The sequence below is a fragment of the Cryptomeria japonica genome, chromosome 6 (assembly GCF_030272615.1).
Source record: "Cryptomeria japonica chromosome 6, Sugi_1.0, whole genome shotgun sequence".
NCBI classification, from domain to species: domain Eukaryota; kingdom Viridiplantae; phylum Streptophyta; class Pinopsida; order Cupressales; family Cupressaceae; genus Cryptomeria; species Cryptomeria japonica.
This window is the reverse complement of record NC_081410.1, coordinates 507,063,418-507,135,506: the sequence shown is the minus strand read 5'-3', so window position 1 is coordinate 507,135,506 and position 72,089 is coordinate 507,063,418. Positions and strand designations below refer to the sequence as shown.

At 34.9% G+C, this 72,089-nt stretch overlaps 1 protein-coding gene across 1 annotated transcript in view; it reads left to right on the top strand.

Annotated features, from left to right (window-relative positions):
- Nucleotides 1-778, top strand: part of LOC131052755 (cytochrome P450 750A1) — a 1,747-nt gene extending 969 nt beyond the window's left edge. Inside the window, exon 2 of the mRNA XM_057987353.2 lies at nucleotides 94-778. Coding sequence (XP_057843336.1) covers nucleotides 94-705 — 612 coding nt within the window. The 3' untranslated portion in view covers nucleotides 706-778. The remainder of the gene's footprint in view (nucleotides 1-93) is intronic.
- The last annotated feature ends 71,311 nt before the right edge of the window (nucleotides 779-72,089 follow it).

Sequence of the window (72,089 nt, the reverse complement as noted above, 5' to 3'; positions counted from 1 at the left end):
AGCAAATCAGTTTTGTAATACGCTATTCTGTTTGTCCAATGTAACCATTTGAAATATGTATTCACTCAAAGAAAATAATAAAAAATTGTGCAGAATATGCTAACTGCGGGAATAGAAACATCGTCAACAACAGTAGAATGGGCAATGAGTGAACTGCTGAGGAATCCTTCAACGCTAGCACAAGCACAGCGAGAGATGGAATCAAGAGTGGGCAAAGACAGCAGAGTAAAGGAGAGTGACGTCAGAAACTTCGACTACTTGCGATTCGTGGTGAAGGAAACATTTCGACTTCATCCGCCGTTTCCTCTGCTCATTCCGCACGAGTCGATGGAAGGCTGCAGCGTTGGAGGATATTTTTTTCCGCCAGAGACGAGGCTGTTTGTAAATGTGTGGGCAATGGGAAGGGATGAAAACGTTTGGAAAGACGCTCAGCTGTTCAAGCCCGAGCGGTTCATGGGCAGTAATAAGGATGTGAGAGGTCAGGACTTTGATTTGCTGCCGTTTGGAACAGGAAGAAGGGGATGCCCTGCAATTTCGATGGGTGTTTCTGTTGTTGAGTTGGCACTTGCTCAGCTGCTCCATTGCTTTGACTGGACTGTGGAGGGCGAGGTGGATGTGGAGGAAGAGTTTGGATTAACCGTTCCCAGAAAAAATCCACTGTCTGTCCGCCCTTCATGGAGGCTGACAACTGAATATCCTAATTAATAGATTGTCATCTGATAGGTGTTTTGGCATGGCTATTATATATGTAGTTATTATCAGATTCATGTTGCACTCCTGTAATGCATTTGGTATTATTATCTGTTATAATTTAAAATTAAAATTTAAGGACTTCTAATGCTACCAAAGCTGTCATAGGTGATTTAGAGATTTCAAAATGAAAATACAATGAGAATTTATATTATTGTCTGTATTGTCTCTACATTTTCAATGAAATCCACAAAGAGATAAAACATGAAAATCACTCAATATAAATGATTGTTTCTCCATGTTCAATGAAACCCACAAAATGAACCATGTGAATCACTCAAAACAAAAGAAAACAGATGTGCTCAACAAAACGTACAAACCAATCACCGTGAATACCAGAAAGAGTCAAGTCACAAACACCCCAAGCCAAAATCGTATTGGAAATCCAAATACTTGGATTCACTTATCACAGAAGGCCCAAAACCTTACAAAAATACATAAAACAAAACATGAAAAACTAATGTGAATTGAAAAAAAACAGATTTTATTTGTCCTTTCTCCAAGGAACCAAGTTATCACCATGCTATAAGGGCTTTGAATGCTGCAACTCTAGATATCTTACTTTTTGTTGTTCCAAAATCACCTTCTAATCTAAAACTCATCCCTCAAAACCCTCTCAGATATTCCAGACCCCCAGAATGAAGTTGCCTTGCTCCTATAAAAGCGAACGGGATACCTTGCTTTATAATGTCAGTGAGCTCAGATTCACAATTTTATTATTCTGACTGATGCATTTGGCCTTTTTCCCTACTTTCAAATCACTACACAATGCAAACAAGGAATCTCATACCTAGATCATAGTTTGTTCTGCCATATTGCAATGTGCATAAATCAAATCCTACCATTATTAGCAAAATTTAAAAATTGGTAGGATTCCACTTGATTTGTCATACACCCAAACTTCTCATGAGGCTAAGTTCATTGTTAAGGAAAAATAAAAGGTTCCCGTGTGAAGAGCCATCGAGTCAACTGAGCTCATAAATTGTTGTTTTCATAAATTGTTGTTTTCCTGAAACCAAAAAATCGCTTACTGCTCTTTAAGGTCATAGTGTTTCCTTGGAACAAATGGGTTATAGAGAAAGGATCAAGTAGCCACCATCTTAATCTTGCACACACTAAGTAAGATCTATATAATTTCTTTTTAGATTTTTTCGAATTTGATTTAAAAGCTTATTATTTTGGTTTTTGGAGTGGTACAATGAATGCAAAAAGATTCGCTATGTGCACAAAAGTCAATATGTAGTCATTTACAAGTGGCACACGATATCTATTCATTCATGCCTTAATAAGTATGCCCTAGTTTTTCTAACAATTGATCTAATACATATTCCTCAAATAAATTCTTTTACAAATACCTATGCATAAATACATTGGAATACGTGCACTATGGCTACCAATAAAGTTTCACATCTCCAAATAAATATTCAAATTTTAACTGCTTGGTGTACAAGTCGATGGCTATTATTTTTATAGATAGCAACTGAAGGGTTAGGTGGACAAGAACATAGTAGTTATTGGTACATGAGTGACTTCTAGATCCTTTACCCTAAGAATGGATGTTCAAACTAAGAATGCACATGCATCAAGTCTCTTTCAATGGGTTTCTACGAATGTGAAGAGAGAATGCCACATGATTCACACTGTGTGGTCAAACTATTTGTTGGTAGTTTAGCCATGGTAAAAGCTTGTGGCATTAAAAAGTATTTACAAATGATAGGTTAAAGTCTTAGAAACAATAATGTGATGCTACAATTGATCTATGTCTTTAATTTTATCTTAAAATAAAATTATTCATATTTATTTAGCTAAGATTGAGATGATAAGAAGTCAAATATATGCAAGATAATATGCTGCGTTTACTAATAGAAATTATAAAAATGTTGACATGACATAATATAATTAGTTGAGCCTTAATGACATATTCAAGAACTACTTACTTCTCATAAGAACTTCATGTTCTAACATGTTCCTAAATATTTTAATCTTTAATCAATTTTTGTTCTCATATAAATGTAATAACCTTTCAATATTCGATTGTCTATTCGACTTCTAATGAGGACATAAATGTAGTGGTTGTTCAGTTTCTTTGAAAGCTTATAACTAAGCTCAATTCGAATGTAATAGACAGAGTTACAAGCATACAACTCTTAGGACGAGTTTGTCAAGCTGTGACATACATCTCATCTGTTGAGTTTGCCAATTCATCTCTCATGGAGTCCACAGTAATACAACTCCTTCATGAGTTCGCCTAACTTGCATGTACTCGGGCATACAACTTCACCACGAGTTTTCCCAAATTGGATAGATTCAAGGGCATACAGCTCTTTCATGAGTTTGCCCCAAATTGTATGGATTTTACATATATATTGCATGAAATGAAGCTTTCAGATGATTTATTATGTGTTTACAATACCACCAATTCTTCTTTAGATATTGTCCCCTGAATTACCAAAATAATTCAGATCAGTGATATCAGAGCCTAGGTCAATCTTTTCAATTGCATCTACAAGTAGATTTTCTCACCTAAATGAAGTTTGTGCTTTAAAGTGTTCTAGTTCCTCGAAAATAAACATCAATCTCATCAATGTAGAATCCAAAACCACCTCCATAATAACGATGAGAAGCCATTCTTGGTTCTCCATGAGCCTGCACAAGTGAATGCAATGATGATGGATCTACTAGTTCTTCTCGGACGTTTCATTCAATGAAACTTCATCTTCTGTATGGAGACAATCGATGGAAGTGGCCGCAAGATGCGGTGGAAGCAGTAGCGGCAGGGCGGTAGTTTCCTGTTGGAAGCCAAAGTGCAAGCACCACAACAAAGTGGAGAAGCAACTCTTCATAGCAGATAGAAGATAAGGCATCCAAAACGCCCAAATATTTCTTCCTCAGTTTCTTATCACCGTTGCCTCATCTTTTGAGTGTTTGTGAGTATGCATGTAATTATTGGAGCAAGTAATTTGTGGTTTGTCTTTGTGGAAGGTGAAGGCATGGATCATCTCCTCACCATCGAGGAGGTGGTAACTGGCTGACAGAGGGAACCACAGATTTGGTCCATTGTAGATGCAAACACCGCCCTTCAAGCACATCGGTGAAATATCATCCACCTGAGTGAAGTTTCTTACGAAAACACCCTTCAAACCAATGTCTGGCCCGAGCAACATGTGGATAAAATTGCTAACACCCACGATCAAAGATTATTGAGACAGAGCTCTTAAATAAAATCAAATCCTTTTGTATGAAATAAAGCTCAGCAAAACTTGTTAATATGAAGATAGGAGATATGAGGAGCTCTGATTTATTTTCTTCAAGCTTAGCAGAATTTGTTTCGTCACAATTGCAAGGTATCACCATATAGGTTCTCATCTCGACATACTTGCACTTTCAAGTTGCACAACAGAATTTTATGCGGAAGATGATGGGCCAATGGGGTCCATTGTCTCTCAAGAGGGGAGGAATGATAAAAAATAAGACAGAGTATTCAATTAAATGAAATATTTTAATCTTTAATCAATTTTTATTTTCATATAAATGTAATCACCTTTCAATATTGGATTGTCTCTTCGATTTCTGATGAGGACATAAATGTAGTGGAAGTTCAACTTCTTTGAAAGCTTATAAATAAGCTCAATTTGAATCTAATAGATAGAGTTACAGGCATATAACTCTTAGGACGATTTTGTCAAGCTGTGACATACATCTCGTCTATCGAGTTTGCCAATTCATCTTTCATGGAGTCCATAGGCATATAGCTCCTTCACGAGTTCGCCTAACTTGTATGGATTCGGGCATACAACTTCACCACGAGTTTGTCCAAATTGGATAGATTCAAGGGCATACAGCTCTTTCACGAGTTGTCCCAACATTGTATGAATTTAACATATATTGAATGAAATGAATTTTTTAGATGGTTTATCATGTGTTTACAATACCACCAATTCTTCTTTAGGTATTGTCCCCTGAATTACCAGAATAATTTATATCAAAAAGAAAATGGGATACCTTGCTTTCTAATGTCAGTAAGCTCAAATTCACAATTTTAATCTTCTGACTAATAAATTTGGCCTTTTTCTCTACTTTCAAATCACTACACAATGCAAACAAGGAATCTCATATCTTGATTATAGTTTGTTCTGTCATATTGCAATGTGCATAAATCAAATCATACCATTATTTGCAAAATTTAAAAATTTGTAGGATTCAACTTGATTTGTCATACACCCAAATTTCACATGAGGCTAAGTTCATTGTTAAGGAAAAATAAAGGGCTCACGTGTGAAGAGTCATTGAGTCAACTGAGGACATAAATTGTTGTTTTCCTGAAACCAAAAAATCACTTATTGCTCTTTAAGGTCATAGTGTTTCCTTGGAACACATGGGTTATAGGGAAAGGATCAAGTAGCTAGGCCTCTTAATCTTGCACACACTAAGTTTTTAATAGGTATATCAGATTCATATAACTTTAAAAAAATAAAAATTCGAATGTGATTTAAAATCTTATTGTTTTTATTTTTGGAGTCGTACAATGAATGTAAAAAGATTCCCTATGTGCACAAAAGTGAATATGTAGTCATTTACAAGTTGCACACAATATCTATTCATTGATGCCTTAATAAGTATGCCCTAATTTTTTCTAACAATTGATCTAATACATATTCCTCAAATAAATTATTTTATCAATACCTATGCACAAATACACTGGAATACATGCACTATGGTTACCAATAAAGTCTCACATCTCCTCCAAATAAATATTCAAATTTTAACTGCTTGGTGTACAAGTGGATAGCTATTATTTTTATAGATAGCAACTGAAGGGTTAGGTGGGCAAGAACATAGTAGTTATTGGTACATGAGTGACTTCTAGATCCTTTACCCAATGAATAGATGTTCAAACTAAGCATGTGACATGCATCGAGTCTCTTTCAATGGGTTGCTACGAATGTGAAGAGAGAATGCCACATGATTCTCATTGTGTGGTCAAAGTATTTGCTGGTAGTTTAACTATGGTAAAATATTGTGGCATTAAAGAGTATTTAAAAATGATAAGTTAAAGTCTTATAAACAATAATGTGATGCTAGAATTGATCCATGTATTTAATTTTATCTTAAAATAAAATTATTCATATTTATTTAGCTAAGATTGAGATTATAAGAATTCAAATATATGCAAGTTAATAAGGTGTGTTTACTAGTAGAAATTATAAAAAAAGTTGATATGACATTATATAATTAGTTGAACCTTAATGACATATTCAAGAACTACTTACTTCTCATAAGAACTTCATGTTCTAACATGTTCCTAAATAATTGAAAAAAATATTGTTTCATTTGAAGTAGTTTTATTAAGATAAAAGATCTCTTTATTCATATTGAAATAAGCATAGGTTATCAAATGCCATTGAATTTCATATGAATAGTTTGATATTCCAAACACTCATTTTTTAAAATAACTCTGAAATAAAGGTATAATGATTACAACCATGGCATGATATTTGAATTTCAATAATGAAGTAAGGCTTGGTTGTTTTCTACAAAACTCATATTTTTTGTGATGTGAAATAAATAATTATATGACATCTTAGTTCATTCTGAAGAGCTCACTATTTTAGGCAAAGCTAGCATCATATGACATACAATATATTTTTTATCAATATTCCATTATGAAGTTCAAATTTTAATATTGTCATTCTTGAATAAGTGAAATTTCCAATTTGCTTTGTCATATTTGTATGAACTTTTGTTTTAGAAAAAGTGATCATCAAAACCCTAATTCAAGTCTCAATGGTTAACAAAGGAACTAATCACCCAAAAACTTCTAAAAAACATTTTTTTCGGTCCACTCTTAGCTACTTCCTAGATATCAACATGCATTCCTTGTCTAATTACCCCATTTTTCCTAAGATAGATGTAAAAGCTTTATTAGGGTTGGCTAGATGAAAATTATATATGGGAGCATCAAAACCCCAAGCATATTAAAGAAGCGAAATGCTTAAATGAAGAAACCAATATTTGATCATGTCACCATTAATTTTAACTACAAGCATCCTAGTTATTTTTCTTATTACCTTTTTTAATATGGCAAATGTTGAATTCTTTGTCAATTTATGATTTGTTTTTTTATAATGTAAACCTTGAAATATCTTGTGGAGATGAGTCCTAATGCTCAAATACGCACTCAGATGCATACACATGTGTATATATAATGCATTTGAATTTGAACATGAGTAATTTTTGAGGTTATGTTTTTTCACGTGTTGACCAGTAATAGTGTTAAATTACATATTTTGAAAATATTGGAATATGACAACAAAGTAATGAAAAAATATCATCTCATCTTATCTTAAATAACTACTTTTTCCTTAAGAGATATTCTATAATTTCCTTAACAAAAAAATCTAGTTTCTTTTACTGTTTGATGGTGGTTTTTTTTTTTTTTGAAATATATTATACATATCTTTGTATCTCTAAAATCAAATTAGTTTTGTAATAGTATTAGCATTGCAAAGATTTTAATTATTCTTTACAATAAGAACATTGATATTTTTTCTCCATGAACATTTCCTTGGCATATTTTCAAGCTTTTACCACATAAATCTATACCTCATTGGATGTTATTCTATTTTTCTATTTTATCATCTCTTTTCTATTTTAGATTATCCTGGCTATAAATTTATTTGATTTTGTATGGCTAGACAAGTGATATTAAAGCATTTATTTTTGTAGAAACTTTGTTAGGATTTGTTGTTTGTTTTTGCAACATGAAATGGTGAACGTTTGGAATGCAAAAGTTCAAGGTGGAGAAGTTCAATGAGAAGAATAATTTTGAGTTTTGGAAGCTCAAGATACATGATTTTTTAGTGCAAAAATGAATATTTAAGGCATTGGTATGCAAGTCAAAGGAACCTACAAATATGACTAATGAGAACTAGGAAGATCTAGATATAAGAGCTCTTAGTATAACTTGGCTTTGTTTGATTGATGATTTTATTTTAATATTATTAGAGAGGAAACAACTGTAAGCTTGGGCAGTATAATGAAGAGTCTTTACATCACAAAATTTGTAAGGCCACCTCATCAATTCCCTTTGATGAATTTAAAAATCTTCTAGCATATAGTAACCAAGTACCTAGTGGACATACAATTCTTTCTTTTTTTCGTACAAAAACAAATGGTTATGTGTAGCTCACATCCTGGTTGTGGCTAGTAATGTTGTCAAATAATAATTTATAATCTAAATTATTTGAATTGTAAATATGATTTATTCTATATAATAATGATGGTTATATAAAATATCCATTATTGGAATATTTATGGGATACTTGGTCTTATTAAAGAGCTAACACTAGTGCATGTATTTGTTATGTGTTTAGATCTAATGACCATGCCAGGTACCTTGTCAACAAACCCATAGAAATGCACTCAAATAATCGAGCTATAAAGGTATGCTAAGAAAATGTATAATATCCGCAATTGACATGATACATAAATGCTATATTCCTATTATTTATAATCTAGTTAAATATCAAACAACATTCTTCAAAATTATTTTCTAATAAGATAGAACCCATGTGAAAAATAAATAGAATCACTAAGATACATATCTAGATCATAATAGATTTAAATAGACATTGAATTTGAGTTTTAGTAAATTATCTCTAGCATTCAACCTCTTGTATATCTTTGTTGAGTATTTATTCCTCTTGTGGGGTACCACAATGGCTTTAATGTAATAGTTTGATTGAGCTTATGTATCTCCACTAAAAGTTGCATTCGCTAGTGTAATTTCACAAAACTCTTTGTGACATAATATAATATCATATATATAGTATTATAGTACTATTTGAAATGACATCCTTGCTCAATAATTTTACTAATAGCCATACATCTCTAGGTAAGCATGACATTAGAGATGGAGTGGTTATCAATTTCCATCTCCATTGTGAGGTCCATGTATCACATCTTGTATATTTCATTTTTTTTCTCCCTATTGTTGTTAAAACTAATATTTGTATTCTCACCATATTGATGGGCCCCATCATAGTCTAATAACCCCTTCCGGCTGATGGGTTCAACCATAATTTGTTTTTTGAGACCACATAACATATTTGTAGAAACTCAACACATGTATATTATAGCAAGTACTATTTCCATACAATGTTGATAAACAATATTGCATGGCTTCTACTGGGGACAACTACTCATACCTTCTTCCTTCACAAGTTTCTCTCACCAATCCATCATCATGCAGTTCCTTTACTTCTAAGACCTGCATCCACAAATTTGTCTACTTGTCTAGATACACAATAGAAGATTAGCATATATTAGAATATGTTATTTCCACACCCAATCATACTAATACTTTAACCAATTCAATCATACAATAGATGATTATTGATTTTATAAAGACGATTAAGATATACATATTAATGGAAAGGTACAGTAAGATCAATGGAAACACAAAAGGAGCATGACCTAAGGGCTAGACCTAATGTCTCGGGGGCTCATCACAAATGGCCTTGCCTATGTGAATGCGCCGAGACATCGTAGTTCATGAAAACAACTAAAAACCCATCTAATATGATGGAATAAGAGTGGGTACACAACCCTTTCTAGGCTCCAGTCCCCTAGATAGATCTCTCGTCGGTTGCCACACACTAAGGTGAAACAGAGATGGATAACTTGATATAGACAAGGGTTTGGCTTGGGTTACAAGTACTCAAGCTTTATACTCACCATACAATAATTACTATTCATGATAAGGGTAACTGCTAATAGTACAATAATAATAGCTTGGAATTGAATCATCCTATACAAGAGACTATTTGGTGTGGGTTTTCCACAAGTTCAATAGGATTTAGTGATCAAGGAAATAACCAAGAGTACGCACATGTCGAGTATGCACTACTAATTAAACATAATGGTGTTGACCATAATGAGACCCTATCATAGAGTTCATGATTTCCTATAGTCTAGTGCACTTTTAATTGATGACCAAAGTTAAATAATCCAAGGACTATGCACTAATATAATATCAATCAATATGCTAAAAACAAACCACCAATTGATTGTTTAAGAGTACTAAGAAAATATTTGCCAATGTATTTTTTTAATTGGTTAGTACACCATCAAAATATCTATGACATAACAAATTCTTATAACCAAGATTCAAGCATCCCTATTACATCATAAGTAAATCTTTACTATCCCTTACCATTACTTCAAAGGAATTGTAACTTCAATTAAAAATCCCTACTTTTTGCTTAACCACCCGAACATAATATCCTAATTGTTACTCAATGGGGTCCATAAAATTCTCTAATGACCAAAATCCTCATGAAAACTAATGTCCTCCTATTTGTTTTGAAATAAAATTTATAAGGACATAAATAAAATGACTATATGATTCCTCTACCAAGTTTTGGTTATTAACTCATATAAGACGATGCCATAACATTTACCTCCCCAAACCATTGTATGGTGGAAGCATAAACTGAGTAAGATCAATGTGTTAATACAATTTACAATTTGCAAATGAGAGTAATAAATAAGGTGTTCTAAAATTAATATTTAAAATAATCACAAGAATACTAATCCAATATATGCTTACCATTCCATTTGGCTCTAATGCATCATAAAATAACCCATTTGCACATCAAGAAATCGTGAAAAAATACTAACATGGACCCAACCGATATCTAGTCAACTTTGGTGGATACTAGAAGGAACTACTATGCGATTCTTAATGAATATTAATAAATGTATAATATATACATAAAAGAAAATTATATCAAATACTCCTCAAAATTTTGCACAAGTGTCCACTTAAGCCAATCTAAAATACACAACACAAATGAGAATCAATAAATTCCTTCCAAGAACCTTGTAATTGTCTCAACTCAAGCATTCTATATATTCTATGATTTTATCCAAGGAAAAATATTTATTCCAACTAAACAAATAATATAATTCACAATAAGAAGATTGCATTAAGCTCATCTATATTTCAATATTAGTCAACTTTTAATTTCAACACACAAGTCACCCATCAATAGTCCCCTTGGTTCCATATCATACAAGTTAATCTTAACATACAAAGAACACATCATGTTAATAAAGAGAATGCAGACACATTCAACTTCATAACCATTCACTTTACGTCCCTTAGTCTATAGTTAATATTAACTCTATTACTCCAACATGAAAGCTTCACATAACTTCCTAGGGATGATATAACATGTGCATTAATACACTAATCCCATACATTAACACTTTGACAATTCATTCCTCCTTTCATTGGCACTTTTACTTTACCTTAAAGCATTAATACAACTAATACATCAACCTTTTCTTATTAACATTAACTCTCAAGATTTCTTAAAATAACCATCAATTGTAAAAGATTCCCTTAATCCAGTTATTCCATAAGTTCCTTAATTTTGCCCACCTAATATTATCTGACAAATAATTGATGGAGTGAAAGACTTGAACATACCGGATTCTATTAAATAAAGTACACATAAATAAACAATTTGAATCAAACAATTAAACTCATAATTACCATCCTACAACAATCGAAGGACAAGAACCAAGGAGTTCATAAAATTTTAAATATCATATACAAATGCATAAACATATATGAAGATTGGAAAGGTGAAAAGTTAAATTCTTTAACAAAAATAAGATCCTATATATTCTATAAGCTTCTCTAATATACTAACAACTTAATCATACCTACCGTCATAAGTTAAATTACAAGAACAATATCATATGACATGTCTTTCAAAATATTCAAGGGTTCATAAACTATTTATGAGATTCCAGACCATCTTAATAATGGATGCGTAAAAAATTATATACGTAAGTATTTAAGTTCATATAATTGAGTGAGTTCATAATTATATAGGGTTTTGCATAGTCCATCCTAATAGGAAAAGAAAGCTGACTATAATCCAATCGGTGACTAGGAAAAAGGGACCCCCACACTTTGCAAAATAAATCTACAGGATAAGAGGAGACGAGACTGTACAATGCATAGCACAATGATTAAGCCACAAACAACAAAGGAAGTACCAATACCATGCTAGGAACGGGCTAATTAATTTAGGGTATCTCACCCAATTATTCAGCCCTACAATTCTATGGGAGCGACAAATAGTAGGTGGCCTGCTAAACTGGATCTTGCTTGTGTGCTTGCACCTTGATCTGTCTATAGAAAGCATCTATACGTAATATGACTAAATTAATCAGAGAAAACATAGAGAAGGGCCAAATGTACTCTTGAGACTACAGGAGGTTGATGTGGGGTGGTTGGGCGGCGGATCAGTGACGGATGATTGCAGATGATCTCATTTGGCCAACATAGAAGGAGGCTAAACAAAGGGTAAACTAGCTAGAGAGAGAATACTAATTCCATAATGTACTAGAGATGATGACCAGAAGGCACTGATTCATAACAACCAAGGGACTCCAATACAAGCATCGACAAAGAATAAGTAGATTACTATAATGTAAATAAGAAGAAACCACAAACATTCAAGGAACATTAGAGGTGCAACGAAGATCCTCGAGTCAAGTTCAGACAGGGGAAGATTATCTAAATATTTATAGCCTTGACAAGGACAAAGCACGTGGGAACAAAAACCCACAACATCACATCCAAATAAGAATTCATACAAGTACTATGGAATAGAGTAGAAACACAAATTAAGGCTTTGGCATCATCGTTAGTCACTGAGGAAGGAAAGCATAAGGTGGACCTTAATCATCAGAGAATAAATAGGAAGGTCGAATAATGACAACTCACATGAAAACCAAACACTAAATGCAGGCTCTAAAATACCAAAATTGGGACATGGTGATAGCAATAGAAGAACATACAAATTCCTTAGTTTAGAAATCACATTGCAAGCACTGGTCTACCAGTCCGATAGCATAATCTTCAAGTAAGAAGACATACCAATAGAAGAAAAACCGATTCTATCAACAATAACATAATACTAATGGGTATAACTAGAATCAAATGATTACTGCAGGAAGGAACAAACATTATGCAAGGAGCACAAAATAAGCATGCTTACCTATGTCCCACTACGGGTCAACTTGAAAGATGAGAAATTTATTCCAGAAAAGCCCAGAAAAGCACCCCCCTCTCTTCGAACAATCAAAGAGATGCTAATATCCCCCCGATAAACTACTTCCCATCCGTGTTCTTTCATCGGGTCCTCCCCCATTTCCATGCCCTCCATCATTTTTGTAACTTCCAATGTTAAGTATTGTAACTATCTAATAGCATTAGTGTGGAAATTTTCTAAAAATATCCGAACATCTCTAAAATGCTATTATTATCAGTTTTACAATTGGCTATAATTAAAGCAAGTAACATGGATGACAATTTCCATGTATAATCATAATTCCAATTCCTTGTGTAACTTTTATTATTACGTACTACTCTACCCAACCCCCACACACACAAGTAAACCTTTTGAAAATTTATTTACTACAACCTTGGCATTCAATGAAAGGTGAATAACTTTGTAGTTGGGTTCATGAATTCCTAAATTACGATAGAACACAATAACGCTTGAAATACCTATATTTTTAAGATGTACATACAAATTGGTTCTTAGAATTATATTCTAGTGAATTGATCTTAGTCACTTTTTAAAGCTTGTAAAGAATTGCATTGAAACATACATGGGAGATTTCATCAATGTTAAAGTGTGCATATTGTATTACCCAGTTATCATAAAGTGCATTTCCTACCACTTGACTCTTCCAGGTCTAAGATCATACCATACTTAATCATAATCACTAGTGCAACATAACACCATAGAAAATCAAAATAGACTCATAATCATCATGTAACAAAAATACTATTCCATCTACTTCATTTATCATATATAAATCACTATACTCTATCCATTCAAAATTATTTGTTCATTCCAGATTAATATTGTATAGAAATTAGCCCATGTTGCATTTTTCACTTCCACCTTAGGTTATATAAGACTCTAGAAGAATAATTAAATAATTTATCATGCAATGTAATCAAAATAATGATAAACAAAAGGAAAAAAAAAAATACTTTTAGAATTTTACATCCTCATTCATGGAATCCATTTGAACATTGGAAGTAGCGTCAAGTATTTGATTTAAAAAAAATTTCACCTAGATTTCTTACCTTTACTCACATTAAGAGAATTTTTTTATACCATATGATGCAAATATAGAAACAACTATAATTACAATAGACAAAGTGAAATAAATGTTAACTATGTCCATATCATGTAATTGAAGTACTTACCTCTTGGTTATGAGTTTAATTTTGTGTCGCTTGCTTCTTTCAAATCTAAGATCAAATCACACTCAATCAAAACCATTAGTATAACATATTAGCTTTGTAATTGAGGTATCATGGACTTATAATCATCATAAGATGCAAGGTAATTACATTTGCTTCATTCCCCATTTATAAAAGCAACATACTTCATCCTTGCACAAGCCATTGTTCATTATACCCGCTGATACTAAATATCAACTAAACTACATTGTATTTTCTATTTTTTTCTATCTCAAATATAAAATATTCTCAACATGAGATGAATTCACATAAGCAACATAATCATAATTAAAATTTAGCCATAAAACAAATGTCCATATTATTCAAATCAAACCTAAAATATCCCATTTTAATACTAAACTTGTAATGTTTGTATCAATTGGTAGGCAAAACTTGACATGGAGGGTCGTTACACATAGTAACCTCTAACCAATGATCTCCTTATTCTATTTCCATAAAGATTATTCAATTTAATGCCATATGACCTACTTCTTGGTATACTAAATTAGCCCTTTCTCCCTTGATTCATATCTAGTTAGTCTAATTGTACCCACAAATATAGTGGGTGCCTTCTATCATGATGGGATGTTACTTTCTATGAATAGTCTATTGGTCTAATTAAAATTTCTTGACCTTTCTTTGGTGAAAATTACTCTCCTACTTATTCAGATGACCATTTTTCTTACAACAAATAACCCAAAGTATGAAGTCTAGTAAAAGCATAGATGTAGTATTAGCGGGAAAAGAAAAGAAAAGAAAAACATGAAAATGTTAATTTAAGTTCCTATTATTTCTACAAAAGTGGATTTTTTCATTAGAATTATCACACCCCTCATTTTGAATAGTGATATAATTTCTATATGTTTGAAAGATGGTGTATGGTGATGGAGGCAGTAGTTAAAATATTATTAATAGTTATTTTCTTCCATGGTTTCATGTAATATATTTCCACACACTTCAAAATAAAATAAATCTTGCAGTTATAGAAACCAATGATGGGTGATCCCATAATAATGGGTTACACTTTTTAGCCAACTTTGACACTGAAATAAATATTTTGATAAAAAATTCACATTTAGACACCTATTACTGCTCAACTGTAAGGAATTTGTAGATGATGTGAACTAGTGATTTATGACATTTTGTTTGAAGATACTAAATATATATATTTTTTTTAATTTTGGAATCAATTTGTTTCCATTTTTCTATCTCCCTCGAAAACTAGTTTTTAACAATAAACAACATTTTTAAAGAGTGATACTTATTTGGTAAGGCGCAACCTTTTTTCTAAAATAGATATGAATGCGATTATTTCGAATTTAGTTTTGTAACATCAATATCTAATGTTTACAATTGATTTCATAACATTATAGTATTTCATATTTATTAAGTTTTGAAGTTGAGTTAACTATAATTTTGGCATATGTTCATTTGGTAGTTTGTAACTTGTTGTGTATGTATCAAAATTTAATTTAATTTTTTTTGTTGGAAAGAGGACTTCAATACCTATTGCGTCGATATTTTAGAATTCACTAGTTTACTCTTTTTTCATAAGCATTGAACATATTAGTTGATGTTTGGTAAGAAACCTATGTTCAGTTAATCTAAAAGAAAATCATAATAGACTCAATATATATTAAAATTATAATCATTGGAAAACTTCCTTCGTTTACTACTATCATGCATTTGGGTTTTTCAAGATTATTCCATTTCAGCCCTCAAATAGAGCTTTGAAGGCCAGAAATCTATAGAAACTATGAGAGCTTGGGGGGAGACTTCTAATTAGGGGTTTTTTATATAACATATGTTCTATCGAAAGGGGTTTGATAGAACCCTATAGGGTTTAATTGAACCCATGTTCTATCGAACATGATCAGCATAAAGTTTATTAATGGCCATGTTCATTTTTAAAAAATCCCTTAAAAAAAGGGGTTTGATCGAACCTGGGTTCGATAGAACCGCCTTTTTAAATAATTTTATATTTTATTTGAATGTATTTAAAATAATATGTTCGATTAAACTATTTTTTTGGTCTAATCAAACATGAAAATTTGATTGAAACTGGTAAAAATTATGTTTTGGACAAACGAGTGCAATTTCTTTGTCCAAAAAAGTGTAAGCCACTATTGTGGGTTCACCCTAATAGTAAATTTAGATCTATAATGAAAATGTCCCATATCTTCTACATAACTATATTTTGTCCATGTCAATAAATTAAAAATAGGACTCCAACTACAATGGGTGTTCAAAACCTATAAGGACTCCAACTGTCCACTCTTAGAAAACCTTCGGGGCACCATAACCTTTGTGTTTTGTCACTGGAAGGAAAATGTGAGTGCAACTAGAGTATGATAAAAAATAAAAATATTTAGCTCACAGAAGAAAAAAACAAGTTATGATGACCTTTCAAATAAATTCATACACTCTCTATCTAGGACTTATGCTCATGTCAAGGATTAAAACACAACACATAAACATTTTGTAAAGATAGAGTGCAAAGAACCATACCGGAAAGTACCAAATAATCACAATTTGGTTACAAGTCACAAGGGGAGAAAGGGGGACGCTATTTCTATTAACTAAATATTCTTTTTGGCTAGTAAGTTTCTCATCCTCCATATTTGAACACAGGCGTAGGATCGAGCTAGCACAAGGAGATTGTTGTAGGATCTATGTAAATGAGGAAAATCAAACCACTACAAATGGGTGGTCAATTAATATGAGGAATCAAAATCCAATTGTCTACTTTGAGAGAAGCCTCTAAGTACTATGACCTTTGATTTTTCTCACTAGAAGTGAAATTTATGTGCAAATGGAGTATGACAATAAATTAAAATATTTAGTTCACAAAAGAAAAAGACACAAGTTATGAGGACCTTTCAGATTGTACACTCTCTCCCTGGGATGCATGCACTAGTTCTAGATGATAACATGAGAAACAAACATCCTATATAGATCAAGTGCCAAGAACCATACCAAAAAGTACCGAATAACCAATATTGCATTCCATGTTGGTATTATGGATGTGTTGCATTGGTTTTGTCATTGATGTCAACACTTATCCTTTTGGAGATCTACATTGTTGATTTACTGTTGAACTGGCACATTGTGTTCACCAGCAAGGTCAATAACTTATGCACAGTCATCGGTATATGCTCACCGATATATTATATGGTTCACCGACATAGATGATGACTTGTTATCATCTAGAGATCACTTATTTATGTCTAAGAAATGGTTTTGATACTTGGTTTGTGTGTTTTGGTTATTGGTCTAATTTGGTTGACATATTTGTTGTTACTGGTAGATAGGTCTAGGTTATGGACTGGTATGCATTATCTATTCCAGATCAGCATGACACGTTATGGAGATGATTTAATGATTGGATATTATTGTAAATGTATTAAGCCGAAATGTTGTATTGCATCAAGACTTATTTGTAATTGATTTAATTGTAATATTCTTAGTAAGCTGAACTACACATTTGGTCTTAGGTTTTGCATAAATATAAGATCTCATTTATGAGATGAAGTATGGAATTGTGGTATGATCATGGTATGTGCGAATATTGAAGATCATATGAACAGATCATAAAGCGAATCAAGAAGACATCATTTGAAGGTTAAAGGAAGATTTTAAGGTGTTTATCAAAGCTTAAACCGGTACTGAATCTAGCATTGCAGATGCACTTTGAAGTAGTACATTACTCCAGGAATTAATTATCCTATTGTAGTCATTGTGACTCCCATTTGAGCAGTGTGCTCTAGGCAGTCGGCCTTTCTGCATGTGCATACCCCATTTGTATTCACATACTATCTGCAGTAGTATCATTTGATTGTGGGTAAGGTTTCCCACTGTGGTTTTTCCCCTTACAGAGTTTCCATGTCAAAAATATATGTCTTATAACTTATGGATGTTGTTTCTCTTTCTGTTTCATGTATTAAGTTTCATCGGTATTGATATTAACTGCTAATTTGTTCACCAACATTAAGTTTGGTTTACTGGTATTAAGTATTAAGTTGAATTAAGTTATAATTGGGTTGAAATTTATTGACAACTAATTCACCCCCCCTCTTAGTTGTCCTTCAGGTTCCTAACAATTGTTATGAGAGCTAAGTTCTCTTTTTTCTAGAAGTTTAACAACTTGAGGAGATCCTATGGCAACAAACATTTTTAGGAAGGACAATCTTAAACTTGATGCAACTAACTATGGTATATGGAAGATCAGAATGGAGACACATCTGAATTGCATTGGAAGACACATATGGGAAGTTAAAAAGAATGGCTATGTTGGTCCTACTCCGAATCAACCTAATCCACCAACTTTGGCTAAAGATCAAGAGAATGATGGCAAAGCAAGAGAAATACTTCTGATCACAGTATCAGATCGACAAATCATGAGATTATCAGACCGATCTACTACTAAAGCTATTTGGGATAAATTGGAAACATTGAATGAAGGAGATACCACTGTCAAAATTCCAAAACTGGAATGTTACCAAGTCGAGTATGAAAATTTGAAAATGGAAGAAGATGAAAGAATTTCTGCTTTTCTGGAAAGAGTTAATGAAATTATTTTAGGAATACAATGTTGTCGAGGATCCTTAACTGAAGATGAAATTGTTTCTAAAGTTTTAAGAGCTTTGTCACTGACTTACAAAATGAAAGTAACTGTTATTAATGAGTTGAGAACAATGCCTAATACATCAATACCTAGAGATACGTTGGTTGGAAAACATTCAGCATTTGAGCTTGAGGAATTTGGTCTTGTTGCTACAATTAAGACAGATTTAGCTTTTAGAGCATCATCATTTGTAGCAGCATCACCATCATCATCTGACAAATCTGATTGGAAAGCACTTTATGCAAAAGAACTTGAATATATCAAGAAGGAAAATTAAGATCTAGAAGAACTTGAAGCACTATTTGCAAGGAAGATGCCTAAAGGTCCAGTTGGAAGTAAGTATGAAGGCAAAGCACCATTTAAATATTTTAAGTGCAATAAAGTTGGTCATATAGAATCTAAATATCCTGATAGACATGTAATATTGAGAGAGGAAGCTAAAAGATCATATAAGCCTAATCCTAAATATCAGAGATACAGATTTAAGAAGAACAAAGATAAATCATGTTACTATGCTGATGAAGGAGTTACAAATGATTCTGATAAAGCACTAGCAGACAATGGATGGGCATTTGTTGCAATAAAAGAAGATCAACCGACACCTACTGTCCCACCAGTAGAGAAAGCCCTGACAGCTAAAATTGAAGAAAAAGATGAATGGATCATTGATAGTTTTTGTTCACATCATATGACTGGTGATAAAAGTAAATTCTTATCTTTTTAGGAATGTAATGGAGGTCTAGTAAGATTTGGTGATGATAAAGCTTGTTTAATCAAAGGAAAAGGCACTATATCTTTGGATGGTAAACACAATACTGATATTGTTTATTATGTTGAAGGTTTGAAGCATAATCTTTTGACTGTTGGTCAATTAGTTGAAAAGGGATTTCAGTTATAATTCAAGAATGAAAAATGCAAAATCATGAACAAAACTGGATTGGAGATTGCAACCGATAATCAGACTAAAGGTAATATCTTTCATTTGAATAACATTGATAAGACATGTTTGATTGCACATATTGATGAAAGTTGGTTATGGCATAAGAGACTCTGTCATGTAATTTTTGATTGCATTGTAAAGATCAGTTCAACTAAGGCAGTAAGGGATTTACCTAAGATTGTGAAACCTCATAATCCAATATGTAAGGAATGTCAAATGGGAAAGAAACTTAGAACAACTTTTAAGAGTATTTCTGAGAAATCCAATAATGTTCTTGATTTAATTTATACAGACTTGTGTGGTCTAGCAAGAACAAAAAGTCTACAAGGAGATAGATATTTTACGCTAATCATTGATGATTATTCTAGAATGTCTTCGGTTATTTTTCTCAGGGAGAAATCAGAAGCTTTTGGAAAATTCAAGTTATACAAGGCAATGATAGAGAATGAAACCGGTAAGAAAATCAAATGTTTGAGATCTGATCAAGGAGGAGAATTTACACCTAAGGAATTTAATACATTTTGTGAAGTAAATGGAATTAAAAGACAACTATCAGCACCCCAGATACCTCAATAGAATGGAATTGTGGAAATGAAGAATAGAATTATTCTGGAAGCAGTTAGAAGCATGATATTGGAAGCAAATCTACCTCATATGTACTGGAGAGAAGTAATGAATAAAATGGTTTATACTTTCAACAAAGTTCACATCAAAGGTGAAACCGGGAAGACCCCTTATGAGCTATGGTTTGGTAATACTCCCACTCTTAAATACTTCAGAATATTTGGAAACAAATGCTATATTAGGAGAGATGAGTATGTTGGTAAATTTGATCCTAGAAGTGATGAAGGAATATCTCTTGGTTATTCATCTAAGAGCAAGGCATATAATATGTTTTAATAAAAGATTGCAGAAGATCATTCAAAGTGCTAATGTGAAGATAGATGAACACTTTAGAGGAAATTCAAGGTCTATAGATTCTGAACCGATAGTTGAGATAATCATAAATGAACCAATACAGATTGCACCGGTACATAATGTGGATCCAGTCACACCGGCATCATTAGAGAATTCCACGGTGACTGAAGAACAACAACATGCGAATAAACCCAGGTATGTGAGACTGAATCACTTAGAAAATCAGATAATTAGAAATAAGTATCAAGGTGTTATGACAAGAGGAAGACTGGCAAATGAAGAGGTATGCTTAATTTCTCAAATTGAACCAGCATCTGTTATTGAAGCATTTCAAGATGAACACTGGATAAAAGAAATGAAAGATGAATTAGAACAAACTGAAAAAAACAATACTTGGACATTGGTTCCTCGACCTAAAGACAAAAATGTAATTCGAACTAAATGGGTATTTAGGAACAAACTAAATGAAGATGGAGAATTAATCAGGAAAAAATCAAGATTAGTTTGTAAAGGATATTCATAGAAAGAGGGGATTGAGTATAATGAAACCTTTGTACTGGTAGCTAGAATTGAGACAATTAGATTATTTCTTGCATTTGCAACTCATAAGAACTATAAAGTATATTAGATGGATGTAAAATGTGCATTTTTTAATGGTGATCTTGAAGAGGAAGTTTACATTGAACAACTTGATGGATTTTAATTGATAAATGATAAAGATATGGTTTGTAGATTAAGGAAAGCTTTGTATGGATTGAAGCAAGCTCCTAGAGCTTGGTATGCTAGATTGGACAAATATCTTTTGAAGCTTGGTTACACTAAAGGTAATGCTGAAAATAACTTATATTACAAAGTGACTAATGATGACATCTTGGTTATTCAAGTTTTTTTTGATGATATCATTTTTGGAGGAGAAGATGGATTGTGTAAGGACTTTGCTAACAAGATGCAAGAATAATTTGAAATGTCTAAGATTGGGGAGATAAAATTATTTTTAGGATTATAGATTTCACAAACTGATAAAGGTATATTCATGTGTCAAACAAAATACTTAAAGGAACTACTGAAGAAATTTGGTATGGAAAACTCTAAACTGGTAAGTACTCCTATGACTACAACTGATAAATTGACATTGAAGGATTATTCAGCTCATGTTAATCCAACAAGATACAAATCTATGATTGGAGGTTTACTATAGTTGACACGAACTAGACCTGATATAAGGAATGCAATATGTATTGTTTCAAGATTTCAGAGTAATCCTAAAGAAAAACATGTATCAGCAGTAAAAAGGATTTTCCAGTATCTACAAGGCACAACAAATCTTGGTTTACAGTTTCCTATAGATGAAAATTTTGATTTATGTGCATACACCGATGCAAATTGGGCAGGAGATGTAGATGACAGAAAGAGTACCACTAGTGGTGCATTCTTTCTTTGTAGCAAACTGATTTCATGGATAAGAAAGAAGCAGAGTTGTACATCACTATCAACAACAAAATCAGAATATGTTGCAATACCAACTAATTATACTCCGGTATTATGGATTAAGCAAATGTTGAAGGACATAAAGGTAAAATGTAAAGAATAGATAATCATTTATTGTGATTATTCAACAGCAATTGATATATCAAAGAATCTGGTATTTTACTCTAAGACTAAGCATGTTTCTATCAAATATAATTTTTTGAAAGAAAATGTTGAAGCAAAAGAAGTAAGATTGGTTTATGTGAATACTAAAGAGCCGACTACAAAATATTTTTACAAAGCCTTTACCTAAGGAAACCTTTGAATATCTCAGAGAGAATCTTGGGGTAATACCCTCACCGTCAAAGACCTAGATGATTGAAGATTGGCATCAAACCGGCAGAAACTAACAGAGAAATCTTTTTCCAGCTTTGATGGAGGAGAACTACTTCTCAGGGGGGGTAGTTGGTTGTATGTTTTGGTATTTCTTCTTAACTACTCTGGCATTTGATGTCAAAGGGGGAGATATATCTATGGAAAAATATTATTCCTTGGGAGAGATTTTTCATTGGGGGAGAGATATATACTCTTTGTATTTTGGTTTTGATTTATGGTATTGTTCTATTCTAGAGATTGTTGGTTTTTGGTTTTTGGCATTCTGTTTTGGCACTTAGATGTTTTTCCATCTAGTGTTGCCATCAACGCCAAAGGGGGAGACTATTGGCATTATGGATGTGTTGAATTGGTTTTGTCATTGATATCAACACTTATCCTTCTGGAGATCTACATTGTTGATTTACTATTGAACCGACACATTGTGTTCACTAGCAAGGTCAATAACTTATGCACAGTCACCAGTATGTGCTCACCGATAGGTTATATGGTTCACCGGCATAGATTTATCATATAGAGATCACTTGTTTATGTCTAAGACATGGTTTGAATACTTGGGTTTGGTGTTTTGGTTATTGGTCTAATCGGGTTGACATATTTGCTATTATCGGTAGATGGGTCTAGGTTACGGACTGGTATGCATTATCTAATCCAGATCAGCATGACATGCTATGGAGATGATTTATTGATTGGATATTGTTGTAAATGTATTAAGCCGACTTTTTGTATCACATCAAGACTTATTTGTAATTGATTTGATTGTAATATTCTTAGTAAGATGACCTACACATTTAGTCTTAGGTTTTGTATAAATGTAAGATCTCATTTGTGAGATGAAGTATGGAATTGTGGTATGATCATGGTATGTGCGAATAGTGAAGATCATATGAATAGATCATAAAGAGAATCAAGAAGACATCATTTGAAGTTTAAAGGAAGGTTTTAAGGTGTTTATCAGAGCTTAAACTGGTATTGAATCCAACATTACGGATGCATTTTGAAGTAGTACATTATTCTAGGATTTAACCATCCTACTATAGTCATTACGACTCCCATTTTTGCAGTGTGCTCTAGGCGGTTGGCCTTTCTGCATGTGTAGACCCCATTTGTATTTAGATACTATCTGCAGTAGTATCATCTGATTGTGAGTAAGGTTTCCCACCATGGTTTTTTGCCTTATAGGATTTCCACATCAAAAATATATGTGTTATAAGTTGTGGATGTCGTTTCTCTTTCTGTTTCATGCATTAAGCTTTACTGGTATTGATATTAACTACTAATTTGTTCACCGACATTAAGTTTGGTTTACCAGTATTAAGTATGAAGTTGAATTAAATTATAATTGGGTTGAAATTTATTGACAACTGATTCACCCCCTCCCCTCTCAGTTGTCCTTCCAGTTTCTAACATTCCACAGACTAGATATAATGAAAATATTAAACAAAAAGCTAATTAAAAAAATATATATATATATAGAAAAATGAGGAAGCAAAATAATGTTCACCTAGGTCAAAGGAAAGTTATTTAATCTCTTTTTACCTATTCTTAAAAATATCAAAGGTGTTTGACCCCATAGCCATATTAACCATGACAAGCATGAAAAATGAAAATTAATCAAAAAAATATATTAAATGCACACATTGGACAAATAAATAGTGGAAACCATTTAAAACACCTCTTAAATTAAAACCTAGATATAAAGGAGGAATCAAAGGAATGTTCACCTAGATCCACAAAATGAATTATTTTTTAACATTTATGCTTCGTTAAGAATTCAAGGGAAGAGTAAGTTACGGGGTGAATTAAAGAGGATTTCTTCTCCCTTAAAACATGGTTCCTTTATTAGCTTCGAGGGTAATTTTAATGCTATCACAGATTTAGATGAGAAAAGAGGAGGTGTTTTCCCTAATAAAAGGATTATGGATGACTTTGGGGATTTCATTTCTGATATGAGCCTTTTTGATTGTAAGTCTCAGAATGGGGTTTTCACATGGACAAACATGAGAAGGGATTTTTCTCATATTGCTGAGAGATTAGATCGGTTTTTGTTATTTGAGAATTGGATTGATTCAGATTTTGAATTCTTTTCCTCTATTCTATCGATCTCAGGTTCTGATCATTTTCCAATTTCCCTTTCAGTTATTGAGGATAGGGCTTCTTTTAAGTCTCCATTTAAATTTGAGCTCATGTGGTTTAGGGATTCATCCTTTTTGCCTTTGCTTATGAAATGGTGGAATTCTACTCCTTTTTGTTCTGAGTCTCGTATGTTTCAGATTGCTAAGAAGTTAAGTTATTTGAAATTGAATATTAGGGAATGGAATATCTCGCATTTTAAGAACATTTTTCAGGAGAAACAAAGGATTCAAGATACGATTGAGTGTTTTAATACTCATGTGCTTCAACATGGTATGGTGCCACAAGTTTTTGATGAATTAAAGTCACTAAAATTACAGCTTGAGGAGGTGTTAGCTAGAGAGGAAATCTATTCTAGACATAAATCTAGAGAGTTATGGCTTTCAGATGGTGATAGGAACACAAATTTTTTTCATTCTTCAACTAAGATTAAAAGATGTAAGAATAGGATACCTTGTATTCAATGTCAGAATGGGAATTTATTGACAGAGCCAAAGGACATTACTTCAGAGGCAGTTAGGTTTTTTAAGTCATTATTATCTTCGGAAAATGGAAATCTTAGCAATGATATTATATCTAATATTCCTCCTTTAGTATCTTTGGAAGACAATAAGAAGTTGATGTCTCCCTTTTCCTTAGAAGAAGTTAAGAGTGCTGTCTTTGCCATGAATCCAGATAAAGCCCCAGGACCAGATGGTTTTACTCCTTTATTTTTTCAGAAATGTTGGGATTTTGTGGGAAATGATGTTTTATTGGCTCTCGAGGAATCTAGGAGAAATAAGTCCATTTTAAAAGAGTTTAATACTACAATGATTGCAATTATTCCTAAAAAAGAGGATACTATGACTTTTGCTAACTTCTGCCCCATTACTTTATGTAACACTTTGTATAAGATATTTACGAAGGCAATTTCCCTTAGGTTGGCAAAAATTCTACCTAGGATCATTTCATTGGAGCAAGGTGGTTTTGTTCCCGGAAGGGAGATGACAAAGGGTGCAATTGTAGCACATGAGGTACTACATTCTATTTCCACCCAAAGAATCCTAGCCATGATACTTAAAATGGACATGATGAAGGCTAATGATAGAGTAGAGTGGGGGTCTTTATGTGTTGTTCTTGAGAAGTTAGGTTTTTCCAAGGCCTGGGTCAAATGGATTCGTGCATGTATTTCTTCTGCAAGATTCTTGGTTTTAATTAATGGTTCTCCTTGTGGTTTTTTCACTTCCTCTAGGGAATTGAGACAAGGAGATCCCCTTTCTCCCTTTTTGTTTATTCTCCTAGATGAAACCTTTAGTTGAGCTATTAGGGATGTTAAAGTGGGGGCGCTTTGGAAAGGTATAAGGATTCAAAATATTCCCCAAAGTATTTCTCATTGTCTCTTTGTAGATGATACTCTATTATTTGGACATGCTTCGTTAGTTGAGGCAAAAATGATTAAAGGAATAATACAAAATTATGCATCATTTTCTGGTCAGAAAGTGAATGGTGATAAATCAAAGATTTTTTTCCTTAATACATCACAACTGGTTCAACATAGGTTGCAATCCTTTTAGGGATTTGAGACTGGAAATCTTCCATGTACTTACCTTGGGATTCCTTTCTTTGTTAAACAAGATAAGATTGGTTTTTGGGATAAGATTATTTCGGTCATTTCTAAAAGAATTCTCTCATGGAATCATAGATGGTTAACTTTGGCAGGTAAAATTGTTCTCATCAAGTCTTTTTTCAATGTTGTTCCCATATAGCTCATGTCTGTTTTGAAGTCTCCAAAAGCAACCATTATTAGTTTACAAGATACTCTTAGAGATTTTCTTTGGAACAATAATAAAGATGGCAAGAAGAAACTCCCTTTAGTTGCATGGGATAAGGTATGCTTGCCTAAGGAACTTGGGGGAACAAGAATTCAGAGTCTAAAGAATCACAATTTAGCCTTAGGTGCTAAGTTGGTTTGGAAATTATATGATAAGCCTAGCTCCTTATGGGCATAGATTATGCTTGCCAAATATTTAAATAATGGACCGAGAGAGTACATTTTTAAAGTCTCAAATTTGCCTTCAGGTTCCGCTATTTGGAATTTCCTTTGTAAACGTAGATCAGTTCTTTTGCCTCATCTCTCATGGATTGTTCATAATGGTAGAAAGGTCAGATTCTGGGATGAAGTATGGAATGGACACACACCTTTGGTGAATATTAGGGATTGGTCTCCTCTGATCACTGTTCTTTCCTCCCTTTGGGGTGTTTTTGTAGCAGATTATTTTGAAATTGTGACTAGTGGACCCCTTAAGCTAGCTAGATGGAAGTTGATTGATTTCTTAGATGTTGATCAAAGCATGAAATTAGATTTTGAAAAGATTTTGGGGGATAGAATTGTATTTCTTTTTTATTCTAAGGATGAACTTATTTGGACAAAGAATATTTTTGGTAAGTACACTGTTAAAGATGGTTACAACTCTCTTATCGTTACTAAAGATTTATCTTATTGGCCTTATAAGTTGTTTTGGCATTCGGCTTGTCTTCCCAAAGCTGGAGCCTTTGCTTGGTTGGCAGTTCAGGATAGAGTCCTTACAGGTATGAGACTAGACAGGCTTGGTATTACTGTTGTTTTCCCTTGTGTCCTTTCTAACAAAAATTTGGAATCTTCTTCACACCTTTTCCTACATTGTGATTATGCTTATGAATGTTGGCAATGGTTGTTTGAGAAGTTAAATATATCCTTTGTTATCTGTAAGGATCTCATTTCCCATTTTAGATCTTGGCCCTTTATGTTTGCCTCATCTTTTTATGCATGACTTTGGATCATATCTCCATCTATTGTGATTTGGAATGTTTGGCTAGAGAGAAAAAATAGGATATTTAAAAAAACGTGGTCTCTTGTGTTTGAGGTTCTATTAAAAATTGAGTCTTCAATCTCTGAGGTTGCTCTGTCATTTATTTATAAGAATTTGGAAAATCATACTTCTTTTTCACACTGGGATAGTAGAGTTACTAGAGTTTGGAAGCTCCTATCAGTTTTACCCTCTCATGGTTCAATTTTAAAAAAGAATGATGCAATAGGTAAGAGATGCTCTGCTAGATGAAAACCTCCTCCGCAAGGGCACTTTAAACTGAATTTTGATGGGGCCTCTCATGGTGACCCTGGGCTGGCTGGGGTAGGCATGGTAATTTATGATCACAATGCAAATTTTATTCGAGCTAAGTGTCATGCTATTGGTTTTAAAACTAACAATTATGCAAAATTTCATGCTTTGTCTTTTGGATTGGATATGGCAATCTCTTTGGGAATTAAGGACTTAATAATTGAAGGTGATTCTATGGTGATTATTCAATGTGTTATGAAAAAGAAATTGAATTGTTGGAATTTGCAGTATATACTTGATCCCATTTTACAAAAATTAGAATTGTTTGAATCTTTCTTGGTATCCCATTGTTATAGAGAAGTTAATAAGATTGCAGATTATTTGGCAAATTTAGCCATTGATAGCAATGCTAATTAGTGAGAGGTGGGTTTTGAGGAAATTCCTTCTAGGGTATGGGAAGGTTTGCAGCAATAGTCATATGATTTTCTTGAGTAACGTCGATGTAAAGTTTTATGATGATAATTATTCATACTTTCCCCCTTCATTTCAAGTATTCATGTTCATTGTCTGGAGAAGAGTTCGAGGTCATGGTATTTGATATAATAGTGTTTTTCCAAAAGTTTTTTGATACTTTCTTTTTTGGCAGGAAGGTTTTTGGCTCATGGGATTTGGCACAGGGCTTTGGAAAATTTTGTCTTCTTCCATTGATAGCAGCTATGGAGTCTACATTTGAAAATTATTTGATGGGTTTTTTTGGCAAATTGTCATATGGACTCTATGCAAAACTGATATTATATGTGTTGTGACCACATTTTGTATGTGGTTTTGGGCGAGGTGTATAAATTGATCCGTTAGATACTATAGGTTTATTTTATGAGTTGTGACCAAAGGTTTTCTTCACAGGGTTTTTTCCTCTGGTATTCTCTTTGAATCCTGTGTAAAAAATAAAAAATATTAATAAAAAAGTTTAGTGGAATAATCAACTTTAATTGAAAAAAAAAAAACATAGGTTATTGAATTCCATTAAGTTTCATATGAATAATTTAAATATTCAAAACACTCATTCATTAAGATAACTCTCAAATAAAGGTATAATGGTTACAAACTTGGCATGATATTTGAATTTTAATAATGAACTAAGGCTTTGTTTATTGGTAGAAAACACATATTTTTATTTAACATATGGGTTCATTCTAAAGAGCTCACTAATTTAGGCCATGCTAGGATCATTTGACCTAGAATATGTTTTGATGAATATTCCACTATGAAGTTCAAATTTTGATATTTTCCTTCTTGAATAAATTAAATTTTCAATTTGCATTGTCATATTTGTATAGGGTTTTCTTTTGAAAAAGGTGATAATTAAACCCCTAGTTCAAGTCTCACCAATTAACAAATGGATTTTCTATCAAAACAAAAAAATTTCTCAACTCTTAGCTCCTTTCTATCTATAAACATACATTCCTCTTTTAATTACCCTTTTTCCTAATATTGATTTAAAATATTTAATAATGTTGGCTAGATGAAAATTATGTATGAGAGTATTAAAAAAACCAAGCATACTAAGAAAGGGAAATGATTTTGAAGATGCAATATTTGAGGCCCTGTTTACTTTCTAGTTTCTTTTGTGGATTTTTCCCAGGAGTTTATCATGCCACCATTAATTTGGACTGCAAGAATCCTAACTCTTTTTCGTATAAAAAACCAAGCATACTAAGAAAGGGAAATGATTTTGAAGACGTAATATTTGAGGCCATGTTTAATTTCTGGTTTCTTTCGTGGATTTTTCCCAAGAGTTTATCATGCCACCATTAATTTGGACTATAATAATCCTAACTCTTTTTCTTATTATCTTAATTAATAGGGAAAATGTTGAATTCCTTACTAGTTTATATTTTATTTTTTATAATGTAAACCTTGAAAATTGTCATGTAGATGAGTCCATGTCTTCATATACACACTAAGATGCATACATATGTGTATATATGATGCATTTGAATTTGATCATGAGTTATTTTTAAGGTAAATGTTTTCTATGTGTTGACCATTAATACTATTAAATTATATTTTTTGAAACTATTGGAATATGACAACAATGTAAGGAAAAATCTTATCTCGTCTTATCTTAAGAGACTACTATTTCCTTAAGAGAATATGTAACATCCTTAACATAGAAATATAGTTTTTTTTAGTGTTTGATGGTTGTTTTTATTAAGCCAAAAACAGGTTTTGAAAGGACCCGAAACCCTTTACAATCAGATTTTGAATGGATCTGCAACCCTCAACCAAAAAGTTGTCCTAACAAAAGGAACATGAAAGCACTAGACAACCATGGGTAAATATGACACCCATAGCCAGAAACATGGGTTTTAAAAATAGGCTCCCACAACCTAAAACAAAAGTTACAAAAAGAACAACCAACAACTAGTCTAAAACTAGCCCCCAACGAAGAACCATCAAGATTTACATACTTGAGCTACTCGAGCTACAAGTGTATGATGGTTGTTGAAATGAAATTTGTTCTCTAATAGTACTAGCAATTTAAAATTTTCATTTTTTTCTTTACAATAAGAACATTTATATCTTTTCCCCTTAAGTGTTTCATGGCCATATTGTTAGGCTTTTGCGACATAAATCTATATCTCATTGGATGTTATTCCTATTAGATAGCTCAGATAATTGAAAGACAACTGAGAGGGGGGGGGGGGGGGGGTGAATCAGTTATTGGTAGATTATAGAACTTTAAGCATTAATACTTTATTACCAGAACAACATCTATAATAGTTAAGCACAAATATAAACCACAAAAATATTTACCAACCATCCACAAAAGATAACACCAAGATTTATACATGGAAAAGCCGGCAATGGGAAAAACCATGGTGGGAATCCTAGCCATAGTCAGATAATACTTCTACATTAAGTATGTAATTACAATAAGAGGGGCCTGCACATGCAGGAAGGTCAATAGCCTAGAGTGCACTACTCATCACAAAAGGAGTCTCACTGACTACAAAATAAATCCCGACTATAATCTGAAAGAAGAATGAACTACAAGAATAGCATCTCCTATGTCTGAGTACAGTTCTGGTTAAGCTCAATATCAGAGGTCTTAAAGCTCTTTCACCAACCCAATTTGATCACCTATGATCGACCAAATCCTCAGCATATGATTACAACTTTATTTGCACACAGATAATCCCATAAATCCCCACGATCTAAAAAGAGATCTTACATCATATTTATATCAACCCAGGACCTAAACAATTGGGCCAACCACCTAAAAGATAATATAAAAAATTCATAACTTAAACCTACAATCTAATGATCAACCAAGTCGGTCTGAGACTGAAACAATGCAATCCAATCAAAAAATCCAACCAGAAACGCATTGAGGTTTGTTAGATACTTGATCAGTCCCAAAGACACTGAGGGGGGGGTTGTGAATCAGTGTCTAACCGGTTAACAAAAGACTTAAACTTGTTTGCAACTTTATAACCCAAATTAATATACCGGTAAATAAGAAATAAAACAATAAAGAGAAATAACAATACAACCATTAATGCACACCATAACACAAGATATTTTGGCGAGGAAACTCGGTAGGGGAAAAACCTCGGTGGGATTTGTGACCCACAATATTTACTCACTGGCCAATATGAATAAACATTACTGATACAATAAAGGCCTGCACATGCAGGAAGGCCAATAGCCTAGAGCTCACTGCTTAATCCCAAAAAGGAGTCACACTGACTACAAAATTGGATGATTAAATCTAATGACAATGTACTGCTCAAAATAGCATCTGCAATCCTAGATTCAGTACCGGTTTAAACTCTGTCAAATACCTCTTCCATAAACCTTTCTTCACTCTACTCTACTCTTATTCGCTCATAAAATTATTACATCAAAATGCATATAAAAATATTCGCTATCATATTCCTCTTGCATTACCTAATTACATACCATCTATCACTTACAAAATGACCTATAAGATCTCATACATATATGAGTCTTTACAATACATCATGTCAGCTATACAATATAATTACAATACAAAACAATATAATTTGCATGTCGGCTCAGAGTGCCAGTAAGATCTTCTACCAGTGTAGAATGGATGCCAGTGAGAATAATCTTTGTTGTGCCTGCCAGTGCTAGTAGATGATGTCTATGTTGCCGGTGTAACCTGTGAACGATATTACTAGTTGGTTGCCATCAATGACAATATCAAATATTCTCATCTGAGTGTAGAATGCCAACAGGATCATCAACCAACATGTTACATAAGTCGATCCATAACCTAGCCAAATAAGATAGCATTAGGTACGAGTCCAAATCCAACACCACCGATCAATAGGAACACGAACAAGATAACCAACAACATCCTGAAAGCCATCTAGAAGCTGCACCAACACCACTTATCATGTGCATCAAAAGGTCTTCAATAAAGCTCTATCGGCAAAACCCTTACTGGTGACCAAAAGGCTTACTAGAATAGATGATAGCTCCTGAGTCATCAAATCCTGAACCAATTGATCGTGATACCCATCTGAATAGCATGAATGACATATTTAAAACAAATTCACAAGACAAAGCATACTAGAGCATACCGGATCAATATCATAAACCAACCAATCTACTGGAACCTATCGGAAGCTAGTAAACAACCAAAACAGCTTGTGTTGCCATCAATGGCAAAACATCAATGCAACACATAATCAATTGCTCCAATTGCCAATAATTCCATTATTCTATTTTATCATTTCTGTTTTATTTTTCAATTAATTTGTGCTACAAATTTATATGGTTTTGTTTAGGGTCACATTTTCTCAACAAGTGATATTAAAGCATTTATTTTGTATCAACTATGTTAGGTTTTTTGTAGTAAATATGACTAAAGAGGACTAGGAAGATCTAGATATAAGAGATCTTAGTATAACTTGGTTTTTTTTGGTTGATGATTTTATTTTAATATTATTGGAGAGGAAACACGTATAAGCTTATGGAGTTGAATGGAGAGTCTTTACATCACAAAATTTGTAAGGCCACCTAGTCAACTCCCTTTAATGCATTTAAAACTTTAAACTGGAATGTAGTGATAAAGTACCTCTGTGGACATAAATTTCCATTTTTTTAAAGGTACAAAAGGAAAATAGTTATATGTAGTTCACATCCTCATTGCTGCTAGTAATGTTTTGATTAAGTAAATAGGCAGAGGGCCTCAACCCTTGGACATAATAGCCAACTAGATAGAACAAAGGGATCTCACAAGTAGTGAGTACTAAAACTAAAAAAATGTCTAGATTTTTTCTTGAAAGAGGGGCTTTTGCTCAAAGAACCAAACAAGCGGGAACAGGGCCCCAATCCAAAAAAGAGAACTTTACATTTTCATACTAGACAGGTTTAGGAAGGAACCCTTAACCAATTTCTAGGGTGAAACCCTTGAGCTAAAACTAAAATAACTAAGAAAAGGGATAACAAGAAACCCCATGAGAAAAAGGAATAAGAACAATTTTTTTGAAATTCTGAGACACACAGAAGTAGATCAAGACCATAGAAACCTAGCCACTTAGAAAGAAAGGCTGGATCAAGCTAGCTAGTGTAGGGAAAGGTGTAGACTAGTTTAGAAAATAAATAGATGTTAAGATAGAAAAATAATCAAATTCAAGTTTACCCCATTGAGAGAAGGAGGGTGGACATGAACCAAAGCCAAAATTTCCTTGCACACTAACTTATGACTATAAATATGCTTCTAACCAAACACCAACACTCCAAAGTGGGGAACCCTATATTCTCTAACTCTAAAAAAACTCAATTCAATCAAGAGAACCATCCTTCCATATATTTTACCTTGATAGGACTAGGAGAATAGAATCCATACAATTCACCCCAATAGGACTACTAGCTAAGAAAAATGAAAAGTCCACCTCTAAAGGACCTACATATTGAACCCTACCATAGGAACCACCTCCATAGGATCTATAGTAAAAGAATAGGGAAAAGGGTAGTAAGAGCCCCCTCAAAAAAACTAGATAAGAAGAAGAAACCATCCCTAAGAAAGATTGAGATGACGATCTCCTTGATGATGCAAATAAAATGCAAAACCCCAACAATTCACATAACTAGAATGAACTCAACATGAGCAAAAGCAATAGAAAAATATTGAGAATATTAAGCATCTTTCATTAACCTAGAAGTCCCCTTAAAGATGCTTATAAAATCCCTCAAAATAAGGCCAAGATCAGAAGAAAACTACACATGATCCTTCAACCAATACGAAAGGACCCAAGAGGAAAACCTAGTAAAACCTGCACTAGAAGGCACTAGGAAGGCACTAGGAAGGGGGCAAATAAAGCCCCCTCATAGAAGTATTAGTATTCACCAAAGAAGATAATACCCAAGAGAAAAGAGAAAGGAGAAGAGGCCAACAATAAAAAGGGTAACCAAATCCAAAGGGATAAAATTGATTCTAATCCAAGCATCAAAAACACCTCTTTCTGGCACACAAAAACCCCAAAATAATAGAAGAAAATATAGAAAGGGTAGAACAAGGAGAAAACCAAAAGAATTAAAGGAATTCAGTGGGAGAATAAATAAGGACAAAGAGGGGCTACTTGAACCTAAACTATGAAGTGCATCAACAAAAACTAGTGAGAAGAGAAAATCTCACCAGAGGAAGAAGCCACGAGGGCCCACAAGTGGATTTTAATATTGCCAAAAGATATTATAATTGAGAGATTTGAATTATCAATATGATTTCTTCCGTATAATAATTATGGTTTTTGAAAAGACCCATCATTAGGATTTTTATGGGATACATGGTCTTATTAAAGAACTAACACTAGTGCAATTATTTGGTGTGTGTCTAGATATAAGTACCATGTTAGGTACCTTGTCAATAAACCCCTAGAAATATGCTCTAATAATTAAGCTATAAAGGCATGTTAATAAAATGTATGGAATTCTCAATTGACATGATACATAAATGCTATGTTCATATTATTTGTACTTTGGTTGAATCTAAAACAATATTCTTTAATATTATTTTCTAATAAGATAATACTAACATGAGAAATAAATAGATTTATTGACCTCCTTATTCTCCTAGCTCTTACTTGTTGAGCTTTGGTTGCAATCTTTTCTTAACATGGGTTGGAGTTTTTGGAAAGAGTTTAACAACATAGTTTTTAGAGATGATATTTTTTTGTTGGATGCCTTAGTGTTGTCCATCATTCATAATATAAAGTTATTTTCTTCTTCTAAACACAAGAAGCCCCCCTGACCACTTAAGATTCACATTGCTAAAAATTGGGATATTTTTGAGATCCCTCTTAAATTTCTCTCCCTGACCTCCATTATTATAAATATTATTCATTGGTCTTCCCAACATTGGTTGAATAAAATGAATTTTTGAGGGTTCATCTAAATGGAATCCAGGTTTCAAAGTGAGAGGAAATGTATCCTAAGGGATGATAAAGGTAGGTTGATTTTAGCCTATGGGATCAATCTTGGGGTATAGTCCTCCAAATTTATTGATGTAGATTCTATATACCATGATATTTTGTTTGTGAATGAAAAATAATTTGATCAAATCATTTTTCAAGGTAATTTGAGTAACATCGCCATGATGCTTAATAGTAAGGATTCCACATGCTATCCTATGAGAGATATCATCTCTAATTATCACTATAATGTTTAAAATCTCATTTAGTACAAATTAATGCACACCCTTTGATAAGGGAACATATTAGTAGATAGGATGGAAAATTTGGCTCCCTTCATGCATAATTTGAAGGTGTGGACCTTTGTGCATGACCTCACTACTGATGTGTGTATTATGATCCTAAAAGGTCAAATATTTAATGTTGACATTTGATATGTGCTCTACCATTTTTTTACAAGTACCTTTATTTTGTTTCATATATCACTAAAACCATTATCTTAATTGGGGAAAATCCTTTCCTTTTCTTCGATAGGATTTTTTTTTAATATCATTATAGTCTATTTTTTTCTACTTTTTGTTTCCAACTTTCCTAATTTGTTTGTTATGAGTAAAGTTTCCTTCACTATTCAGATTTGGCCTACCAAGGGTGGTGATTTGATTTAGGTGGATCCCAACAATTATGATTCCCCAAGGAATGATAATGTTTTATGGACAACTTTTGAAAAGGGGAACTTCTTCTCCTATTTAGAAGTGATGATTGGCCATGACCCTAGACTTTCCACCAAGTATATTGTGTTGTTCTCTATGAAGTGTACCTATACCTACAACCACAATGCACTCAATAAATCATTATAAGCATGGTTAGAAGATGTGTGGGGGAAAAAAGCAAGACTAGGTTAACATGCCCTAATCCTACCTTTTGACACACATTACGGAATACGAAAGAGCCTAGAGATATCGCACAATTGGCTACTTCTTTTTGTGAAAGGGAGAGCCACGGGATATCTATTAGGATTTCTATTCCCTTGTTGAAATTGTAAGATCAAGTAATGCAAGTTCAAACCCTAATCCCAAAATGCAAGTATGAACTAATAACAAGATTGCAGAATTGAGATTAAACAATGAACAGCTGTAAATACAAGGATGAAATAAGAATGCAGATGTGTACTCAGAGTCAAAATCAGACTGAAAATGTTCGGGTCGGGGGCACGGGCGCCACTGTCCTGAAAACTGCACCGGAAACTGCTGTTCTGCAATCTGGAACACTGTCGGAAAGCTATCTGCAAACTGTCTGTCCGGAGGACCAGGGCGCCCAGCGCCTCTGTCCCAGGGACCAGGGCGCCCAGCGCCCCTATCCTTGTAGGACCAGGGCGCCCAGCGCCCCTGTCCCAGTCTTCTACTCTGCAATTTGATACAGAGTGCTGTCTCGACCTTCTTTCTCCGGATCTGTATCCCGCGGCGTCGTCTGAATCCTGAAACCTGTAGTGATATCTGGAAAAGGGTGTATGGGTGGCTATATAGGGTTTTGCCTTAGTCAAACCCCTGCTTCGGTGATTTCCACCTCCACGAATAGCCAAGTTGTTTTGTAAAATGTATTGTGTGTGCAGACCTAGTGTGTGTGCAAGGTCCTAAAATGCAAGAAAGCAAACTAGAGCAACCTAGAAAGTAAACCCTAATTGCTTGTAAATGATAACGTAAATGCTCTAAATCAAGATGCAAAGTGATCTAAAGCATGAATAAATGATGTATTGAAGCTTATGTAAAGACATGAAAACAACATGAAATCATACCCAACCCTCAAGGGAGGAGTACAAGCCAATCTTCAGTCGGTGATCTCCTATTGTTCTTCAATGTCTTCCAAGCCCTAAGTGGATGAATGAATTTGATAGATGCTTGATAGAAAGATGTTGTAAGATGTTGAAGTCTTCAAAGATCCGCCCTTTCGCTGCATATGAAGTTCCTGGAAACAAAAATTGGATCCCTTCAAATGAGGAAAGAGAGCTTTTATGTATGAAACCCTAGGTCGTAAATTCATATTTTGGCCAACCTAGAGATTGAATATCCCACCAATTTCTTGGGGTTAAGCTTTATTTTAAGATTGGATCGCGCTCCTAAAATTTCAGGAAAAATGTCCGGGACCATGTTGCACTCCGGGCGCCATGGTCCCGACAACTTTTCACCAAATTTTCAGGGCCGTCGGATATGATGATTTTAGAGAGAATCCTTAAGTTACAGGTGATTTTGAGATGTTTTGACCCCAAAACCAAGCCCCCAAGTTCGAAATAGGACTTAATTAGGGTTTTTGATTAAGTGGTGTATTGGAGGAATAAAATGCTAAGGGCGCGCTTTAGTGAAAAGGGCCCAATTTTATGATGTAGAGAATGATGAAATAGGACCTTAGACCTAATTAATTTGATTAATTAAGTGCTTAAGGAGAAATGCAATGCAGAATGTAAAATGCACTAAGGTGGGTGCTAAACTAGGTGTGAAATTGTACCACCCTAGCAAGTGCATACAATTTACGACACTACATTTAGCCCCCACTTTAGTGGTCATATGAGTACTACGTGCATATGCAAGCTAAAGTACAGAAAAGTAAACATTATTTGAAAAAGGATATATCCATAAGTTGTCGGACGAAGCCCCCAGCGGCATCTGCAGTACACAGTTAGGAACCGCACCCTACAAAACACACGTTAGATCACAAAATCACCTAATGCTTACTAGGGAAAGTGATGAAATCTGTGAGTAGCTATATGCCCCCCCCTGTTTCGACTTGCTTATTAGGGAGGTGAAATAGGGTAGCATGTTTACTTGCGACAAATTGTGTAAGAGAGTATTGATGAGGGGTGTTCACTAAATAGGCTTCATAAAAGAACTTTTTGGAACATCCAGAGATTAGGGGAAGGAAAATACGATTCCAACGCAACAAACGGTTTGAAAATCGCATCTCCCAAACTCAAGTTATGATAAAATGAATGACAGAGGAGAATTAGGGTTTCAAAAAGTAAGAACAAATCAGAGTATATACTTCGAAAGTGACACTTGTATTCATCACTTTGTTGATTTCAGAATACTATTCAGTGTAGCAGAGCCCACATAGCCATCATCATGCCTTCACGATGATCAGAGTGTCCCACGAGGGTCGAGATCCTGCGCCAGGCCGTGATCGACGACGAGCCACTGGACGAGGTGAATTGACTGAACGTTTGACTTTTGATTCTTTCGCATTTTGACTTTTTTGTGATCGTATGCGGGCCTTGAAGGCTGACCAGGGCCCACCCAGGGCGCCATGGTCCCTGTGGGGCACCCTGGTCCCCCTAGGGCGCCATGGTCCCTTCAGGGCGCCATGGTCCCTGACAGGGCGCCATGGTCCCCTCAGGGCGCCATGGTCCCTGACAGGGCGCCATGGTCCCCAATCAGGGCCTGGCGAGGGGTTACAAGGCTGGCATACAATGTACGACAGTTTGCATTAGCGTTCTTGATGATCGAGTACTGATTACAGTCATGTTTTGATGTTGTAGGGTCTCCCGTACATGAGAGAGCATACAGCGGGACATATTCTTCGCACATTGCGAGATCAGATTCCGCGGCTGACTCAGTCAGAGAGAGACACACTGTCGATTGTGGGATTGTGGTCTATGATTCTCATGCCGGCCATTCGATTTCATCCTATGATGCTGATGGCCTTGATGGAACGATGGGATCCTGACACATGCACTTTTCACCTTCCAGTAGGAGAGCTGACGGTCACACTCGAGGATGTATACCGTATACTTCGTCTTCCTATCAGAGGAGCGACAGTTACATACGCGACCGATCGATCGGCAGAGGATCATCAGAGAGAGCAGGTGTATTGCATAGGGAGAGTCATGCCGAGCGACATGAGAGGTCTTATCATGGTCAGCTGGCTCTTACATCCTACAGGGGAGGTACCCCTTCTGAGACACCTTATGATAGCCATCATAGCACTAGCCGTCTACCCTAATGGGTGAGGCATGCACATGCATGGGGGTCTCACATGGTGTATCAGAGCGATGGAGAGACACAGGAGAGTGTATGCTTGGGGTCGGAGTATGCTTGCGCATCTCTATCACGACCTTGAGGAGTATGTATTCGGACAGGGGTTCAGTTTGATGACATGCACACTTCTGCAGGTGTGGATTTTAGAGCACTTCACATGCACTAGGCCCGTCGGCTTTCCGCTGAGTACAGTGAGCGAGCGACCTAGGGTGTTCGCTTATCCACTTACCAGCGAGTGGAGATTTGGAGATTTGTTATATTGGAGAGTGATTTTTGATAGACTGACAGCCGAGGTGATAGTGTGGAGACCTTACCTACAGATGCACAGATGGGATGGTATGGAGAGATAGTTAGCATGCCTACAGAGGAACCGCCTACTACGAGGATGATATGCACACATCATAGTCCCTTTCTACTTCGATCGAGTACGGAGGCAGTTCGGGCTAGAGCAGTGTGTTCCAGCTGATGTGCCCATCTATACTCGACACTCACGGGTCCTTCCTAGACCTAGAGCAGTAGCGAGACCGACGGTAGATGACATTGAGACTACAGACTTAGAGGGATCTGATCAGGATGTAGTCACTGACTACTCTGCAAAGCCTGGAGCACAGCGCAGGTATGTCTCATGGTTTATGAGATCATATCCAGGTCCTATCTTTTCACTAGATCATCCGACAGGCTATCTAGGCCCATGGAGACATGGAGACCAAGACGAGGACCAGGGATCTAGGTCAGAGGAGCCAGAGGAGGGAGAGGATCATGAGGAGGCGGGAGATCCTGATCCACCTACAGGCGATTAGTCCAGTGCCGAGGAGGAGGAGGAGGAGGATACAGATAGAGAGGAGGATGAGGGAGATGCAGGTGATGATGCAGATGAGGATGAGGATGATGAGGAGGAGGATAGAGATGATGAGGAGGAATCGGATGCAGCTCCCCACCATTCAGGAGATGATACCATAGCTCTGGATCCACCTCTTATTCCCCAACAGGGGGAACATGAGGTGATACAGAGATCTGTTCCTAGTACCGTCCAGCCTACACCCATCGTGCACAGATTATTCGAGCGAGGGGAGCCTAGCGGTGCCCAAGCATAGATGGTACCATATCATGATCCCTACTGGCGTGAGGGAGATCCAGGTATAGTAGTTTTATATTGATTGATTAATGTTTTGATGATATAGAATGGTACTAACAAAAAATCTATTCTACTGCCACAGCTAATGTGCAGGAGTGGCGTTCCCTGATTCAGCAGGCAATGATAGACATTTCCATGATAGCACAGATCCCCAGTTCCTCACAGATTGCCTATAGGCCTCAGGGGAATGCGGGTCGGCATGAGGACTTGTTTTCCCCATTCCGAGTACAGGTAGATATATGGAGGGAGAGAGAGAGAGTCTTATCAGAGGACGTCCAGCGGGCACAGCAGAGAGAGAGAGTCCTATCAGAGGACCTCCAGCAGGTGCGACGAGATCTAGCAGCAGCTCAGGCCAAGGCTACCACCTATCGCACGATCCTTATGGATAGGGATCGCAGGAGGTCCTCTCAGAGTCACTCACGATCTGTATCGCGCTACACACCCATGGGTCCACCTTCATGGCCAGATCAGGAGGGAGCATCCAGTCGACACTCTCCAGCCACTAGCCCTAGGGATAGGAGATGATTTTATGATGTAAAAGAGAGGTCACATTTTGGATATACAGTGACCTGTTTTTGTATACGATCCACATATATATATATGTATATATACATGCTTCTCTTTGTCTCAAATGTGTTATCTTTAATGCTTAAAACAATATATATTTTGTTTTGATTAAATCTAATTCATTTGGTAAATGTACATGTATGTTCAGAATTTAATTTCCATGTGATTGATTTCTCAATGCTCCATGATTAAATTGATACATGTGTGACTTAATTAAATATTTAATCAAGTACTACATTAATGATAAGGAAGACATATGCATTAAGTCTAAGAATCATATAACTAATGTGATTTAATTCTGAATTTAAACACAACATGATACGATTCTACTTAACACATAAAGACACTGTATAATATGCTAGCATAATAGGAATGTAAATCTTTTACAATTTACATAAATGAATTCAAGACAAACTATAAAGTAAGAAGACACGCTTGTCAGGAACGAAGCAATATAGATTAAACAACATAACATTTAATTCTATTTTGCTTTAATTAAGAGATACTAACATATTATCCAATGTTGAAGAATTGAAAAAGAAGATAGATGAAGAATGAAGAATTAAGCACAATATCTACGCAAGTGCATAGCATTAATAGGTTCTTTAAGAGGCGTACCGTCTACATCCGCTATTTTGTAAGTACCTAATCCATAATCCTCAATAACGATATATGGTCCAAGCCAATTAGGACTAAATTTTCCCTTTTCTGCAGGTAAGGCATTCACATTGCGTTGATTCTCATAAAGGACTAAGTCGCCTACTGAGAAGGAATGTTGAATAACCTTATCATTACAGCTTCGTTGTAGAGTTTTGTGATACGCTTGAATATGCTCAAGAGCGTTTATACGTTGTTCATCAAGCATCTCAAGCTGTTGAAGTCATTGTTCTCTATAAGAGTCATCATCTACTATACCTTTGAGAGAAACCCTAAGTGATGGAATCTCCAATTCTAAGGGCATAATAGCGTCAGCACCATAAACAAGATTATAAGGAGTAGTTCCCGTAGCAATTTGTACACTCGTTCAGTAGGCCCAAAGAGCATAGATTAGTTGGTTACTCCAATCCTTACCATGCTTACTCACGGTTTTGCGAAGAATTTGTTCAATTATCTTATTGGATGATTCGGCTTGACCATTTGACTGAGGATAGTATGGTGTAGAAAATCGATGTTTGATATCATACTTCTCAAGGAATTTCTTCACGTCCTTGTTCTTAAACGATGTCCCATTATCTGAAATAATAGTAGAAGGTATCTCGAATCGAGAAATAATCTTTTCTAGAAGAAATTGACAAATCACTTCAGCAGTAGTAGAGCGAAGGGGAATAGCTTCTACCCACTTTGTAAAGTAATCTGTTGCGGTTATAATGAAGGTGTGTCCTTGAGATGAAGGAGGAGAGATTTTTCCAATAAGATCCAAACCCCATGCGGAGAAAGGCCAAGAAGCTACTTGAGAACGGAGTTCTTGGGCAGGAGCATGAATCAGATTATTGTGTTGTTGACATTGATGACATTTTTTAACAAATGAAAAGGAATCCTTCTGCATAGTTTGCCAATAGTATCCCATATGAAGCAATCTATGAACCAAGGATTTGCCCCCAAAATGCCCCCCACAGGCACCTGAATGTGCCTCTTCAAGAGCAACAGGGATTTTCGACTTGTTAAGACAACGAAGGAGAAGACCATCATAACCCCTTCGGTAAAGGACATTAGAAAGAATGATATACCTAGCAGACAGCTTACGGATTCTAGCCCTCGTGTTCCTATTAGCGGAATTAGGAAAGGTACCATCAGTCAAATATCTTACGATATGCGAGTACCATTCGTCTGAGTCTACAAAGTCACAACATGTTACCAGGCTAGAATCGTCTACAATAGCTGGAGAAATAAGGTTGTGAATAAAGAATTTAAGATCGACCACAGGGTCCTCTAAAGATACAAGAGAAGCCACACATGCCATTGCATCCGCATGTCGATTATCTTTTCGAGGAACGGGTTCCATAGTATAAGAATCAAAATTTTGTAATAAAGAGACAGCAAGGTCTTTATATTGTGATAATTTGTCTTGTTTTGCTTGATATATTCCTGTTACTTGTCTTATAATCAATTGCGAATCTCCATAGATATGTATGTGTTTTATATTCAGAGCTAAGGCTGCTTTTATTCCTGCTATAAGAGCCTCATACTCAGCAATGTTATTGGTACACAGGAAATTTAGACGATATGATAAAGGAATGGACTTCTTCGTAGGAGAAATCAGAACAACCCCTGCCCCCGATCCCGTACGACACTTAGAGCCATCAAAGTATAACTCCCAAGTTTCATCTTTCTCTATAGAAAGAATGAAGTCATCAGGAAAAGACTCAGGGTTAGGGAAGGAGAAAGGTGAAGGGGCCTCAACTAAGTGATCGGTCAACGCTTGCCCTTTAATTTCTCTTTGTGAAACAAATTTAAGGTCAAATTCAGTTAACATCATAACCCACTTAGCTAGACGTCCTGATAAATCAGTTTTAGAGAAAATATGCTTCAAAGGATCAAACTTTACCATGACATGGACTTCTGAATTCAAAAGATAATGTCTCAATTTCTGAGTCGCAAATACCAAGGCCAAGCATTGTCTTTCTATCGCAGAATATCGGGTCTCATAATCGAGTAAGGTACGACTTATGTAATAAACCGGACATTCCTTACCATCTTTATCATGTTGTGCCAACAAGGCTGCGAGAGCATGAGAGGAAGCAACTGTATACAGAAGGAAGGGTTTAGAAGGTTCGGCAGGTTGAAGAATAGGAGGACTAGCCAGATACACTTTTAAATCTTCAAATGCTTGCTGACAATCCTCATTCCATTGAAAAGTGATATCCTTTTTAAGAAGTTGAGTAAAAGGAAAGGTACGATCCGCAAGCTGAGACACGAACCTACGAATAGCTTGAATCTTTTCTTGTAAGCTTTTAAGTTGAGACACATTTCTAGGAGGTGGCATGTTGACAATAGCATCTATTTTCTTAGTATCCACCTCAATCCCACGATGCGAAACTATGAACCCTAATAGTTTTCCACTATCCACACCAAAAACACATTTTCGGGGATTCAAGCGCATGTGATATTTATGAATTCTTTCAAAGATTTGACGAAGGATTTTAACATGATCCATGCGAAGAAAGGATTTGGCCAAAATATCATCAACATAATCCTCTAAAATCTTATGCATATAATCATGAAAGATAAGGGTCATCGCTCGTTGATAAGTTGCACCGGCGTTTTTAAGTCCAAAAGGCATCATTATCCAACAAAACGTACCCCAAGGAGTGGTGAAAGCAATTTTGAATTGATCTTCAGGGTTAATAAAAATTTGATTGTAGCCTGAAAAACCATCCATGAAGGATAACAAGGCATGTCCTGCCGTAGAATCAACTATCATGTCAATGTTTGGAAGAGGGAAATCATCTTTCAAGGAAGCTTTATTCAAATCTCGAAAGTCAGTACACATTCTTATTTTGTTATCTGGTTTAGCCACAGCGACAATATTTGAAATCCATGGGGAATAGTCAATAGGGCGAATAAATCCAGCCTCCAATAATTTTTCAATCTCAGCCTTAACAAGCAGAGCTACCTTAGGATTCATTTTTCGAATCTTTTGTTTCATGGGCTTAGCATTAGGAACTAAGACAATATTATGAGTAACGATCTTAGGATCTATACCAGGCATGTCAGAATATGCCCAAGCAAAGATCTCAAGGAATTCATGCAATAGTTCTTCATATTGTTTCTGTTCCTCTTCATCCAAACATTTTCCAATTTTAATAACTTTCTCTTTATTGCAAGGATCCATCTTAACATCAGTGGTGTCACTTATGAGAAGATTACTTTGTTGAGGAGTGTCCTTTAACTGAGGGAATTCTTTCACAATCTCATCATTATCAATCTCTTTTCCAAAATAGGCTTCGGTGTTCAAACAATAAGGGAGTCCCCTATTGTGATGATAACGAGGAAGAGTGTCATAGGCTCCCAAGAACTCAGCTAAAGCATCATTGGTAGGGAAGATATCCAAAGCACAATCACCCGAAGGATCCCCATCAATATACTCAGGGTGTTGCATTGATAGAGATGTAGAAATAGCATTAACACTAATGCATGGTCTTTTAGAAGCTTTAGTACGTCTGCAGGGATTATAGCCAAGTCCAAAGGCATAATTGTGAAAATTAGTCTCTAGAGGAACTCTTATCCCTTGTTCATGAGCACCACAACCTTTTCCATGATACCCATGCTTAGCAAAAATGCGAAAACCACGACCATAACGATCAGCCATTTCAGGAAGAGAAGGTGGTTTTTCATAAGACAAAGAATCAAACTCTTCATAATTAGAGGTGTGAGGAGAAGAAGTTTGAGAAGCGGCCACAAAATTATTACTCATAGATTCAGGTAAGGTTGATTGATTTTTAGCTTCTTCTTTCTTTTCAACTTTATGATTTTCAGCTTCTTCCTTCTTTTCAATTTTAATTTCTCTAGAAGGAACCTTATATTCACCTACAAAGGTAGGGTTAAAATCAAGAGATCCCCAATCATCCTCTGCAAGAACCTTCTCAGGATCAAAATCCTTTTTATGTGTAGTTTCAAGTCGAGAAGGATCCTCTTCAGGAGCTCCAGACTCATCCAAAGAATTCCGATCATCGGAGAGCGAGGATTCATCGATAGGTTTCTTGTTTAAAGAGTCATCACTAGACGAGGATGGCTTAGAAGAACTCCCTTTGGAAGTAGATGTTTGTAGACAAGCTTGAAAATTAGTATCACCCATCAAAGTGTATGTCTTATTGTTATAAACGAATTTAACTTGTCTATGCAATGTAGAGGGGACAGCTTGCATGCTGTGAATCCAAGGCCTCCCTAATAACAAGTTATATGTTAAATTTCCCGGCATAACATGGATAGGAGTAGGCAAAGTAACAGGTCCTACTGTGAGAGGTAAGGTGATGATACCTAATGAAGTCTTAGCCACATTGTCAAAGCCATGAATGGGACGAGAGTCAGGCTCAATAAGAGACGTATCCACATTCATCTTATGCAATAAATTAATGCTACACACATTAAGGCTAGAGCCATTATCTACTAGTGTTCGTCTTATAGCAGTGTCTTTCATGATAACCACAATCATCAAGGGATCATATTGTTGTTGAATTTCACTAGTAGGCAACTCATCTTGGGTAAACACAATTTGAGCTTTAGGATTCATCACAGAGTTAACAAAAGATGCTATATTACTAGATGTATTCAGTGGAGGAACATTCAAATCTTTCAAGGCATCTTGTAACATTCCATGATAAGCGGAAGAAGTTTGAATCAAATCCCAAAGGGATATCTTACCAGAGGTAGCTTTAAGTTGTTCTATGAGATCATATTCCTTACCCATAACTTGCGAAATACGGGGAGCTTGAGGAAGAATTGGTTGAGGATTAGGAAGGGAAACTGGAATAACAGGAGGAGGATTAGGTTGCCTATTATTTCTAGTATGATAAGTATGGGCAACCGCATGATAACTCTCTCTAGTTATTTGTTTAGCATAACTGTAAGGACTTATAGGTTTTCTTCCTTGCACGGTGATGATTGGTTTATTTGGGGTACAAAAGGAATCATGATCATACCTTCCTTGGACAGTAAGGAGAGGTGATTTAAGAACTTGAAAGGTGGGAGAAGGATAAGCACCTTGGACTTCAAAGAGAGGCTTATTATGTTCATTCAAGTTTATCATGTTAAACAATTTAGAGGCCTTGTTCTTGTTTAAAGATTTCGATAAAGCCACAAAGTCATCAAGAGCATCATCCAACAAAGCATGATCATATTGGTTAAAAGGTTTGTCTTTTGATTCAAAAGGAGACATCTCCTCATAGAGGGGATTATTGAAAACAACCATGTTACTAGATTCAGGGGAAGAGTTGATAGGAATGTATCCTTGAGAAGAATCATTCGACTTATCTTTCTCATCACACCTAAATGGCATAGTAACAAGGTTTATGAGTTTTTGGTAAAATGAAGGTTTGGCATCTTTAGGGTTTAAAAACTCATCTAAAGCTTCATCTAATTCATCTTGTCTATACTCATAATAATCATCAAAAGCATGAACATTTTGCAAATAAAAATCTGACATTTTGAAAAGATTGCATAAAATTTAAACACACAATGCAAAGAAACACACTTTTTTTTTTTCTTTAATGAAAATGAAATGCAAACACACTAAATCTAGATCTAGATCTAACAAATGTAATGCAAGAGGAAGCAATGATAGATTCACGTCGGGTTCACCAAAATGTGTGGGGGAAAAAAGCGAGACTAGGTTAACATGCCCTAATCCTACCTTTTGACACACATTACGGAATACGAAAGAGCCTAGAGATATCGCACAATTGGCTACTTCTTTTTGTGAAAGGGAGAGCCATGGGATATCTATTAGGATTTCTATTCCCTTGTTGAAATTGTAAGATCAAGTAATGCAAGTTCAAACCCTAATCCCAAAATGCAAGTATGAACTAATAACAAGATTGTAGAATTGAGATTAAACAATGAACAGCTGTAAATACAAGGATGAAATAAGAATGCAGATGTGTACCCGGAGTCAAAATCGGACTGAAAATGTTCGGGTCGGGGGCGCGGGCGCCACTATCCTGAAAATTGCACCGGAAACTGCTATTCTGCACTCTGGAACACTGTCGGAAAGCTGTCTGCAAACTGTCTGTCCGGAGGACCAGGGCGCCCAGTGCCTCTATCCCAGGGACCAGGGCACCCAGCACCCCTGTCCTAGTAGGACCAGGGTGCCCAGCGCCCCTATCCCAGTCTTCTGCTCTGCAATTTGATACAGAGTGTTGTCTCGACCTTCTTTCTCCAGATCTGTATCCCACGGCATCGTCTGAATCCCAAAACTTGCAATGATATCTGGAAAAGGGTGTATGGGCAGCTATATAGGGTTTTGCCTTAGTCAAACCCCTGCTTCGGTGATTTCCACCTCCACGAATAGCCAAGTTGTTTTGTAAAATGTATTGTGTGTGCAGACCTAGTGTGTGTGCAAGGTCCTAAAATGCAAGAAAGCAAACTAGAGCAACCTAGAAAGTAAACCCTAATTGCTTGTAAATGATAACGTAAATGCTCTAAATCAAGATGCAAAGTGATCTAAAGCATGAATAAATGATTTATTGAAGCTTATGTAAAGACATGAAAACAACATGAAATCATACCCAACCCTCAAGGGAGGAGTACAAGCCAATCTTCAGTCAGTGATCTCCTATTGTTCTTCAATGTCTTCCAAGCCCTAAGTGGATGAATGAATTTGATAGATGCTTGATAGAAAGATGTTGTAAGATGTTGAACTCTTCAAAGATCTGCCCTTTCGCTGCATATGAAGTTCCTGGAAACAAAAATCGGATCCCTTCAAATGAGGAAAGAGAGCTTTTATGTATGAAACCCTAGGTCGTAAATTCGTATTTTGGCCAACCTAGAGATTGAATATCCCACCAATTTCTTGGGGTTAAGCTTTATTTTATGATTGGATCGCGCTCCTAAAATTTTGGGAAAAATGTCCGGGACCATGTTGCACTCCGGGCGCCATGGTCCCGACAACTTTTCACCAAATTTTCAGGGCCGTCGGATATGATGATTTTAGAGAGAATCCCGAAGTTACAGGTGATTTCAAGATGTTTTGACCTAAAAACCAAGCCCCCAAGTTTGAAATAGGACTTAATTAGGGTTTTTGATTAAGTGGTGTATTGGAGGAATAAAATGCGAAGGGCGCGCTTTAGTGAAAAGGGCCCAATTTTATGATGTAGAGAATGATGAAATAGGACCTTAGACCTAATTAATTTGATTAATTAAGTGCTTAAGGAGAAATGCAATGCAGAATGTAAAATGCACTAAGGCGGGTGCTAAACTAGGTGTGAAATTGTACCACCCTAGCAAGTGCGTACAATTTACGATGCTACAGAAGATTTAAATCAAAGAAAGATAAAACCATAGCTAATTGACTTATTGCCTCCTAGTAAATGCGAGTATGAAAATGCTCTCAGATCTTATTATGCATATTCTAGTGACTTGACTACACTTAGATGGAGGATTTGAATGATGAAAATGCATGATCTAGCAAGAATAGCATGATTAAGATACATGAATGATTGATCTAGCATTATTAAGCTAAGATTTAAGCTAAAATTGAGCATGATAACATTACTTAAAGTGATAAACTATAAGCTAGATGCCTATAATAACAATGCTTAAGCTACGAAGAAGATGGGATCATATTGCTCAAAATGAGGTCTATTTATAGGATTTTCCAAGGCTAGGGGTGATGTGGCAAGAATCAACAGTCAAGATTGATATGAAGATATCAATGGTTAAATTGGAGGAGGATGGCAAAGGGGGTTGGATTAAAGGGAACATCTATCATCTCTATGGTGACAAGTGTCAAGAGGCTTCTAGAAGAGGTTAGATGAAAGGGAATACTTAGTGACAAGTGTCACAAAGGTTCTAGAAGATGTTGGATGAAAGGGGACATGGTGGTAGGTAGAATGGGTTAGGTTTAGGAGTGGTAGAAGTTAGGAGAATTTGAATTTAAAAATTCAAATAATGGGAAAAGGCTAATTAATCTCAACAATTCATAAATTTGATTTGTTTTAATTAATTAAAGGATTAGAAGAAATGATTTTGGATAGAGGGAGTTAATTAATTAAAGGGGATTATGAAATGAACCTATTTAATAAATCCTTAGATATATTAATAAGTAGATGAAAAGGGAAATTTAATCAAATTGCCTAGTGAATTCAATTAAATTGGGAAAGGAGATTAATTAAATAATTTCTTATTCAATTAATTAGATTCAGACCATTTTTAGGTGTATACATATACTATTTCTTCGAAAAATGGTAGGATTGAAATCATATGGTTATCCTTTAATGTGTCTACTAAGATTATTATTGCAACTACTTGTCTCATTTTTGGAAGGGGTTCTTTTCCTAAGAAACTCAAAATAAATTACAAGAGGGACTTTAAGAGTTTCTTATTGAAAGGAAATAAATTGTTAATTTGTAGAATGGCTCCAACAAGAAAGATCTTCTCAAGAAATTAAAGGTGGTGATAGTGGTTCTAATGTCGTATTTCATCCCAAGTGATATATTGAAAAGTTTCCATTCGCAACTCTTTCCTATGTTGAATCATTTTGGACATGGAATCAGAATGACTTTCACTTTTTGGATTCATTCTACTCAATCTTAGTCATTTGTGGTGAACCAATCTAAACCTAATGGTTTACAAATAGAGCAAGGATTTGTATTCAAGTTTTATAACTACAATTTGAGCCTAACCCAAGCTAGTAATTCTATGCCTATTTTCACTAACCATATTTTGGTTGTCGGCTTGAACTAGTGTTCTGCACCCAATATCCCAAGGGCCTCTTCTTTGGTGATGATTAACACCCCTTCCCCCTTTAAATCTGTTCCCTTTATTGTTTACCCTCGACACTTTGCTAAGATAGAAAAACCTTGAGGCCTTTGTATAGTCTCAAAAAGGAAAATAAGTTGAGTTCTATGAACCTCCAAAATAATTTTCAAATGATCCCTCTTTCTCTTGGTCCACTTATTTTGAATTATCCTCTTATGACTCCTATCCTCTTAATCCCGAGTCCATACTAAAGAATTTGCACAATAGTTTGGATATCTCAACTTAGTCCCCTATTTCCCCATCTATCCTCCCAATTTGTGCAGTTTTATGATAAGGTCAATGAACTATGAAAGGACTACAATTTGCATAATGAAATCATTAAATAACTATTGGTTCAATATAATACTATGAAGGCTAAGATCAACAAGTTAGAGGCTCTAGCTACAACTGAGGTTAAGTCTAGGGATTGGTCTTCAAAGGTGAAAAATGAGGTGGTATGGACTACTACCCAATGGTTGGCTAAGATATTTGACATGTGAACTATCATGTAGGATGAGGCAAATGCTTTAAAATCCAATGAGGTATTGAATGAGGAAAGGAAGGACATGGAGAAGTCCATCACTCATCTCCAAGATAGGAAGAATAAAATGATGAAAATATGGATGATATTTTTCCTTTTAGAAAGGATATTATCAACAAGTTAGCAGTCTCATTACATTTTCTATAGAAGGAGCCAAAATGGAAACATGCTAGGTGCAAGAGTACTATGTTGTAAAACACCCCTACTAGTTCTCTAGCGAAGTCTACAAAAAATGGAAATGTCATGGTTTCCTTAGATACTCCTTCCTCCAAGGAGATTTCTTCTTTTAGGCAGTTGTATTTTATAGAGAAGTTGAATATTCTCAATCTAGAGGGTTAAGGCATGAAGGACCCTAGTCTTTTAGAAAATTAGTAGTTGTTTCCTATCATTCTTTTTGTTTGGTCTTTATTCCTCATTTTTTATATGGTCATTAGTATTTTTGTTGTGTTCAATGGTCTTTAGTGCCTGATTGTTTCATTTCTTATGAGACCTCTCTTCTTTGTCTAATGGATTTTATTTAAAAGGTTTGAGATTTATAACATGATTCACTTAATTAGAACTAAGATATTTTAATTAGACACATCATGATGAATAAATTATTGATCGTACTTTAGGTTCAATGTCACACTTGTGAAACTAAACCTAGAGTATCTAAAATGGACCTTATATGTGTGGAAGTTAGCCATTCACATAATTTTGAATAATGTAATACCCACTAAAATAACCTTGAGAAATACACTAACTAACATGCAAAAACAATGATAACAATTTTTTTTTTAAAACATCTATACATGCATCCAATACAATAACTTATTATATGTGATAGCATTCATTATCTCAGTAGTAACAATTCAATGTGAACATGAACACCAATGAGATACGCAAGTATAATTAAACACAACTACATCAATAACATCTAACTTCCCTAGGGTAAATCAACATCATTACTTATACCACTAATCATAAGCAAGAACTTCATAATTTACAAGAAATTCAATACACATTGTTTATTTTATAAACTATTCCTTGTTGGTATTCTACACTCTTATGAGAATAATGGTATTGTCATTGATGGAAACCATCTGGCAATCTTCTGGCACTCATATGGTAAAGCCACTGACAGGCACTGACACCAACATAAACATCTACATACACTGGTGGACACTTCACCGACAGTGGCAACAATGCATACCGACACCCCAACCGACAGGGAATAAACTTTTGTTTATTGTATTTAATTGTAATTATCTTTTGTAAAGCTGACATGGCATATTGTAAAAGACTCATATATATGTATGAGATCTTATAGTTCCTTTTACAATATTAAGGTATATGCATGGAGAGAATACATGGATAATATTTTGATATAGTTGACAGCGAAGGTTTTGGTTATAGAATGAGCTTAAACCGATACTGAACCTAGCATAGTTGATGCTACTTTGAATCAGTACATTGCATTGGATTTCATAATCCACTTTTGTAGTTAGTGTGACTCTTATTGAGTAGTGAGCTCTAGGCAGTTGGCCTTCCTGCATGTGCAGGCCCCTCATTGTAAGTAATATTTATTCATTGGCCAGTGAGTGAATATTGTGGGTCACAAATCCCACCGAGGTTTTTCCCACATCCGGTTTCCTCATTAAACATCTTGTGTTATGGTGTGTTTTCTATGTTGTCTTTATTGTTCCTATTTATGGCATTAATTCTTATTTACCGGTACACTATTTTGGAATGCAAAGTTCTTAATAGGGTTAAATATTTTGTTAATCGGTTAGATACTAGTTCACCCCCCCCCCCCTCTTAGTATCTTTGGGAATATCATTAATCCTAACAATTGGTATCAGAGCATGGTCCTCTATTTTCAAAATCCTAACAACTTGAGGAAGATTCTGACATCGGTATAGATGGAGAACTTAAGAAAATAATTGGAAGGAGGTCTTGTAGACTATGATGCAGAAAAGTTGAAGAATATCAAACTTGAAGATGATCTAAGGACTGCATAGGAATTCATTCAAGGACTTCAAGAGAATATTACTATAGCTCAAAATAAAACAAAATAACTTCATGAGAAGATGCAAAATGATAATGATGAAAAGGAAACTCTTAATGAACATGTGAACAAGTTAAGAAAAGAAAATAGTAATATGAAAAATGAAATGCAAGATATGACTATGAGGTTTTGTAAAGGCACTGAAGACATGAAGAAGAATGAAGATGACTTGACTAGGAGACTCAATGATGCTGGAAGTGAAAATATAAGACTCAATCATGAAAATGATATGTTAAAGACAGATCTGATTCACATGCAACATGATAAAACTGAACTTATGAGACAAAAGAGAATTCTGGAAAATGAGTTGGCTATTGCGAATCAACACAAAGAGAAATTCAAGAAAAGCTCAGAAGAATTTGATAACATGTTGAAAAATCAAAAACCTAATGGAGATACAAATGGACTTGGATTTGAAGTTGGAGAAGGTTCCGATACTGCAAACAATCATGATCACAGTAAACCGGTACGACAACCTAGTGCTTATAAATTTAATGGGAAATGCTTTAATTGTAACAAGTATGTTCATAGAGAAAATTAATATAGATTTAGAAACAATTAGAACATTAATGCACCCACCAGTCAATGTTCCAAATGCAACAAAGTTGGTCATAATTCAGAAAACTACAGAATGAATGTGGAATGTTATGTTTGTGGAAGATTTGGGCACTTATCTAATCAATGCAGAACACAAACTGGCATAGGATATGGAAAGGCTATTCAAAAGAATAATGTGACTTGTTATACTTGTAACAAAATTGGACATATTGCAAAGTTTTGTAGACGCAAGAGTTCACCAGCGAATAATAAAGGACCTAGTTTGAAAGGCAAAGAAAAGGGAGATGAGGTAAAGAAAGAGTTTTCAAAACAATGGATTAGGAAGACAGATCAGAATGTTGATGAGACTATTTCTTCACTGGTGGAACAAAGTAAATCCACCGGCAGGAGATTCTTCATCCAACTAAGAAGTAACCCTTTGGGGGTATTGCAAAAAATTGAATGTCATGCATATTACCCTTGGTTGATGGTGATAACATATATTTATTCCTTACTGGCAGATTTATTAAGTTTTCACTTAACCGACGAGCATTTAATGCATTTTTTTAAAGAAATTTCATTATAAATCATTGATTTTCCCTCATTTTTTATTCATCGAGCATTTAAATTAGCAGAGAGCGTGAAATCCAAACGAAGGAATTCAAGGCGAAGGTGTGAAGTGATTTATTTCAAGCATTTAGACATTATTAGGCATCTAAAGGTATTTTTCAAATGGCTTCTTCTTTTGCTCCTGAATTTATTACAAACCCTACTATCATGGAAAATATAAAATGCCCTAGGCCCATGTTCAAAATTATTCTTGAAGTAGCTAAGCAAGATGATTCAATAGGCGCATTTTCAAAGATTCCTAAAAGTGTAGCTTTTTTTGAAGACCCTAAGATATATATTCACTGCAACATTGAAGAATTAGGTTCTAAGGAGTTGTTAAAAATGTTTAGAACTGTAATTTGTGATGAAAATGGCACTCTCAAACCCGAGCACAAGATTGTGTTGACTTTAGGTTTTTGTTGAAATATTGAACTTTCCTGAATTTCCAGAATAAGTAGTGAGAATTGTCCTAAGTAAGGAACATGGAGAATTTCTTTGGTTAGACTCTGTTTGCAAATTCACTCGACAAGCAATTAGGATAGTAATAGGTTTACCCTCAACCGACAGTAGACCAGACAAAATAAAGAAGGTTCCTAACAACAAAGTCATGAACCTAACCGGAGCAACATCTGATAGTAGATCTCTAAGAGTAAATGAAATCAAGGACATCAATGTGAGATTCATAAGTATGATTTTAGGTTACAAGACTACACATGCAAATAGACTTAATTTAGTTTCTAGTCTTTGCATTAATGGTGCATATGAAATGGTCAATAATGCAAAAATAGATGTGTGTGAATGGTTGAAGGATGAACTCATTAATAATCTGAAAAGGATAAAAGGAGACAAAAAGGGACATTTCATTTTGGTAATATCTTAGTATGCTTAATGTTGTATATCACAAAGGAGATCCCCTGTATAGGACAAAAAGACTTTGGATATGACATACCAGTAGGAAAAAAATTACAGGAAGCTTTCACCGGCATGGATACTGCTAAGGACAACAATATAATTGAATATTTCAAAGCTTTTCAAGCCAAAATGAAAACTAGAGAAAGCCTACCGCAGAGTGTAGTGAATAAATATGATAAAGAAATCTATTTTGTAATTAAGAAGGATGAAACATGGATGGAAGTTGTACTACCTAGGACTGTATGGGTAACAGAAATGGGTTATGAGGTAGATCTCAACATAATTGAGACTTATGCAAAATCCTTGTTAGATGCACCTAGAGAACCAACAGACGAAGTTTTTGGTAGTGCTGAAACAATTGAAAGCAATGTGAAAACAATGAAGCAAAGGAAGAAAACAGAGAAATACATAAGAGATGCATCAAAGAAGGTAAAAGAAATCAAAGAAAATGTTATGAACATTACTGGTATATCGGCTAGTGAACTGGAAGGACTGGAACCAGAGGCACACATTTCACTGGTTGGCACATCTTCTAATAGTGAGATACCAGCTGAATTCAAAAGAGTTGAAAGGAAGAGAAAACCTTCACCGGTACCCTCTACTCCACCAAAAAGGACAAGAACCTTAAGGAAGAAACAACAGGTAGTAAGGAAACCGGCTAAGAAACTAACTCCCAAGAAGAAACAGAAACTGGTTATACCACCATTGGATAATTTGTTAAATGAAATAAATGATGATGATAATTTGGCTAATGTGAAAAAATTGTATAACACATTCAAGGATTCAAAAAAAGAAAGCATTGAAAATAGTATAATCTTACATCTGGATATATATAAGAAATTTTTAATTGAAGTTGTGGATGACTTGCCTAATGAACTATATAGGAGATTAGATGCAAAGAGGATTATAGTGATGGAATTAGACAAGAAACTAAAAGTTGAAAAAATTCTAGTTGTACATCTAGTTAAATCAAAAGAAGAGATTGATGACCTGATTTGTGAAGCTAATAGATCCGTTTTTGCTAGTGGTCACCAACAAGTAAGTTTGATGATAGGTAGAGTAAATGAGATTGCAGAGGACACCGCTGATAAATGGGATATATTTTTTGTGGAAAAAGAAAAACAAGAGGAATTGAACCGACCAAAGAAAATATTCAAGGTATATCAGAAGGATAAGGAAAAAGGGAAAGGTAAAGTTGGTGGAATACCAAACATCAAAATAACTGACAATTTGCCACCACCTTTGGATACTACACTGGTACATTATGTTGATCCACCAGTTACTGAAAGTGAAGGTATCACACATGATGACACTAATCCTGATTATGAAATTCTATTCACCATGAATGTAGATACTCAGGAAGTGAACATTGTTGTGGATAAGGATGGTACAAAGGCTAAGGATAATAATATTGATAGTGAAAACATTGATGAGCTACCGAGAGAGACTGTTGAGGTTGAGATGCAAACAGAGGAAATAGAGAAAACATTACAAAGTGAGCAACCATTGGATATTGGAATGAATACTGAAGGTATGTATGCTAACACAGAGAAACCTACTGAGACAGAGATACCAGAAGTTGAGCACATAGAGAAACCTATAGAGGCACAAGTACACATTGAGGTAGTGAAACTAGTAATCACTGAGAAACTCAAACCTTTAGTAGTTGAAATGCAAACTTAGACTGATCCACCAGAGGATAATACAAGCAAAATGATTACAAATGTTGGAAGCATAGAGGTAATCAAGGGAGTTGGTTAAACATCCAATACTTCATTAAGTGAATTCAGGCCTACTAATGTGACAGAGGTACTCTTGGACTCTATCAAGAAGATAAATGATTGTAATGCATTGGCTTACAAAACAATTGATGACACAATACCAATTCTTAAATTGATTGCACCAAAATGTAATATAGATCATGTAAAGGATTCTTCAGGTAAATTGGACACATTGTCCAATTTTATTACTGACAATGTAATAACAGTTGATAAGGTGAATGAGGACACCTCCAAAGAGAAATTTGAAAAGGAAAAGGATAAATTCTTTGAGGATACAATAAAGAAGTGCACAAAACACATAAAGACACTTTTACCGGTACTGAACACTGTAATTTTGGAATATAAAGAGCTGTATAGAGAAACATGCATGCCACGTCTATTGACAAAGGACATAGAAGAGGAAATAAGCAGAGTAGAGAAGGAGATAGATGACATAGTTGATAACATAATTGGTTCATCTGAACCTATATCAGTTATTGAGCAGGAAATAATAGGTTTTGAAGAAAAATTGGAGAAATTTGAGAAAGAGGAGGCAAGGATTAAGGCTAATGCCAGAGAGCTTAAATATAAACTTGGTCCCAAGTTGGATAACCTTATCTCTCTGAGAAATGAGATCTCTAAGGCATTAATTCAAGGAGAAAGATAACTGAAAGAGAACATGCATCATCTCACCGACACGATCCAACAAACTAAGGCAACCTTAAATGATAGTAATAGATTCATGCAGAATTTAAATTTGGTTTTGGCAAACATATTCCAGATTGTAACCAACCGGTTACAAACTTTGAGGTGAAATTTTTGCTCTCGTTTGACAATTTTTGACAACCTTTGTCATTGTTGTCAAAGGGGGAGTAGTGGATATAGAAAAATGATTAATTAGAGGAGATCATCTACTCAGGGGGAGTACATCTTTTTGGTAACTTTTTGGAAATAGTTTTTGGATTTTTCTCATGAGTGTTGACATCAATGCCAAAGGGGGAGATTTTTGGCATTCTACACTCTTATGAGAATAATGGTGTTCTCATTGATGGCAACCATCTGGAAACCTTCTGGCACTCATCTGGTAAAGCCACCGATAGGCACTGACACTAACATAGACATCTACATACACTAACAGACACTTCAATGACAGCAGCAACAATGTATACCGACACCCCAGCCGACAGGGAATAAACTTTTGTTTATTGTATTTAATTGTAATTATCTTTTGTAAATCCAACATGGCATATTATAAAAGACTCATATATATGTATGAGATCTTATAGGTCATTTTGTAGTATTAAGGTATATGCATGGAGAGAATGCATGGATGATATTTTGATATAGTTGATAGTGAAGGTTTTGGTTATAAAATTAGCTTAAACCGGTACTGAACCTGGCATAGTTGATGCTACTTTGAAGCAGTACATTCTATTGGATTTCATAATCCACTTTTGTAGTCAGTGTGACTCTTATTGAGCAGTGAGCTCTAGGCAGTTGGCCTTCCTGCATGTGGAGGTCCCTCATTGTAAGTAATATTTATTCATTAGCTAGTGTGTGAATATTGTGGGTCACAAATCCCACTGAGGTTTTTCCCACACCAGGTTTCCTCGGTAAACATCTTGTGTTATGGTGTGTTTTCCATGTTGTCTTTATTGTTCCTATTTACTGCAGTAATTCTTTTTCATCGATACACTGTTTTCGAATGCAAAGTTGTTAATAAGGTTAAATATTCTGTTAACCGGCTAGATACTGATTCACCCCCCACTCTTAGTATCTTTGGGACTATCATTAATTCTAATATTCCTTCCATGCATGTATGTAAGATCTTTTCTAATTTATCTATCCTAAATGCAACTACAAATTAACCCCATTAGGTTCATTTTAGAGCACCAATACCAAATATTCCTAATCTCAACCATTCATTTCTTTTAACATCTAATAAACATTTCATTACCAATTACCACATTATTAACCATAGCAATATGGACTAATTACATTATTACAAGCATAGTACTAAGTATGCATCCATAGATCCAATATCCATTATCCTCATTATTAAACATTCTCAAGATACACATGATACGTGTGATAATATGATGGAACTATAAAGATCTGGTCAACCACTGAGAGGGGGGGGGGTGAATCAATAGTTCAAGAATAAACTAAATTTTCACCAAACTTATTTTCAACTTAGAATCAACTCTCAAATTTTACCGGTTTAGTCACTTTATCAAATCTATAGCTGCTTTGTTAAACCTTACCAGTTGACCTAATACTTCAGTGATATAATGCAAAAGATCTAAAACTTAAATATCCTTTGACCAAAACCTTAAACCAATTCACTAATACTAATAATAACATATTTCAGATCATTTCCAATCATTTAAATATAACTATACAGATTTACCAATCATTCATATCAACCATACTAAAAACACATCCACAAAATCATTCACCACTTGACATGATGATTTTTCATGTGGAAACCCAAATGGGAAAAACCACAGTGGGTATGAATACCCACAAGTATTTTGAACTCTTCTGAAGTTCTCCTTATTAGGAACCAAGCCTAGTTAGAAGCTTATACAAGAATGTTATGTTAGGAATACATTCGGTTAAGGGATTGACTACAAATACCCTGTTAAAGGTAATACTCTATTAAAGGTAACCTCAGTGGAGGATTTCAAATCCAAGCTAATGGATCTCTTGGTTAGAGGATTTTAACAACAAGCCTATTAGAGCTTACCCTATGAGGGGATTTCAAACTGCTACAATGGTGAGAGAACAATAGGTTCTTTTGACCAATTTAGAAATAACACTTCCTTGTTGAATCAAATCCTTTACCACTCCTATCTATCGTCACATCATTCTATAGACACACCTCCTAGTTTGGGAACAATCACTTTCACATTTAATCAAATTTGCCAACAACTCATTCAATCAATCCATTGACCTTATAAATAAATACATTAGGTCGGTAACACAACACAAACCCTAAAATTCTCATAGAGATTACAAACACATCAGTTCAATCTTAATTGGTAGATTACATGCAATAAAATTTACATTCTTCTAAGCATCTACAACCACTCCTAGATCATTGCACTTTGAATCTTGTAATACATCACACGTTCGACACTTCCTACTATGAATTTGATCATTCCCAAGATAAACAGTTATCTTTACACACCAAAACCATCTCGAAACTCATCATGTGCAACATGATTCTGTGGCATCTTCATCACTGATAATCATTCAGTCATAAATCATCACAATTGATCTCCAAGTTTTATCGGTTAGGGTTTTTCTTCTCAACTAGATAGGGTTACCGATTGATCTTCACTACTTCATTACAAGTTGCTTTACGGCTTCATTACTGATTGCTATTGAAATCAATGACAACACTTCCTAATAAACTTCTTCAATGCAATCTTCATGCAATGCCAACATTCTCCACATTTGGCATTGATGGCAATAGAAATGTCAATACCAATTGATTGTCATGATTGAGAATAAAATATATACTATCCTTCAAATGATTGTATAGGTATCCTGGTTTACATTTTTTAACATAAACTATCCTTCAACTATATCTTCATGTCTTCTGTTGGTAACTGGTCTGGAATCTGTCTTCTCTCCTTAACAGATAAGGCTATCAATCATATACTTTTCCTTTCAGTTTGCAATTAGTTTCTCCCCCTACGAAGTAGCTTCATTCTTCACCAATCCTTCTTCAAGATTTTCAATAGGCTCCAGGATTGATGTCTTCCATATCTGCTTAATTGACTTCATGTAGCGGTACAACCCCTAACTCAAGTCTGAGATATTCAAATGTAGCCTTAGGTAGAGGCTTAGTAAAAATATCTGCTAGTTGTTCTTTAGTGGAAACATACTCCATTGATACATCTTTTCTTTGAAATTTCTCTCTCAGGAAATTATACTTCAGCTCTATATGCTTTGTCCTAGCATACAACACAAGGTTCTTAGAAATATTTATAAGACTTGTGTTATTGTTGGCATTCTTCACTCTAATAAGAATAGTTGATGTTGTCATTGATGGAAACCAACTGGAAACCAACCGGCAACATGTTTCTACACATGCACCAACACCAGCAGACACCTTCACCGGCATCCAGATTACATCGGAAATGAAGTATACCGACACTCAGGCCAACATGGGATAAACTTTAGCTTATATGAATTTTATTGTAAATATAATTAATTATTTGTAAGCCGACTTGGTGTATTGTAATAAACTCATATATGTATGAGATATTGTAGATCATTTTTGTAATGTAATGAATAGGAATATAAGAATGGAATTGTAAGGAATAAAGACAAAATATTATTGTTGTATAGCGAAAGGTTTTTGGTATATGACTGAGCTTAAACTAGTTTTGAACAAGACATTAGAGATGCTATTTTGAGCAATACATTGTATTAGATTTAATTATCCATATTGTAGTCAGTGAGACTCTTTTGAGCAGTGTGCTCTAGATAGTTCGCCTTCCTGCATGTGCAGGCCGCTATTGTAAGTAATATTTATTCATATTGGCCAGTGAGTAAAGATTGTGGGTCACAAATCCCACCAAGGCTTTTCCCACATTGGGTTTCCTCATTAAAATATTTTGTGTTATGGTGTGTATTTATGTTGTCTCTATTATTTCTCTTTAGTGCATTATTTCTTGTTTACTGGTACATTGATTTGGGTTGCAAAATTATAAATAAGTTTAAATATTCCACTAATGGGTTAGACACTGATTCAACCCCCCCCCCCCCCACTCTCAGTGTCTTTGGGACTTTAATTGAATCTAACAATTGGTATCAGAGCTAGGTCCTCTATTTTCAAAAGCCTAACAGCTTGAGGAAGATTCTAAAACCGGTACCGATGGAGAATTTAAGAAAATAGTTGGAAGGAGCTCTTGAAGATTTTGATGCAGAAAAATTGAAGAATATCAAACTTGAAGATGATCTAAGGACTGCTAAGGAATTCATTAGAGGACTTCAGGAAAACCTGGTTATAGCACAAAACAAGAGGAAAGAACTTCATGAGAAAATGCAAAAACATGATGATGAAACATAAACTCTTAGTTATATTGCAGATAAGTTAAGACAAGAGAACAATAATATGAGGACTGAAATGAAAGATATGGCTATGAGACTATGTAATGATATTGAAGATAGAAAGAAGAATGAAGAAGATTTGACTAGAAGACTTAATGATGGAGGTAATGAAAATCTGACACTTTGTCATGAAATTGATATGCTAAAGACAAATCTGATTCACATGCAACATGATAAAGAGGATCTTGTGAGACAAGTTAGAATTCTTTAAAATGAGTTGATCACTACAAATGAACACAAAGACAAATTCAAGAAAAGTTCAGAAAGACTTGATGACATGCTGAAAAGACAAAAACTTGATGGAGATACAATTGGACTTGGATTTGAACATGGAGATATTTTTGGGACTGCAAATAATCAAGATCACAGTAAACTGGTAAGACAACCTAATGCTTATAAATTTAATGGGAAATGTTTTAATTGTAACAAATTTGGTCATAGAGCAAATCGATGAAGATTTAGAAATAATCAGAATACAAATTTACCCACCGGCCAATTTTCCAAATGCAATAAAGTTGGTCGCAATTCAGAAAATTGCACAATGAATCTGAAATGCTATGTTTGTGGTAGATTTGGAAATTTATCTAATCAATGCAGAACACAAACCGGTCAAGGATATGGAAAAGCTATTCAGAGAAATAATGTAACTTGTTTTGCATGTAACAAGATTGGGCATATTGAAAATTTTTGTAGAAGCAAGACTATACCAGTGAACAATAAAGGATCTAATGAGAAGGGAAAAGAAAAGGTAAATGAAATAAAATAAGAATTTTCAAAACAATGGATTAAAAAGGGAGATCAGAAAGTTGATGAATCCGTCTCTGTACTAGTTGAACAGATTAACCCTCCACCGGTAGGAGATTCTTCATCTAACTAAGGAATAATCCTTAGGGGGTATTGCGGCAAGTTCAAAATCATGCATTTTGCCCTCGGTTGATGGTAAGAGGACATATTTTTTCTTTACCAGCAGATATGTTAAGTTTTCACTTAATCGGCAAGCATTTAATATGGTAGTTGGAAAGAATTTTTGGCTATAAAGCACCGAAAAACCCTCATTTTTATCCACCAAGCATTCAAGCATCCAAAGAGCATGAAATTGAGCAAGGACATTCTAAATGCAAGCTGTGAAGTGTTTTTCAGGCATCCAATGATTTCAAGCGAGAGGTATTTATCTTTCGAAATGCATCTTCATCTTCTATACCTAAGTTTATTGCAAACCCTACTATGGTAGAAAACGTTAAGCATCCTAGGCCCATGTTTAAAATCATCCTTGAAATTGCCAAGCAAGATGATTCTATCAGAGATTTTTCAAAAATTCTAAAGGGTGTCGCTTTTGCTAAAGACCCGAGAATCTACATTCACCACAACATAGAAAATCTACAAACCGATGATTTGGAGAACATGTACAGTGGTGTTATTACTGATGAATAAGGTTTAATTACACCGAAGCATAAGATAGTAGGAGACTTAGGATTTATTGAGATAATGAACATACCTAAATTTCCTAAGGAGGTAGTCCGTCTTGTTTTGAGTAGAGTTCATGGAGAGTTCATGTGGCTTGACTTTGTTTTTAAAATCTCTAAGGAAGAAATCAAGGCAGTTACTGGTTTACCCTCAACCGGTAGTAGGCCTGACAAAACCAAGAAGATACCTAACAAGGTAGTTATGGAGTTAACTGGAGCTACATCTGACAACAAATCTCTTAGGGTTAATGACATTACTAATGCTAATGTGAGATATGTGAGTATGGTACTTGGATATAGAGTAACTCATGCAAATAGATTGAATTCGGTTTCCAGCTTATGTATTCATAGTGCATATGAAATGGTAAAGAAAAATGCTAAGATTGATATCTATGAATGGCTTAAGGATGAATTAATTGATAAATTGAAGAAGATGGAGGGTGACAAGAAAGGGACATTATGTTTTGAAAACCTTCTTTTGTGTCTAATGCTTTACCTCACCAAAGAGATACCCGACATTGGTCATAAGGAATTTGGATATGACATCTCGATAGGCAAACAAATCAAGGAAGCTATCACTGGTATGGTAAATAGCAATGACAACATTATAATAGATTACTTCAAAAACTTTCAGACTAAAATGAGAGCTAGAGAAAGGTTACCCCGAAGCATAGTAGACAAATATGACAAGCAAATATGCTTTGTAATAAAACGTGATGAGACATGGATGGAAGTAGTTACCCCTAGAACTATTTGGGTTACTGAAATGTGTTATGAAGTTGATTTACCCATTCTTGAAACATATGCTAAAACACTACTTGATGCACCTAAGGAACCATCTGAGAAATTCTTTGGTAGTGTTGAAACCATTGAGAGTGTTGTCTCAATGTAGAAGACAAGAAAAAGAAGAGAAAAGTTTATCAAAGATGCATCAAATATGGAAAAGGAAATTAAGGAAAATGTAATGAACTTAAGTGGTATATCTGCTAGTGAACTGGAAGGACAAAAACTAAAAGTACATGTTTCACGAGTTGTCACTTCTTTTGATACTGACAATGGAAAGGCAATAGAGTTCAAAAGAGTTGAAAGAAAGAAGAGGAAACCCTCACCGGTAACCTCTCCTTCCCCCAAAAGAACCAGAACACTAAGGAAGAAGCAACAGGCAGTTAGGGAACCTAAAAAGAAGCTTACACCAAAGAAGAAATAGACTAAGACACCAGATACCCTGGCATCGAAATAACTGGTAAATGAGATAACATAGGATGAAAATCTTTGCAATGTAAATAAATACTATCATTCTTACAAAGATTCAGACAAGGAAACAATAGAGGCTAGTATAATTTTGCATTTAGATATCTATAAGAAGGTTTTGATTGAAGTTGTAGAGGATCTACCAAATGACTTATATCTAAGACTAGAAGCTAAAAGAATGGCAGTGATGGAATTAGACAAAAAGTTAAAGGTTGAAGCATTATTGGTAGTACATCCTGTAAATTCTGAGGAAATTGATGAACTAATTGCTGAGGCAAACTAGTCAGTTTTTGTTAGTGAACACCGACAGATTAGTGTAATGGCTTGTAGAGTGAAAGAGATTGATGATGAGACTATAGAAAAATGAGATATATTTTTTGTTGAAAAAGAAAAGAAAGAGGAAAAGGAAAGACAAAAAGTAGATAAATCTTTTGCTAAAGTGTACCAAAAGGACAACGGGAAAGGAAAGATTGGTGGTGTACCTACTATAAAGCTAAGAGATAACATCCCTCCATTGGCTTAGGACACCCCTCCATTAACTTCAGTATCACTGGTACATACATAAAATCAACTAGATAAGGCAACTAATGAAGTAACTCATGATGATACTAACTTAGAGTCTGAAATACTTTTCACCATGAATGTGGATACATGGGATATAAACATTGTTGTGGATAAAAAGACTGTAGAGGTTAAGGAAGATGATTGTAAGGATAGTAAGATCTCTAAGATACCAACACACACTATTGACTCTCAGAAGGCTGAGATACCAACACAAGATAGGGAAATGGAGATAGAGAAACCAACAAAGGATAAGGTAACTAACACTGAGCAACCAAAATTAGAAAAACCGGTAGTTGAAGAAGTTCTTATACAGACTAAAAAACCAAAAGAAGTAGAGGTACAAACATAGATAGAGAAACCAGAAGAAATTGTAAGTAAAGAGGAAGCAATTGATGGAAATAAGGAGGAAATAGTGAAGGTAATTGGGCAATTTGAGAGGAAACCCATAGCAGAACCAAGCACATCAACAGGAGAATTTAGACCCACTAACATAATAGATGTTCTATTGGATTCTATCAAGAGGATAACAGATTGTAATGCCTTAGCATTTAAAGCTATTGATAACACATTACCTATCTTGAAGATGATTGCACCTACCTGTAAGATAGATCACATTAATGATTCTTTAGGTAAATTGGACACATTGTCCAAATTCATTGTTGAAAAAATCATAACTATAGATAAGGTGAATGAGGATTCTATAAAGGAAAGAGTAGATAAAGAGAAAGGAGAATTATTTGAGAAAACCATAAAAGACTGTAATGAGCATATGATTCATTATTATTGGTAGTCAACTCAACAATTTTAGAATATAAGGAGCACTATAGAGAAGCTTGCAAGCCTCACCATCTGATTGAGGATATAGATGAGGAAATCAAGAAGACACAAAAGGAGATAGATGACATTGCAAATAATATGATAGGTTCTTCGGGACATCTTAGTTTTTGAGAAAGAAATGGTAGTGTATGAGAAAAATTTAGAGAAACTTGAGAAAGAGAAAGCAAGGATAAGGTTAAAGGCCCAGGAACTCAAAAGTAAACCTGGTCCAAGATTGGACAGTCTCATTACTCAATGGGTTGAGCTATCAAAGGCAATAGTTCAAGGAGAATGGTCACTGGAGCAATAGATGCACTATCTAACTAACATGATCCAGCAGAGTGAGACCATTCTCTCCGACAACAAAAAATTCATGCAGAGCCTAAATCTAATTTTGGCAGACATTTTTCAAATTGTAACCAACTGGTTACTGGCGATGAGGTAGAATTTTTGTATTCTTTGATTATTCTTGACATCCTTTGTCATTGATGTCAAAGGGGGAGTAGTATGGAGAAAATAAATGCACAATGGAGATCACTTGCTTAGGGGGAGCACACTTCTTTTTGGATTTCATTTTTGGATAGCAGTTTTAGATTTTTCTCATGAGTGTTGCCATCAATGCCAAAGGGGGATATTGTTGGCATTCTACACTCTAATGAGAATATTTGATGTTGTCATTGATGGCAACCAACAAGCAACAAGTTTCTACACATGCACTGACATCACAGACATCATGCAGCGACACCGACAGGTACCTTCATCGACATCCATATTACACTAGAAATGAAGTATACCGACACTCAGAATGACATGGGATAATTTTTTTCCTATATGAATTGTATTATAAATATAATTAATTATTTGTAAGCCGACTTGGTGTATTGTAATAGACTCATATATGTATGAGATCTTGTAGATCATTTTTCTAATGTAATGAATAGGAATGTAGGAATGGGATTGTAAGGAAGAAAGACAAAATATTATTGTTGGACAGCGAAAGGTTTTGGTATATGACTGAGCTTAAACCGGTACTGAACCAGGCATTAGAGATGCTATTTTGAGCAATACATTGTATTGGATTTAATTATCCATACTGTAGTCAGTGAGACTCTTTTGAGCAGTGCGCTCAAGGTAGTTGGCCTTCTTGCATGTGCAGGCCCCTATTGTAAGTAATATTTATTCATATTGGCCAGTGAGTAAATATTGTGGGTCACAAATCCCACTAAGGTTTTTCCCATACTAGGTTTCCTCATTTTTATATTTTGTGCTATGGTGTGCATTTATGTTGTCTCTATTATTTCTCTTTACTACATTATTTCTTGTTTACTGGTACATTGATTTGGGTAGCAAAATTATAAATAAGTTTAATATTCCACTAACCGGTGAGACACTGATTCACCCCCCCTCTCAGTGTCTTTGGGACTATCATTCAATCTAACAGTTATCACAAAAAATTCTTACCGGTTCTGATATCTTCAGCTTGAAACCTTCCAATATGTGTTTCATCGAAATTGCTTCTGTACAATTCATGTAAGCTGCAACATACTCAACTTCTACTGTTGATTGAGAGATACAACTCTATTTTCTGCTGCTCCAAGACACTAATCTGCCTCCAAGAAAAAATGCTCCTTCGATTGTATTTTTCCTGTGATCAACATTGCCTACCCAATCTACATCGGTATACACTTTTAAGTCAAATTCTATTGTGCATGAATACCATAATCCATAATCTATTGTTCCTTTCAAGTATCTCCAAAGTCTTTTGGTTGCAATCATGTGTGACTCCTTTAGATTTTTCTGAAATCTAGCAACAAATCCTACTGCACGAGCAATGTTTGGTCTATTGTGGACAACATAATGTAACTTGCCTATCATGGATCTATATTCCTTTTCATCAACTGGTCTAGAATCATCTTCCTTTGACAATTTACAGCCTGTAACAATTGGTGTTCCAACTGGTTTACAATCTCCCATTCCAAAAGTTCTCAACACTTCCTTCACATGCTTGGGTTGTGTGATAAAAATTCCTTCCTTCATCTGTTGGATTTGCAAACCTATGAAATTTTTTATCTCACCCACTAGTGACATCTTAAATTCATTCTTCATTTCATTAGCTAAATCATGACACATCATCATTACCTTCAACAATGATATCATCAACAAATACCTCACTTACCAGTATTTTATCTCCTTCTGTCTTGAGTTATATGTTACTATCTTCAGTGGTTCTTTGAAAACCTATCTTTATTAAGTGAGAGTGCAATCTTTCATACCATGCTCTTGGTGCTTGTTTTAATCCATATAGTGCCTTATGAAGCTTCCATGCCATATCCTTTTCTTCAATTAATGCATAACCATCTGGTTGTTCTATGTAGACTTCTTCTGCCAATATTCCATTTAAGAATGTTGATTTAACATCCATCTAATATACCTTAAATCCTTTGTATGTTGTAAATGAAGTAGAGTCCTTACTCCTTCCAATCTTGCTACTGGTGCAAATGTCTCACCATAATCTTCACCTTTCTCTTGTGTATATCCTTTGAATATCAATTTGGCTTTATTCTCGACCACTGCTCTATCTTCATTCAATTTGTTTCTGAATACCCACTTTATGCCTATCACATTCTTATTTTCCGGTCTGGGTACCAATGACCATGTATTATTCTTCTCTATCTGATCAAGTTCTTCTTCCATTTCCTTGATCCAATCTTCATCTATAAAGGCTTATTTTGTTCTTCTAGCCTCAATAGTAGAGATCATACAAGAGTTTTCTCTTAGTCTTCTTCTAGTTAACACACCTGCATTCTTGTCTCCAATAACCTAATCAGGGTTGTGATTTAGTCTGACATACCTTGGAATAACATGATGTTGGTTTTTCAGGTTCTTCTTCACTTTCTTCATCTTCTGCTAGACCTTCCTATTCTGGTTGAACTAGGACTTCTATGTTCAGTCCTCCAACTTGTGGCTTCATCAGTTGTGGTTCCAAAAGTGTTTGGTTCTTCTTCTTCCTTCTTTTTGCTGGTTTCTTCATATTTTTTAGGAGACTCATCTACTTAGACATTGACACTTTCAATGATCTTATTAGTCCGGTTGTTGTAGCACTTGTAAGATTTTCTCTTGGTGGAGTAACCAAGAAATATGCCTTCATCACTTTTGTCATCAAACTTTCTAATATAATCACTTCTTTTAATAAAACATCTACTACCAAAATTTTTGAAGTAACTAACATTCGGTGATCTACCATACTAGTATTCATAAGATGTTTTATCTCTACCTCTTTTGACCAGTATCTAGTTCATTGTATAAACAACTGTGCTGATAGATTCTCTCCAAAATGTCTTAGCTACACCTCCTTGGATTAACATAGTCCTAGCAGCTTCAACCACTAACTGTTTGTTCCTTTGTACAATACCGTTATGATAATGGTGTCCTTGGTGCAAATAGCTACCTCTTGATCTCATTGTTTTCACAGTATCTAGTGAATTCCTCTAAAGTAAATCCACCTTGATTAGTTCTTAAACATTTTAGCTTCCTTCCACTTTCATTCTCAACCATGGCTCTGAATTCTTTAAATTTCTTGAATGCTTTTGTCTTGTCTTTCAAGAATGTGACCCATATCATTCTTGAGTAGTCATCGGTAAATATCATGAAGTACCAATCATCTTGAATACTCATAGTCTTCATTAGTCCACATAGGTCAGTATGAAATAAATCTAGCAAATGTTTAGCTGAGAAATATTTTCTCTTGAAGGTTGAGGTTGTCATTTTCCCTAACTGACATTCCTTGCACAAAGCATTCACCAGTTTGTCTAACTATGGAAATCCTCTTATTGATTTTCACTTGTTGACTCTTATAATGTTATAAAAAATCACATGGAAAAACCTTCGATGCCAAAGCCAAATATCTTCTACTTTTGCAATCAAACAACTATTGACTTTAGAATTTTAGTGAAAAAGATTACCTCTAGTTGTTTTGCTTGTTGCAATCGGTTCACCTTTGCTTCCAAAGATCTTGTAAACTCCATTCTGAAATTGTAATGGGTAACCTTTATCATTAAGTTGAGAAACACTCAAAAGATTGTTTTTCAAACCTTCAACCCAATAGACATCATCTGCACTACTATTACCATTCAGAGAAATGGATCCTTTGACTTTCACCATGCAGGGAGAGTTATTCCCAAATTTGACAACACCTCCATCAAATTCGTCCAATGCTAGAAACTTGCTTTGGTCACCAGTCATGTGGTGTGAACAACCACTGTCAATAATCTAGTCATCTAAATTATCCAAGTGAGAGACCAATGCCTTCTAATTTAAAATGTCTTCTTTGATAGCAACAAAGACAATGTCCTCATTTGTATCTTCCTTGGATTCTTCATCTGTAATACCTTCATCCACTGCAACGAGACAATTTAATTTTCCTTTTCCTTTAAACTTCCTATATTTCTCTCATTTTTCCTCGTTATCTCCATTAGGATAGTTAGCAGCAATATTTCCTATCCGATTACATGCAAAACATTTCAATGGTAATCTACCTCTATACTTACCGATACCTCTGGGTAACCGCTTGGCCAACAATGCTTTGAGTTCTATTAGGCTATCATCATCGTCTACCTCTCTACTGGATCTAGATTCATAACTGTAACTTACTTCTCTTCTTTTCCTTACTGGTGGGGTTGAGACTAACGCTTTAAATGCAGATTCTAACCTCTGAACACTTCCATCAAAACCATTTAATTTGAATACAGTCAATTTACCAGTGATAGAGTCAAGAGTTACCTTTATCTTGTCAATAGATTTGAGTTCTTGAATGGCTACAACTCTGATAGCGTAGACCAGTAGAAGGGTTTTTAATACCTTGATAACCACAATGGAATCCTCCACTATACCTCCAACACTTTTTCTTTCTCCAACTACCTCCTTGATTGTCTGGCCATATTGTTGAATGTTTTCACCTTCATCCATTCTCATACCATCAAATTTTCCTTTCAGACTCTCTTCCTTGGCTATGTTTGCATGCTCATCACCACCATAGATTTATTCTAGCTTCGTCCAAACTTCATGTGCATTCTACAATCCATGAACATAACCATATTTTGAATCTAACAAGGTACCAATGATGGCTTCCAATGCTTGGTTGCTCTCTTGTAGCTCCTTCTTCTGATCATCTGTCAAAGTTCTACTAGGCAAGTTATACTTAGTAACAACTTGATCCCAATACTAACTTCCTAAGCTCTTGATGTAAATCTTCATCCTATCACTCTAGATTTTGCATTTATCTCTATTGAACTTCAAACCCTCTCTCTTCATCATTTTCTCTTGGATCTTTTCCTCAAGCTATTAGGCTTATATTCGAGAGGACCTGGAAGGCTCTGATACCAATTGATAATATGATGAAACTATAAAGATCTGATCAACCACTGAGAGGGGGGGTGAATCAGTAGTTGAAGAATAAACTAAATTATTACCAAACTTATTTTCAACTTAGAATCAACTCTCAAATTTTATCAGTTTAGTCACCTTATCAAATCTGCAGTTGCTCTGTTAAACCTTAGTTGTTGACCTAATACTTCAGTGATATAATGCAATAGATTTGAAACTTAAATATCCTTTGACCAAAACCTTAAACCACTTCACTAATACTAATAATAATATATTTCAGATCATTTCCAATCATTTAGATATAACTATGTAGATTTACCAATCATTCATATCAATCATACCAAAAACACATCCACAAAATCATTCACCACTTGACACAATGATTTTTCACGTGCAAACCCAAATAGGAAAAACCATGGTGGGGATGAATACCCACAAGTATTTTGAACTCTTCTAAAGTTCACCCTATTAGGAGCCAAGCCTGGTTAGATGCTCATACAAGAATTTTTTGTTAGGAATAAATCTGATTAGGACTATCGGTTAAGGGATTGAATACAAATACCCTGTTAAAGGTAACCTCAGTGGAGGATTTCAAATCCAAGCTAATTGATCACCTGGTTAGAGGATTTTAACAACAAGCCTATTAGAGCTTACGTTGTGAGGGTATTTCAAACTGTTGTTATGGTTAGAGAACAACAGGTTCTTTGACCGATCTAGAAATAACACTTCCTTGCTAAATCATATCCTTCACCACTCCTATCTGTATTCACAAAACACACCTCCTGGTTCGGCAACAATCACTTTCATACTT